Raw genomic sequence first — 72089 nt, 5'->3', positions numbered from 1 at the left:
AGTAGTGGGTGAAAAGATGATGAGAAACAGGATATTTACGTAGCCTCCAAGTATCTCCCCAGAAGATATGTATTAATTAAGTAGGGGGAGTTAATATCTCGGCAATGGAGAAACCGAAAGATGCCACCTGACCTGGCGATTCTAGTTTACATCATCAGTAATTAGACAAATGACACCATGTGCCTCCTTTCGGGAGGTACTGAGAACACTTGAGTTCTGTGGGATCCTTGCCAAAAATGCATAACTGACGTTAATCACGAGGATGCATCAGACAAACCCAAATAGAGGAATGGTCTATGAACAAACTGGCTAGTACTTTTCAAAAGTGTTAAGGTCATGAAAGACAGACTGGGGCATGATTACCTGTTAGAGGAGAGGGAGATGGGACCATCAACGCAACAGGTGGTGGTAGATTTGATCTTGGACCAGAGAAAGGATGTCAATGGGAAAATTGGTGAAATTTATATGAAGTCCAAAGATTAGATAATGGTGTTGTATCAATGTTAATTTTCTGATTCTGATCATTGTAAAGCACGTAAAATATTAGTATTAGGGAAAACTGAGTAAAGAGTATACAGAAATTCTTTGTACTCTTTTTACACCATTTTTGTAAACCTGGGATTATTTTAATATGAAAAGATAAATTTTTTAAAAGGGAAAAAGATAATGTACGAATGGAAAGTTGGGTTAGAAAGAGATAATGAGTTTCAGTAGAAATAACATCAGATTTGTGCCAGGAGACCTATATTCACATCTTTTGGCACTTGAGCCTCCAACAGGTCACTCGGACAGTCAGATTCTGCATTTGTAAAATGAGGACGATAATTGCCTTGATCATTCTGAACACCAAGGGTGGTAAAGTTAACAAAACACCCTATAACCTGTAAAATGCACAAGTTGTTATTTTTAATAACAACGGTGATGTGGCCTTGTTCTGGATAAGATCAGAGTGAGTATTCAGGAATCAGATCCTTTTAGTAATATTTACAGCTGCTCTGGAGAAGAAGTGCAGAGCAAATTTTCAGGTTTTCTAGTGGCAGCCAACTGTGCCGGCTTGTAAATCTACATGGATGCGAAGCAGATGGGAGCCAGGCCTTGTTGGGGGGCTAAAAGCAAGGTGCTGCCCCTGCAGAGAAACCAAAGTGCTGCCACGTGCAGAAGGGAAAGTCTTCGTGTGCCCTGAAAACAATACAGGAAAAGGGCCTGCGTCTCTTCTTAGAAGGACCCCAAGAATGCCTGCATAAAGCCTGGGTCACACAGATCAATATGTTTGTCCTAACGCTGGGGTCTTAATGTGGGAAAAGATGGCAGATTACCACCTAGAAAAGCATGTACACGTGATCCACATTGGAACAGAGGGGGCCCGAGTGGTGGTAGGTATGCTACGGGCAGGTGGCCCCAGGAGTTCCCATCAGCAGTATAATGAAGAGAGCTTCTGCTCGAGAGAGCCTGAGTCTGAGATAGGACAAGACAGCCATGAAAGCCACAGAAGAAATGGCAGAAGAAAAGATTCATTGGTTTAACAGAATTACCAATAAGACTAAATACGGTCAGAAAAAATCCACACGTACATGATGAAGGAATTAAAAAACAAATGACCAAATGGGAGAAGATATTTGTAAGAAATATGACAAATGGTTAATATGTGTAAAATATATAAAAATACTTAAAATCAATAAGAAAACTTCAAAAGAACCACCAAATAGAAAAAGAGGCCAATGACATAATCAATTACACACACACACACACACACACGCACTATAAATGGGCAATAAACATGTGCAAAAGAACCCATTTAACCTATCTGGACATTCAATAAATCCAGATTACAGTGATACTGAAACACCATTCTCAGCCTGTCAGCTTGGCACGGATTTGTTAAATATTCGGCCTCAGGTGGTTCAAGACCGGCATTAACATATACTGCCCATGGCAAGCAGTAGAAACTGGTACAACCAAATTTGTTGTACCAATTTCAGAAAGCATTTTGACAAGCTGTTCCATGAGATGAAAGAAGTTTGTAACCTTCAACCAATAATTCCCCTCCTAGGAATCTATCCTGAAGAGAATGAGAGGTGTGTTGGTTGTATCTAGGTACAAGACAGGTAAACAGCATAATTTACGCTGCTTCCCTGCGCTGAAGGTTACCTAGCAAAGAACTTGGCTCTCACTGGGGTGGGGGTGGGGTGGAGACATGGGCAGGGCCTTTCCAGCTCTCTTGGCAAAGAGCACATCCTTAGGGGCGCCTGGGTGGCTCAGTCGTTAAGCGTCTGCCTTCGGCTCAGGGTGTGATCCCGGCGTTCTGGGATCGAGCCCCACATCAGGCTCCTCCGCTGGGAGCCTGCTTCTCCCTCTCCCACTCCCCCTGCTTGTGTTCCCTCTCTCGCTGTGTCTCTCTCTCTGTCAAATAAATAAATAAAACCTTTAAAAAAAAAAAAGCACATCCTTGCTTCAGTATCACCCAGCATCCTCCTGGGCCTTCACTGAGGTCCTGGGTTATGCTCTAAAACCTTGTTTGGTATTGGCCCCGTAGCCCAGTGGAAAACATTTGAACTGCTAAGGCTATGTATTATGTATTAGCTGAGAAGCTTTGCCTTTCTGTGCCTCTGGTCTTGGGAAACGTTGATAATAACGGTAACTACAATATCAGTAATATTTAGTGAGCATTTACTCTATACCAGGTAGAGTTCTAAGCATTTTGCAAATATGAATTTGGTTAATCTTCAAGCCACCCCAGTGAGTAGTAGTCATTTTAGAAATGAGAAAACGTAGGTGGAGAGAGAGTGACATGCCCAGGGCCACATAGCTCGGAAGATGGGGTCAGGGTTTCAACCCATTCAGCCTGTTCCCTGACCGTGCTCTTTCTATACACATTGCTGTGAGGGTCAGGACAGAAAAAAATAGGTAAAAGCAATTGTTTAAAATCATAAAGCAGGACTTACATGTAAGGCCTGTTTATTGCTTGAAAGGGAATAATAAAGGACGTAATTTGGAGCACCTTCCCTGGCAGCATGTGCCGATAATTCCACACTGAAAATTCAAATAAAGAAATCCTGACTAGATCTAAAAATGAGTATTGAAAATCTTCTTATTTTTTTTAAACCATAAGCCAGTGAAGAAGGGATACCTTGCTAACTGAGGAAAATGGGGGAAGGTATGGTTTGGAGGAGCTTATTTTTCCAATTTTCTGAATGCACAATTTAATGTAGCCTGGAGAGTCTGTTTTGCAGCAAAGGCCAGTTTTCTGTGGCCTAGTTTGCCTGGCTCTATTTCCACCCTGCTTTTAGGTTGAAGAAGCTTAATTCAATTTGCTAGTAAGAAAAATGTTTTGCTTTCCCATGTTTTGTGATATATTAATGTATAAAAAGATTAATTAGCATGAAAGATTAATTACAAAGCACTTGAATGAAATGAACACTAATTATGATGAAAGCTGAACATAACCCCTTCATTAGCAGAACAGGGAAAATGCAGATGACAAGATGAAGAGATCACGAAGTTCCCAACCACGTGACAGGGGAGCCACACACAGAAGCCTGGGGGGCATGTCCAGCTCGTAGACTGAGCCACGGGGCCACGGTGGTGTTCCCGAGTCCAGGTTGGGTGCACTTGACCACCGAGTTCCCTGATTTAGCAAAGTCGTGTTTAGAGATGCTCCCAGGTATTTTGAAACACTGAGTTAGGGCCGCTGCTGGACTTGGTAGCTGTTAGGGTGTGGGTTTACCTCTTCCTTTCTGACAATTTCTTATCCCCCTCCTTGGAGGGCACCTCTTCTGTCCATTTCTGCAACACGACTTTCCTTCAGAGGTCTGGCCCCAGCCTTCTCTCTCTTGGCCCATGTTGTATCCATTTCTATAGATTTAAGTATAAAATACACACTGAATTCTTTCAAATCCTTATCTCTGGACTCTCTCTCAGGGGTTCCCCTAGCTATGGTTCATCACGTTCTTGATACTTCACAGACACCTCAAACCAAAATGTCCAGAAAGGAGCTTGTCATCCTCCTGAATTCCCTGCCCCGATTTGCGGTGGCCCTATCAACCCGGCTCCACAAGACAGAATCAGAGAATTTTTACCACTTGCTCTCGTTCCAGCCTCATTGTTTTTCTTAAAAATATGTATTTTTAAATTTTTTATTGAGGTGTAATTCACATATCATAAATTCTTCCTTTTAAAGTGTAGAATCCAATGGCTTTTTGTATATTCCCAGAGTTGTGTATTGATTACTACAATCAATTCTAGAACAGTTTCATCATCCCACTTCCCAAACAGCACCCCCTTGCCATCCTCCCAGTCGCTCCTCCTCCCATCCCCGGGCAACAAATAATCTACTTTCAACCTCTATATATTTGCCAATTCTGGACATTGCATCTGAATGGAGTTATAGAGCATGTGGCCTGTTGTGTTTGGCTCCTGTCATTTAGCATAATGTTTTTGATGTTCATCCGTGTCATAGCATATGCCAGTATTTTGTTTCTTTTTATGACTAAATAATACTACATTGTGCTCATTATTTCTTATCTGGACAATTTTATAAATCCCTAACTTGTTCCTTTGCTTCCAGTCTTATTCATCCCCCCATTCTCTGTATTGTTGCCGGAGGAATCTGTAAGCATAAATCTGATTACATCCTGCTTACGATCTTTTGGTGGCTCCCCACTCCTTGAGGAGGTCCAGACTCCTGGGTATGGCACGTGAGTTCTAGGATGCTTCCACTGACCCACCCAGCTCCTTTCCCACCCCTCTCCTCCTGCACCCTGGGCGCAGCCAGACGGGACCACCCGCCCCGTGTGTTCTGTCTGGGATGACCCCTTCCTATGTTTGTAGGTGCAGCTCTTCTGCTAGGGACGTCTTTCCTCCAGACTCTGCCTACCACAGTCCTGCTCATCCTACTCTATTTCCTTTTTAAGAATTTTTTATTATATAAATAGAGCGAGCGTGTGTGTACAAGCAGTAAGGGAAGGGCAGGAGGAGAGGGAGAGAGAGAATCTGAAGCAGGCTCCATGACCAGCATGGAGCCTGATGTGGGGCTCGGTTCTCATGACCCCCAGATCATGACCTGAGCTGAAATCAAGAGTCCAACGCTTAACCGACTCCTCCACCCAGGTGCCCCTACTACTCTATTTCTATATCATCCCCCCTTCGAGTTTCCATAGGACCTTGAAGGCATTTCTATTAGGGTATGCGTTGCTTGCTTTAAGTATTTGTGAATATCATGAACTTGAATCCAGAAGCTAATTTTTGCTCCTCTCTCTCTTCTCTAGGCCTGGTACAGAGCCTGGAATATAAGCAGATATTGATAAATGTTTGTCAAATAAATGAATGCTTGGAGATAGAAATACAATATTTTTAATGTTCCTGTTCATAGCTTACAAAACAATGAACAATGTGAATGTTTCTGTCTGGGCACATGTGTAATAACTGGAGTTACTAAATAGCAGACTGTTCTGTGAAAAAAGAAGCAAAGCTACCATTAAGAAGAGTAGAAATTTTATTGCCTGGGAATGGCTTAACTTATTTATCAAAGATTCTCCAGACACTTGCTGACCACTCTATTTTACTCTGACACTAATAGCACAAGGATCTCCATAAATAGCTAGTTTGTACAAAGAGTCTGTTTTTGAATTTGAATGTGCAAAGGGCCTTTCACCCATACGGCATGAATTTTGATCGTGAAATTCTTGTAGTAACTACAGGTATGAACATGGTGGCACCTGGGTGGCTCAGTTGTTAAAGCGTCTGCTTTTGGCTCAGGTCATGATCCCAGGGTCCCGGGATCAAGCCCCGAGTCGGGCTCCCTCCTCAGTGGGGAGCCCGTTTCTCCCTCTTCCTCTGTTGCTCCCCCTTCTTGTGCTCTCTCTCTCTCAAATAAAGGATAGCTTGTGCTCTTGCGAGCTCTCTGTCTAATAAATAAATAAAATATTTTTTAAAAAAACAAATATAGGTGGGGCGCCTGGGTGGCACAGCGGTTAAGCGTCTGCCTTCGGCTCAGGGCGTGATCCCGGCGTTATGGGATTGAGCCCCACATCAGGCTCCTCTGCTATGAGCCTGCTTCTTCCTCTCCCACTCCCCCTGCTTGTGTTCCCTCTCTCGCTGGCTGTCTCTATCTCTGTCGAATAAATAAATAAAATCTTAAAAAATATATATATATTAGGCATGATCACCATATGTAGGTATTTGTTTCTACACATTAAGTCTAAGAAGCCAAAATAGAATTTCTTCTTTTTAGGAAGTGAGTGACCGACTCGTTGAACTGATCAGCATTCTATGTGGTGTTCTGCTACTGAAGCTAATTCCATGGTTTTTGTTGGATATTCTTGAGGATTTCAAAAAGATTTCAGTTTTGTAGAGTTCTTGCTCTCTAATTCATAGCCACAATATGAGAATGTATTTTTGGAATTCTCAGTTGATGATGGAATTATAACAAGTTAATCGAGTTGGCAAACAGATTCATAGGAAAGTAACATTCAAAGGCAGATTACAGCCTTTGTGTGCCAGGGCGTATGACGTTTAAGTGAAGCAGTGTTCTCAGACATCGAATACGTGAAAATTAAGATAGGTAAACTACCCAAATATTTTTTCTTCTTTCCCTGTGCCTTTCTCCTTCTCTTGGTAGAAAATTACTTGAATTAGCTAGTTGTACTCTTAGAATTCAAATTCTGATTAGTAAAACACTACAGACTCCCCTCAACCCCTTTCCCCAGGGTAATTCTCAATTCTCCTAAATGCTTTTCTGGGTGAATCTACGGAATTTGAAGGCTCAGAGGCATCAAGAAGGATAATGAATTTCTATGAAGGACTTTGTTTTCGGTCGTAGCCAGGGCAAACTTTCCTGTGCATTATCGAGATGGCCATTGCCTGACAATGGCCATCTCACAATCCTAGTCCTCTGGCGCCTGAGTAATAGCAGTGACACTCAGCTTCTGAAAAACCTGACCTTGCGCACACTCGAGGCTAAACAGAATTTTCAAGGGAAGGGTTTGGAGATGGCACACAACCTTAATGTTCATATATAAAAATGTATTTGATTAAATTCTTTTCTTCTCTGAACTGTTAAAGCATTAGTTGGTTTTATTACCCAAGTATAACTAGGCCATATGTTGCCCTTTTTGTTTTCTAGTTGTCTCACGAGTGAATCTTTTCTTTCCAGCTGTATTTTAAGAATACTGAGAGCAGAGTCTGGGATCTGGCAGCCTGGCAGATACAGGCAGTACTGGGCAAGGCTGGCACCTGTTTTGAACTAATGTTCGTACTGATCAAAATTACAAACTCGAAAAAGGTCAAAAACGACTCTTGGTCTCAACCCAGATCCCAGCAAGTTATTTTGTGGGTATTGATACAGTGATTCAAAGCTTATACGGAGAAGGAAAAGACCCAGAATAGCCAATACAATATTGGAGGAGAAAATAAAGTTGGAGGACCAACTACCCAACTTCAAGACTTAGTATAAAGTGGGGCGCCTGGGTGGCTTAGTCAGTTAAGCATCCAACTCTTGATTGTGGTTCAGGTCATGATCTCAGGGTTGGGCTCCACGCTGGGTGTGGAGCCTGCTTATGATTCTCTCTCTCTCTCTCCCCCTCGCTGCCCCTCCCCCCTTAAAAAAAAAGAAGACTTAGTGTAAAGCTCTGGTATTTGAAACAGTGTGGTACTGGTAAAGAATAGACAAATAAATCAAAGGAACAGAATAGAGAGCCCTTAAATAGACCCACATAAAGATAGCCAATTTGATCTTTGAGAAAGGAGCAAGGGCAATACCATGGAGAAAAGTCTTTTCAACAAACGGTGCTACAACTGGACATCCACATGCAAAAAAAAAAAAAAAATCTTAACACAGACTTTACACTTTTCACAAAAATTAACTCAAAAGGAATCATAGATCTAATTGTAAAATGCAAAAGTGTAAAACTCCTAAGATATAACATGGGAGAAAATCCGGATGACCTTGGGTATGGCAGCGACTTTGAAATACAACCCAAGACACGACTCATGGGAGAAAGGCTTGACAGGCTGGTCTTCATTAAAGTTGGTAACTCCTACTCTCAGAAGACACTGTTGAAAAATGATATTAGCTACAGACTGGGAGGATATGTTTGCAGAAGACATACCTGATAAAGGACTATTATATTAAATTATACAAAGATTACTTAAAACTTAGCAACAAGAAAATGAACAACCTGATTTAAAAATGGGCAGACATTTCACCAAATAAGATATATGGATGTCATATAAGCATATGAAAAGATGTTCCACATCATGTGTCATAAGGGCACCGTACATTAAATCAATGATTAGATACTGCTGCACACCTGTTAGAATGGCTAACATCCAAAACACTGACGACAACAAATGCTGGTGAGGATGTGAAGCAACAGGAACTCTCGTACACTGCTGGTGGGAATGAAAAATGGTACAGTCACTTTAGCAGATAATTTGATAGTTTCTTACAAAATCAAACACACTCTTACCATACAATTCGGCAGTTGCATTCTTTGGTATTTACCCAGTTGAGTTGAAAAGTTATCTCCACACAAAAATCTACACATAGAAACTTATGGAAGATTTATTTACAAATGCCAAAACTTGAAAGCAACCAAGATGTCCTATAGTAGGTAAACGGATAAATAAACTGTGGTACCGACAGACAATGGAATATTATTCCGTGCTAAAAGGAAAAGAGAAAGTCTACATACTGTATAATTCCAACAATATGACTTTCTGGAGGAGGCAAATGTCTGGAGACAATGAAAAGTCAGGAGTCAGGGGAGAAGGAGGATGAATAGGCGGAACACAGGAGAATTTTAGGGCAGTGAAACTATTCCGTTGATACTCTTTGTCTTACAGTACCAATTACTCCTTTTCTGGAGCATTCTCATCAGCATACTAACATGCTCTAAAATCTTCCATCTTGAAAAACCAAAAACATCCCTCTCCCAGGGCCCAGCATTCCCATCTGGCTATGCCTCAAAGTCTTGCTCCACTTCACGTGCAGACTTCTTGAAAGCTGTCCATATTTACCGTGCCTACTTTCTTCTTCTCTCCCCCACCTTTTCTAAGGGGATTTTGGTCCTCACTACTCTTCTGAAACTGCTCCTGCCAAGGTCACCTGTTAACCCCACAAGGTCAAATGCAATGACCACTTTCTTGTTCACTCTTACGTGACCTTTCAGTGCATTTGACATGTCCTCTTTCTTGAAATACTCCTCTTCTTGCAGCTACCCTGAGAGCATGAGGACACCCTTTCTGGTTTTGTCACACCTCATTAGTACACCTCACTACAGTCCCACCCGACTGCTTCTTCGCCATCTCCTTTGCTGGCATTTCCTTATTTGCTTTCCCTCAACTTGCTGGTGTCCCCAGGGCTCAGTCCTAGGCCCTTTCCTCTATTTTACTCTCCTCCTAGATGAACCATTGATTCCCATGTTTTCTCTTCTCCCATATGCCAATAACCTCTTTTCTGCGTGTGAGGGTCTCTGACTCCAAGCTTTAGGCTTCTGATATCAGCCTGAGGGCAGGTGGTAGACGTGGAGTGTGTCTCTTCTCCTGTACCACAACAATGGCTCTCCTGCCTGGTCAGAAAACTAAGATCTGTCTTGAGACAAAATAAATTAAATAAAGTAAAATTTATGATTTGGAAAGACTATTACTTATTAAATAAGATTTCTTACGATAAATTATTTTATAATTTCGGCAAAAAAAGCTCATTTCTTACCACAATAGTCAAATGCATTGCAGTTTGTTTTAGTTTCAAATTTCCTGGCTCTAAATACAAAAGTGAACTCGAGTCACCCAGAGCACACATTTTCCGTGTGTGGCCCGCCTTCCCTTTTCCCCCAATTTTGGAGTTGGAAACACCTTAAAAGGAAAAAAATAAACTCCACTTTGGGCAAAGTGAAGCAAAAATGTAAACCGCATCTTATGCGATCTTGAACAAATGTATGTTTCCCATCATCACGTTTCGTGGTTGGGAGAAGGCTCTTGAGAGAAAATGGGGAAAAGAAATAGAAAAATATCAAAGCACATGCATAAAATCATAAAAATAGAAGAGACGGCTGTGTGAGACCTTAAAAAAAAATAGACTGATCTATTTCTCATGCCAGCTGAATTTTTAGCATCTCTAAGAATATGTTGGTAAGAATAAAAGATGGGCTTTCTCCATCAAGCTTCCCAGTCTCTGCTGAGTTCAGGTTGCTATTTACTCTCCATCTTTTCAGACAATTGGTTCAAACCCTAATTCAGTCCTCCTGCCCAGAGGACTTAGCCCTTCAGCAAAATTTCACAATCGCCACTCTGCCTTCCCAAGCAAAGGAGATATTCTCTCCCCCATCCCCCCATCCCCCACCTCCAGATCTGCCCAAATGGCTAGTTAATACCCAGAAATTCCTTCAGAAGTGCCCAAACATAGAAATGACAAACTTTAGAAGAGCTGTAATTATGAATCAATGTGGGTTGCTAGTAGGTTTAAGAAGGAGAAAAAAGGATATTGTTGTGGAAGTTAATACTGGGGGCAAGTTGCTGTTTTCATGCTATCTTCTGGAAAATGTCTCTATTATGCCTTGCTCTCAATTGCAGAGGTGGGCTTGGGGTGAAGAAGTGAAAGAGAGGGTGTTTCTTAAGTAAGATCATACAACATGCATTTCATTGTCTCTGAAACAACTGGTCCTATCAGTTTATTATTTAAATTTTGTGTTTTACAGCCATAATCTGTGAGGTTATAACCTTTAGGCTATATGCAAAGGCATAAGAACACATCAAGGAAAGATACAAACCTCCCTATCCCTGCTCTCAAAGACTTTTGCAGAGAGGCAGGTAGCATAAAGAAAAAGGTTGTTAAGCAATGCAAGTCTAAGGAGCATGTAGTAAATTCTTCCACAGAGCAAACAGTGCGTGATCAGAAAATAGGGTAATGAATAAGATTGAAGCTGGGCAAATCAATGCTGAAGTCAACAGCAGGAAGAACAAAAAGAAGTTGGGGAACAGTTAGTGGGCACTGCAGTCTTAATGAGCTCTGGGAATTTGGGGGAAAGTGTCAAACTATTATTGAGCCAGAGAGAAATTTGGCTATGCCTAAGAATGGTAATTACTGGAAGGTGGAGTCTGACAAGAAGAATGAGGCAAGTAAGTTGGAGTTCAGATCTCTTTTCCTTTCTCCGTTATTTTGAACAGCTTTATTGAGATATAATTTACATACCATAAAGTTCACTTGTTTAACATTTATAGTGGTTTTTACAGAGTTGTACAATCACTGAAATCTATTTTAGGACATTTTTAACATCCCCCAAAGAAACCCCAGTACCATTAGCAGTCATTCCTGTTCTCTCCTCCCCCCAGCACCTGTGTCCATGAATCTTCTATTCTGGCCCATTTCATATAAATGGAATCATGCAATATATGGTCTTTTGTGACTGGCTTCTTTCACTAGGAATCAATCACATTTACAAGGTTCATTCATATAGTAACATATATAAATTCTTCATTTCTTTTGTGGACAAATAATAATCCATCGTATGTATGGGTATGCCACATCTAACTTATGATGGCATCAGTTGATAGGCATTTGGGCTGTTTCAACTTTGGGGCTATTATGAATAATGCTACTATGAACATTCATGTACAAGTTTTTATGTGGACATATTTTTTTTTTCATTTCTCTTGGGTAGATAACCAAAAATGAAATTTCTAGGTCATTGGTGACTCTATGTTTAACATTTTGGGGAACTGCCAAACTATTTTCCCAAGTGAGTGCACTATTTTACATTTCCACCAGCAATGCATGAGAGTTTCAATTTCTCCACATCCTTGTCAACACTCGTTATTGTCTGTCTTTTGATGTTAGCTATCTGAGTGGGTGTGAAGTGGTATCTTATTGTGGTTTTGATTGGCATTTTTATAATGACTAATGAAATTGAGCGTTTTCTAGTGTACTCGTTGGCCATTTTTCCTCTTTTGTCACTACACATACATTCATTCTTCCTCAATCCTCCATCCTCTCTTTTCTCTGGAAATCTGGCACAAAACATGGATACACAGGACCTATATGTTCTTTGATGAAGCTATCTTCCAAGGAAACTCAAGGACAAGTTCATTACTATTGATTCTGGACAACTGAAATTACTAAATTTGGTTTAATTCAAGCCAAGAGACTTTTATTAAGTGCTTTGGTGGCATTTGTGTTCAAACTACTGGAATATTATACACTTACTGACTGTAAGGCTTGAAATTTACTAGAAACTGTAAGTTAAATCCATCAGTAAGCATAAAATAAGGAAGAATGAAGTAAATGTCATAAGAAAAGGACAAAAGTATGCTATCTATGAGTGAAGTGAAAACCTTCAAAATACACTTACCTTTGGTTGAACAATCCATTACTAGAAATTACCCTAGAGAAATGATTGCCTATTTCCATAAATGCTTAGGTGTGGTGGTCTTTGTGCGAGTGTTATTTCTAATTGTACAAAATCAAGCAGTTTGATAGGTAAGTAAATAAATTATGATGTATCCACAGAGTAATTAAGCATTTATTTAAAATAATTTACAAATATGTTTATTCTATAACATGCAGAAATTATGGGTAATCTCCAGTGGCCAGAAAAAAAGAAATGAAATCCAGAGCAGTAAACAGGAAAGCTGGTGCTGCAGTTGGCCTGAGGAGAAGGGGTTGGGGAGGGGCTGTTAGTTTGTTTTGTAGGGATTTGGGTTTTGACACTCACGTGGCGACAGGCGACGAGAGCTAGAGTACCTGACCACGGAGCGTCCGGCCAACTCCTTGAAGGACTACAAACCCAGGATGGGGGGAGAATAGGGAAAACTCTGCCCAGCAGCAGAAGTGACATGGAACCATGTGGCTTGGTTAGTCTCTGGGTAGAAACAATAAATATATTTTGAAAATTTGTAATCATGGACCTATAACTCCTGTAGGATTAGGGCCCAAATTATACTGCTTAAGTTCAAGACCCCAAGGAAGGACATTAAAAAATATATATATATCTCCTTCGCAGAGGCCCCAGGGCACCTGTCAGAAGACAAGAGAAGTGTGCTCTGAGGACACATGTCTGCAATGCAGAATGCACCTGGTCACCAGCAGGTCAAGTTCAAGGAGGAAAAGCACATGATCCACAATTCCAGGTCAGTTTCTTCTACTTCATAGATTTTTTTTTTTCTTACAAGATTCTTCACTTTCCAGAAGTCTGAAAAGAAGAATCAAACTCATTCTTATCACTTTCATCTTTAAATGTTCCTTCTTGTTTCTTTCTGGCAGGCTTGGGAATCCTGCCGCCGTTAAACGGTAAAATCATGACAAGTCTGTGTCAGTGAGGATGATTTCTGAGTGGAACTGCATGTGCTCTTTTAATTGGCTACAAAATAGCCTGCCAGAATTATCCATCAGCTCGGGAACCAGTTTTCTGTTTTGTTTTTTAAATGTCCTTGCTTATGCTTTCTTGGTCGCTGGCGTTGTGAGATTACCCATTTGTTTGTGGTTGTAGATGCTTCTATTTTATACCCACTTCTTTGAACCTTTGTCGTCTGTTTGATTCATTGCAGGGCAGTTTGGTTTTGCAGATCCCCACCACTGTACCTGCAATGCTTTGCTTTGCAACATTGACTTCTCAGGTTCTCCTTGGTGTTTACAACAGGGACACATTCTTCAGCTATCGTTACACATCCTGCTTCAGCCATCGGTATTTTTTCAGAGGAGTTAGTGCGATTTAATTCATGACCTGTAAAAAGTATTAGTATTCTTGTTGTGATGACACCACCACTACTCTGGAACATTCTGCTCTAGGTTTCTGCTGACTTGGACTTCTTCGGTGGTGGTGTAACATATTTGAACAGAAACTCCAGTTTTTTGAAGGTTTGTTTGTTGCTTGAGAAACGCACCTGGCGTTTTAAGTCCTGTTTAATACTCTTGCAGATGATTTTACTTTTAAGTCTTGGTTTAAGCTTGGAGGTGGTGTCCTCGACAACAGGGGGCCCCTTAGATTGCAATGTGGACAGGAAGAAGCAGGGAAATGATGTCTTGCAAGGGACTCCTTAGGGTCACGGAGACGATTCACCTGAAGAACAGAACACCCAGGAAAGTCGTAAGGACTGTCCCCAAATACTGGGATCACAGGGGAGGGGAGGGATAATTAAGGCAGAAGTTGTAGCTTTAATATGTGGAGGAAAACGGGAACCAGGACTGCACAGCAGCCACAGAGACGACTTTGCAGGAGAGCGCTTTCCAACTAACAGCGGGGTTTGAAGGATCAGGCACAAGCTTCGAGCCCAGATGCGGGGCTTCGCTCCCTTTTCCACCTGCACAACACACATTCCATGGAAGGAAGAAAAAAATAAGTGTGTGAATTATATACGCGGTTCTCTTAAAATTTAATTGATTTAATTATGAGAGGAAGCTTGGAAATTGGGTGCCATTATATTTTACGCTCTCTTTTTTTGTCCCTTACTTTAGGGGAGGAGAATTTTGTGATGTCTCCAATATTCTTTTTATGATTTAAATGTCCTTACCCTGGGGGGATCGTGTGGAAAAAGAAGACAGCACTTTGGACAAGCAGCTTTTATTTTCTCTTTACTCTTTGGACTAATCATTAAAGTATGCAAATTAAGAAATATGAAGGGTATTTTGTTTCTAAGAAACATAAAGTCACCTAAACAACATATATTAATGCACCCATGGATATGATCGGCTCTTTGTTTTTTCAACTCTTAAAGAAATTTAGTTACGGTTTCTTTTCTTTTTCTTTTTTTTTTTTAAGATTTTATTTATTTATGTGACAGAGAGACAGCCAGCGAGAGAGGGAACACAGGCAGGGGGAGTGGGAGAGGGAGAAGCACGCTCCCAGCAGAGGAGCCTGATGTGGGGCTCGATCCCAGGACCCTGGGATCAGGCCCTGAGCTGAAGGCAGACGCTTAATGACTGAGCCACCCAGGCGCCCCTAGTTATGGTTTCTAAACCAGAGTTTAGAAAGTTTAGAAAGTTTCTCATATAAAGAGAAGTCCTTGTAGGAAAGCAAAACCAAACAAAGCAGAAAGAAGAACAGCAAAACCCTGAGTAGAAGTCCATTGTGCCATTCTTCCACAATGGGGCACTCTTGAGTTTTGCAAGTTGCCCTTTTAACGGGCAGAAAGGGAACCTTGATACAAATGATCACTTAAAAGGTAATGCTTTGGTTTCCTACAATGAGTTATGTAATATGTATTTTTCTTAAGTGAGGATGACAAGTCCTAACCAAAGAACTGAGTACATATTTGTATAAATTCCCTGCAAAAGTGCTACAATGTCCTGTTGAATGGTACCAGTTGGGCCTGAATTCTTTGGAGATGTGAACAGCATATAGAAATATTTAAATTTGCAAGTGATGTGCTAGGTTAAAATTTTTCCTCTAGGCTTTGCATTTGTGAATACAGGAAGAGTTATTTCAGTCATTAAGCTATTTTTAAGTATCCCAAAGGCCCCAAAGGCCCATTGACTTTAGGTCTTTTCAAAAATAATGCTGTGTACCAATATTAGGTTGGGAGAAATAACCTGTGAATCCAAGTAATTCGGTGAAGTAGCAAACAGTCTGTCTGGCGTTGTAGATGTAGACCGAATGATTCACTTATTGGTTCTATTTTCCTTAAAACTTTTTCTTTTGTCATCATTAATGAATATATGTAGGTATATATTATTCTTACTAATGTTTTTGTTTCCTTTTGGATAAAATAGCTCTTGCGTGAAAGAGCAATTTTGAAAAGAAAGGAGAAAAATGAATGTGTTATGGAAAACAAGTTTTTGTACCTACGTATTACTTCAGAGAGGGGAAAAATGTACTCTGGGGGCATCTTGCCCTATCCGTCTTAGCCTGTTGTCAAATCACTGACTCAGGGGTGAACTCATTGGAGAAACACGTGGTGCATTGAGGTAGCAGGAGAGAACGAATGGAAATCTATACTAGAGACGGTGTAATCATTTCGTAAGTGTTTCACTTACTCTTAGCTGCCTCTTGTGACTCTCCCAGTCCTTGCTGATCTTATAGAAGGATGGTATTTAGAGACAGGAGAAATTTCAGAGGACACTCAATCCACACATTGCATCCAATAGGATCTTAAGTATCCCAGAAAGAAAGACATTTGGCTTTGGCTTGCCTACAACGCTGGGAAAGAACATTTTGCCTGCCAGGGCAATCTCTTCCAATGGTGAATTTGTAAAGGTCTTGTTCCTGTGGCCTTGGAAGTATATGTCATTGTTATGTTATTTCAGATTTGCTGGCCTCTGAGTGACCTCATAGTTGCAATAGCTCTTACCATCTATCTCCCTTCTGTTATGTGAGCTCCTGTAAGAGAGGACAGCTCCTTGTCATTGTCATGTCCCTATCACAATGCCTGCAAAATTGTAACCATCGAAGAAATGTTGGTTGCTGTATTAATATTTCTGGGGACTGGAATGGTTTATGACTCCAGACTCTCCACCACTGTTCTGTTACTATTCTCACCTGAGCATAATGGAACTGGTCCTTAAAGAGTATCATATGCATATAGGGGCGCCTGGGTGGCTCAGTTGGTTAAGTATCTGCCTTTGGTTTGGGTCATGATTCCGTAGTCCTGGAATCAAGTCCCACATCAGGCTCCCTGCTCAGTGGGGAGTCGGCTTCTGCCTCTCCCTCTGCCCCTCCCCCACTAGTGCACGCGCTCTCTCTCTCTCTCAAATAAATAAATAAATAAATAAAATCTTTAAAAAAAGAATATCACATGCATGTACCAACTAGAGCTAATTTAATGGGTAGAAGGAGAGCCAGAAATCTTCTTACATTTGCTACTTAATTTTTTTAAGATTTTATTTATTTCTATTTTTTTGCTACTTAATTTTTTTCTTATCCTAAAAGTAAAATTGGTTCATTGGCAAATATTTGTAAAATACAGAGGAGTATTAAGAATAAAATGAAACAAAAGAAACCGAGGGCCTCAGAGGGGAGGGGGGTGGGGGAATGGGATAGACCGGTGATGGGTAGTAAGGAGGGCACGTATTGCATGGTGCACTGGGTGTTATAGCAACTAATGAATCATTGAACTTTACATCGGAAACCGGGGATGTACTGTATGGTGACTAACATAATATAATAAAAAAACATTAAAAAAATAAATAAATATAAAGAATTTCATACTCCAAAAAAAAAAAAAGAATAAAACGAAACAACTTGTATTTGTATCCCTCAGAGGATTCCATTTTGCATGCATATATATGTATGTGCCTCTGTGTGTGTGTGTGTGAGTTTGTGTGTGCGTGTGTGTGAGTGTGTGTGTGAGCGTGTGTGTACATCCTGAGAATGTGCCTTGCATCTCTTCTTGAATGTGTGAACCTTTGTCTTTGGGAGTTACAGAATGTGAAGCAACATAAAAAGTGCCACTTAATATTTTATTTTCATAAAAATATTGTTATAATCTATATTTAATATAATGGAATGATAATTTGAATAATAATTGATTTATTTTTTTCTCCCCATACTTCCTGCTACCCTGTAATCTTTCCTTGGATGGGTCAAGAGACAGGAAGCCTCCTTTCAAGGGAAGCTTTTTAATTTCAAAAGCTATAATCCAGGTGTGACACCAAGGGATCAGGGAAAAAATATGTGGTCAACTCTACTCTCCCCAATACTTTTTCCCCTTTCCACTACAAATGTGAGGAAATATGACAAAAGTTATATTAGGAAGTATAACAAAAGAAAGATCTCAATCCAGCTGTAAAAATAACAGAAATTATAAAAATTAGCTTCAAAAGAAATGTGTAGGACTAACATACAGAAAATTGTTATAAAAATTACTCTACTGAGGCTCTGGAAAGAAGACAGGAGTAAATGTAGGGACCTGTCTCATTCTTGATAGGAAGACTTAATATTACAAAAATGTTAATTCCCCCATAAATTGATTTATAAAGTTCATGCAATCCCAAAGATCAAATGGAAGAACAAACATGCAGGAATATTTGGGAAATTCTGAGTTGGGAGGGGTGGGAAAATGTACTCCACCGCAAACTAAAATGTAGTATGGAACTGTAGAAATGTGTTCCTGGTGCTCCTGGTGTGAGAATAAGAAGTCAGATCAGTGGAGCAGAAAGGAGATCTGAAATAGAGTCCAGGGTATGTGGGAGTTTCGCTTCCCCAAATGGACAGCGGTAATTTCCCAATTTTTAGAAAAGATTTTATTTATTTATTTGAGAGAGGGAGAGCGCACAGAGGGAGAGGGAGAAGCAGACCCCCCTGATGAGTGGAGAGCCCCATGTGGGACTCGATCTTAGCACCCTGAGATCATGACCTGAGCCAAAGACAGGCGCTCAGCCAACTGAGCCACCCAGGGGCCCCTCCTCCCAGTTTCCTTTATTGTGGTCCTCCTACTTCTTCTATCCTTTCTCCTCCAAACATCTGGAGTCATTGCCTAGAAACATAACTGAGTTTATGTTTTTAGGGTCGTTCCGTGTGGGGTGCTTGTCCCCTGGCTCTTTGCGAGGGGGACTCGATCTCATTCTTGGAGCTCTGGCTTAAATTCAAAGAACTTCCCTCAAGCAGTTTGCAGGAGGAAGCTACCTTGCATCTCCACCCCATCGTCCTCTCTTTGTGCTGTATTTGTTTCCTTCTCGGCACTTTGCAAGTCCTACTTGCTTGTCTGACTGCTGCTTTCTGTCTCCTCCCCACACTGTATGCTGCCCAGTACGGCGCTGCGTGGCAGGGACCGTGCTTTGCTTCTCACTGGGCTTCCCCCTGGGCGCGGTAGGCTTGCAATTGATATTTGTTGAGCGACAAAAGGAGTGCGTGCATAAAGGAATAATAAAAGTAGATCTTCAAATCAAGGGGTTATTGAAGAAATGAAGCTTGGGCCACAGGATAGCTCTTTGGAACCAAAAAATTGCGTGAACTCTTTATTTTCTTATAAAGAATTTCTTAAAAATAAATTTAAGATTGACCGAACTTCTAAATTTAAACTGTAAAAGCATAACATCTTATAAAGAAAACATAATTGAATGTTTTTATGTATTTTGTGAGCTCATACATGAGTATGATGATTCTTGGTGAATACATGAACGTGAGACATCCCAGGGGTATCTAAGAATTTGCTTTTTTCTCACATTAAAAGTTAAACATTATTTTCTCTTATGTTTAAATATATGTTTTGCATTTACATATATAAACCTATCAGCAACATCACTGTGTTGTAAGTTGTTGTGTAAGTTGTTGTAATAGAGATGACCCCAAAGGCGGTGGCTTAAGCAAGATAGGAGCTTCTTTTGCTCTTAAAGAAGTTTCCGCGTAGGCAGCTCAAGTTTGGGGGGGTGACCCTGCAGTCTCAACCTGCACCTCCAGCTCCCGGCGGAAGAATGAAGGGTAAAGGGAAATACAGGTCATTTTATTCTATGGTCAACCTGGAAGTTAGTCACATGGACACGATCTGCATCTTTTGGGTTCATATCCCACTTACAGGAACCTGGCCGTGCCGAGCTGCAGCGGAGACTGGGAATGTAGCTTGTAGTTGGGCAGCCTTTTTCCAAGCTCAAATTCAGAAGTTTCATTACCAAAAGACAGGGAGAATGACCACTGATGGATATCTTGGTGTTCGTGCCACAAGAAGGCACTCGACCACAGTACCACCAAGCTTATTTTTTCCTTCTCGTGTTTTGCCTTATATTAGTTTTTTGAATTAGTTTTATCTGGATTTTCCCCTTTCTGAAACTCAAAATTTAAAGTTTACGGCGAGGGTGATGCTCTTCTTGCCAGTTTCATTTCCCCTGGACTTTGCAAAAGTTTTTCACTCCATCCTCTATGAAGAAACCCATTGCCCTTGTACTATGGACAGAACCAGCAAGCCAAACCAGGTGTTTCAGCACATCTACGCTCAATTCTCTGTTTTCAGGATCCTTTTCCTTCTCTCAGAATCATGTCCGTTAACCTGATTTTGTAGAGCAGGGGTCAGCAAACGTTTCCTGTAAAGGATCAGATAACAAATGTTTTAGGCTTTGTGGGTAACATATGGTCTCCAGGGCATAATTTTTTGTTTTGTAACTGTTTAAAATGTACAATTATTGTTAGCTTTCAGACTATACGAAAACAGACTGCTGAACTGCTTTTGGTGCATACTGTAGTTTGCTGACCCCTCTTGTAGAGCAACGAATGGCAATGTGTGTCTGTATATATCTCCTGACCAGTGAGGGAGTGGCAGTTACAGCGTTCCTGCACCAGGTGATGTATACCCAAGAACTACAGGGACATCTTGCTACATCTGAGCAAAGACTGTAACTTGATATATGTACGCTTGCTGCTAAACACTGAGTCTGATGGCCAAAAATTATGATATAGTCAGTATCATAAAGCTTTATGTTTTTTAAAATATTTTTGTTTATTTATTTTAGAGAAATAGAGAGAGAACATGAGCAGGGAGGGGGGGGAGAGAGAAGGAGAGAGAAAATCCGAAGCAGACTGCAGACACTGCATGGAACCTGGCCTTGGCGCTGGATCCCAGGACCCTGAGATCATGACCTGGGCCAAAATCGAGAGTCGGACACTTAATTGACTGAGCCACCCAGGCACCCCATAAACCTTTGTGTTCTATTTATCATATATCACCAGATGAAAGTCAGTTTGTCACATATATCTCAGTGCCTTTTTAAATGTTATAAACATCAAGCTATCTATACATATCTTCGTTAGAAATCTGCTGATGATACCCTAGGAGCCGACAATACATAGCTTAGAAATGATTCTCTAATTCCTAATTTAAAATAACTACAGATTGCATTCTCTCTGAATACACATTAAGCCATTCATTATATGATTAAGCCACAAGTGTTTACTGAACAGCTACAATATAGCAGGCACTGTACTAGACCGTGGGACTGCAACAGTGAACAAATAAAGTCCTTATTATCCAGTAGGGGGAGCTCACATTCTAGAGAAAAGACAGACAGTAACCATAAGCACATTCATTAAACACGTAGGATGCTGCCAAGTGCTATGGAGAAAAATAAAACATGGAGGTAAGGATATGGATACTATTTGAAGGAGCTATCTTAGAGTGGTCAGGAATCTCTAAAATGAGGCGAGAGTTGAACTAATTCCAGAATGCAATCAGGGAGCAAGCTATCCAGGCTCCGAGGGACCAAGTGCAAAGGCACTCAGGCGTGCTCAGGACCAGGAATGGGCCAGCTGTCTAGAGGGGCCAGAGTGAAAGGGAGGGTTTCATAAAGAAGGTCAGAGGGCTAATGAAGCCAGATAGCACAGGGCCTTGTAATATGGGTTGTATTTTGAGTGAGATGCGAAGCCTTTGGAGTGTTTGGAGCAAAGAAGGGTTTCGATCAGACTTAGGTTTTAAAAGGACCACTCCAGTTACTGTGTAGAGAACAGATAAAGGGCAAGAGGAGAAGCAGGGACACTGGGTGGGAGGTTATTGTAACTGTGCAGGTGAGAGATGACAGGGCTTGGACTGGCTGGTGGGAGGCAATGTAACTGTTTTCAAGAGGCTCAGCACGCATGAAGTAAGTTTATCTTTAATTGTGTATATTTCTCATCCTGGAGGAATCCAGTACCGCCTAATTGTCTATCCCAGAATAGGCGTTGGTAACCAAGGTCTCTTTCAATGGAAAACAGGCTAATTAAACTAGGATTTATTATGGTTTACTTATATCTCAAAATCTAGACAGTGCCATATTATTATTACTAATAAAGAATCCTGGCTATAAATTAGGATGACTTCATGAGGCAGTGTTTCCTTTAATATTGAAAGAGTTGATGGAATGCTCTTTGGAGCTGAGTTATGTAGAACACTAATCTTTCAGCAATGGCTTGATTTTCAATCCCCTATTTACATCACTGCGTTGCTTTGCAGCAATAAGGAATGAACACAAACAAATGTAACTCTATGCTTAACAATGCAAGGCAACAACTGCATATAAACAAAGCTAAGCTCACCGTGGATCTTCAATTAATTGTTATGAATGACAACTGAGTGATGAATTTTAGCATTTAAAAATTAACACATTCAAGGGCTGAGGACATCATAGTAAATTAGAGGACTCTGAATACCCTCCAAGTTAGCGTATTTTTCTTATTTACTGCCAGGAAGTAGTAGGTGCAGAGTAAATGGAAACTTCCATTCTCTGCCATTTTTTGAAGTTCACTTCAGTGACGAGTTTGGAATTTATTTTTTTTCCCCTGTCCAGTGTTCCCCAAACTCACTTACTAGTTGATTTTTGGGTAGTAGCCTCTCTTAAAAAACAAAAAGAGAGTGTCTTGTCAATGCAGATGGGTCCTTTTGTTAAGACTGACTTCTTATTTTTTAGACAGTTGCAGCTTCCTATAAAGGCAAGTGTACAGACTTAAATATACTATACAGCTTAATTAATTTTTATATATGTATGCACTCATGTAACTACTACCTGGATCTAGATATAACGTATTTATAGCATCCCCAATAACCTTGCATTTCCTAACAGTCAGTACTCCACCGATGGAAACCATATTCTGACCTCTGGCTCCGTAGTTTTGCCTTTTTTTGAACTTCGTACAAATAAAATTATATAGTACGTATTCTTTTGTATCTGGTTTCCTTGACTCAATGCTATGTAAAATTTGTCCAAGCTGTCACATGTAGCAGAAGTTCCTTTTTTTTTAACCGCTGTTTTGTATTCCATCATGTAAATACACCACAATTTACTTATTATCCATTGCAGTGTTGATGGACTTTGCTAGTCTCCAGATTGGGGCTAATAGGAATAAAGCTGCTATGAATACTCTCGTACATGTCTGATAAGGAATATGCTTACTGATGTATGTTGACTCTATACCTGGGGTAGAATGCTATGTCAGAGGGTCTCTGCATTGCTGACAAAGGACAAATTATTGCCAGAGAGACAATACTGTTCGATTGTATGAAAAGAATTTGATAGAATGTTTAATTGGATTATTTGGAATTATTTCCTTGGTTATTATTTTTCTTTTTACAAAAATAAAAAGTGAGGAACCACACTGAGATATGACCCTACAACCATTAGGATGGTCACTATCAAAAAAACAGTAAATACTGCCGCAAGCAAATTTTCACTCAGTGTTGTCTACACAGAGGACAGAAATTGGGATGTCTGATTAAAATCATAATAAGGGGCGCCTGAGTGGTTTAGTCGGTTAAGTGTCGGACTCTTGACTTCGGCTCAGGTGATGATCTCAGGGTTGGGAGATTGAACCCCACATTGGGCTCTGTGCTGTGGGTTCTCTTTCTCCCTCTGCCTCTCCCTTCCCCCTCAAATAATCATAATAAAGTTTATTTCTAATTATTTTTTTAAAAAAGCAGTAAATAACAAGTGTTGGCAAGGATATGGAGAAATTGGAACCCTTGCACCCTGTTGGTGGGAATAGAAAATGGTGCAGCTGCTATGGAAAATGATATGGAGGTTCATCAAAAAATTAAAAATAGAATTACCATGTGATCTAGCAATTCCACTTCTGGTTCTATTCCCCAAAGAATTGAAAACAGGATTTCAAAGAGATATTTACACACCATGTTCATTGCGGCATCATTCACGATAGCCAAGAGGTGGAAGCAACTAAAATGTCCATTGAAGATGCATGGATAAAGAAAATATGGTCTATATATATATCTGTACAATGGAATATTATTCAGCCTTTAAAAAGAAAGAAATCCTACAACATGGATAAACCTTGAGGATGTTATGCTAAGTGAAACAAGCCAGTTACAGAAACACAGATAAAGTATGTTTGCACTGATGTGAGGTCGTTGCGAATAGTCAAAATCACAGACAATAGAGAGCAGAACAGTAGTTGCCAGAACTGGGGAGAGGGGGGAAAAGGAGCTATTATTCGGTGGATGTAGAGTTTCAGTTTTGCGAGGTGAAAAAGTTCTAGAGACTTGTCGAACGATGTGCATATAGTTCACATGACTGCACTGGACGCTTAAAAACGGTTCAGAGGGTGAACAAAAAAGTTAGATGTTACAGTAACCTTATAGCTTGGACTGAAAAATATTCCTCTCTGCTTTCAGGCAGACATGTCTTCAAGAAATGAGATGCAGACTGGTGTCTAGCAGATTCCCATGGTTCATAAGCTGCTGTAGAACACAAAGGTATTTGCTCACATAGGCTTCTCTGCTTCCTTGTTACCACCACATGGATCGTTTGGGTGGGGGGAAATAAGGCTCTTGCTACTGAACAAAATTTGAAAAGTAATTTATTTTTAAAGATTTAATTTATTTATTTGACAGAGAGACAGCCAATGAGAGAGGGAACACAAGTAGGGGGAATGGAAGAGGAAGAAGCAGGCTCCCAGCGGAGGAGCCTGATGTGGGGCTCGATCCCAGAACGGCGGGATCATGCCCTGGGCCGAAGGCAGACGCTTAACGACTGAGCCACCCAGGCGCCCCTGAAAAGTAATTTTTTAGAAGATAGTAGGGAGTTACGGCTGATTTACAGAGATTAATAATTTACACGTACAGGATAATTATTTTTGAGTTCCCTCTGATTAAAGGAATCTATTTTTGCATTTCTGATCTTTGCACAAAACAAAAAACTCTGAAGTTACAGTGACTCATAGATAACCTTAGTGAAGCATTCAGCCCATGACCTAGCAGGTCGCAGGGTGTCGGTAGATGTGATGGGGTGTGACGGCCTCTTGACAACAGCTGTGCTGGCGCTAAGGCCCGCCGCTGAGAAGAGACCCACGTCACAGGGGAGCTTCTGCCTGCAGCTCCGGGGGGGCACGAGAGCTGCAGAGCAAAGTGAGGCTTTAGCAAGCCATCGGAGCTTTCCCCAAAAGGTCATGAATTTAGGGAAGGCAGAGAGCATCGTAGGCACGCAGTTGCTGATGAGGGCTGGCTTTCCAGTCAAGGATTATTATTGGCCCTTAATTGTCCTAGACTCTGTTTTCTGAGTTGATCTTACTTGAAAGCAGAATGGGCTATTCCGATGCTCAGAAAGAGTTGCCATTTAGTATTAGGGAATTTGTGAATCTGCTTTTGTCTCTCTTGGGGCATGAGCCTTTGGGTTCATCCTGGTGTACTCCTTGACCTTGGGCCACATGCTGCCTGCCTGACCCTTGCCGTAGGGCCCAGGATCTAATTTCAGAGTTAAAGATTAGAATGTTGCCTCCATTTTACTACTTCTTAAATAGACCCAGATAATAACATCATAATGGCTAAAATAAGCAGCATTATTTTTCTCATTGGTACTGTAATTTTCCATAAAGCAGATAATCTACATTGTAAAATTGTAATATTGTACATTTTTGGTGGGACTAAATAAAGTTATTTTCATTTAGAATTTTAAAAATATCATAAGCATTTTGTATTTTTTCCCTGAATTTATTTTTTTCTCTCCTTTTTTTTCTTTCCTTCCTCTCTGTCTCTCTCTCTCTGTCTTTCTGTCTTCCCCCAACCACCCCCCCGACTTAGATACCAATTGAGTCAGTTTGGAATACAATTTGAGCCCCAGAATCAGACAATCCCAATGGGGCTCTCCCTAGTTGTATAAATCTTCCCTCTTAAGCCATCTGTTTCTCCTCTTATAAGATAAAGATGGGAACAGTGTGTTTTTTAGAGTCTTCTGAGGATTATGATGATCACATAGACATTTTGTGCCTGGCTTATAGTAAGCACTTGATACATGGTGGCTCCTGTATATTATTAACATGCTGGGACCACATAGTTTATACAACATCAGGAACACTGATCTGCAGTAAGAAAACAAAAAGGGAAAGCTCATAAGCTAAAAATCAAAGCTAAATGAAAAAGCTTAAATGATGGCAAAACTGTTGCGAGAGATCTTGAAACTGCAAATTAGATACACAGGAAACAAGTGAGAAGTAGGAAAAATACATACTTTTAGTCAATGAAATAACAAGAAGATTGTTGCATTAAATGCATAAAAATTAGGCCATAAGCTAAGCAAGAGAATTTTCCTAACCATGATCCCCATTTACATACGTAAGACTGGTTTAGGGGACGATATTTCTTTGAATTGTATGGGAGATAGAAAAAACTGTGAGCTTACGAATCTCCTGGTCCAACTCAATCTTTTCACGGGTCAAGAGACTAGGGTTCTAAGAGGTTGAACACCTTGCCTAAGGTTACACATCTCCCGATGGCAGAGCTAGACCAGAACATGGGTCCTCTGATTGGAGCCCAGGGGGATATCCTACTGGGGCACACAGATTTCAAATTGTGACAAGATCAAAAAACCCAAAGAACTTTCATGCTGGAATGAGAACAACTTTGCCTTCACATCAGGGATCATTTTTTCACCCATGGAATTCAAAGCATTCTAAAGAGATATCATTATACCCATTTTCCAAATGGAAAATAGAAACAGAGATAGGCTCTTGGTTGACTAGCTTTGCAGCCTAGCCTCAGGCACCATAAATAGACCCATCATGCCCATGCCAGCTGCTACGTCAACCTGTGGGACATTCCTGCCCTGACTCTGGGACATCTTACAGCTTGCTTTCTATTGTTTATAGTCCTTCGCCATTGTCTCCTTTCTACCAAATATAAGACTTCCAGAGGAGTATTTTCTGTTGTTCATAGATAGATCTCTAACTTCTTGAACAGTGCCCAGCATGGATTTGACTATCAATGAGAGTCATGCCATTTCTCGAATGAACAAAAAAATTGATAGTCTGGGTTTCTCTGTCTAGCCACTTGAATTGGCAGGTGAATTTTGGGCCATATGTGTAGACTCTGATTTGGAGACCTCTACTATGTATTGTCCAACTCCACGTTCTGCAACCTTGGGTCAAAGGTACCTGCCCTTGGGTCATACCCTGGATTCCAGGATACAACATACTGAGCAACTGAGCACATTCCATGCTCCACTCAAGACTGACGGGAAAGAAGATAAGAGGTATGCTCTAGAAGACTGGACTTCTGTATTTCAGAGCTATAAAAAGGACTCCTCCTATCCTTGTGCATGGTGAGAACTTTGTTGATGCTTCCTTAGTGAGGTCAGTTAAGTCGCCCCTCTGGGAGAAGGAATAAAACCCAACGCTCATGGACACAAACCCCAGGAATCCAAACAGGGCTTCCCTCCAGTGGAATCAGCCAACCACCATTATCAAGATTAACTCTGCCTTCAGACGGGGTGTGCAAGTTTTCCTTTAGCCTAAAGTTGTACTTGATTTTCATCTGAAGCATACCTCACCAGCATAAGCAGTCTGTTTAACCCCTGATGTCAGAGTTGAACAGCAAAACAGCTTTAGGCTTTTGCTTTGTTTCTTTAAGCAAAACAGCTTCAGTCTCCCTGGTGAAACAGTCCTCCATCAACAACCTCCAGTGTAAACAAAACCGTCCACACTTGCTGCCTTATTGCAGACCTGCTCTAACTCCTGACCGCCAGGTGTTGTCTATAGGCTTCCCCAACAGGGCCTGAGGGTTCACACTAACTTAACTGATGTGGTCACCTTACTAGACGGCATATTTGCCCTCCAAGGCCCCTGAGACTGACCGCTTTGGGGACTTCATGTCATGTCAAAGGTAGGCAGAGTATGACCTTCTTGCAACATACACAAGAAGATCAAATTATATGGGGCCTTGGCATCAACTACAGCTGAAATGGGCCAATCAGGATCTAAGAATTGACCATCCGCAGGCCGAGACAAACCACGCCGGTCACATGCAGATATAGTGGGCGACACGCTGCTTCTGGAGAAAAGGATAGACAAGCCATCCAATGGATCTTCAAGACTGGCAACACTTCTAGGCCTTGGGGACGTTTTCAATGCCCTCTGCTTCAGCCTTGGTTGCTTCTGTTTGTATACTGTCCTGTGATCAACAATAAGATACGAGGTTTAGAAGGGAAGATGCTGATAAGTAAGTTGAAATGAAAACCAGCATCTGCAACATAATGCACATACCTGACCAGGTCTTCTGATGGTCAGATTCCTGCTACATGGCCGCTGGCCACCCCTAGTTGGCAGACCCATCGAAATACCTTGTCAAATCCCCCCAAAATTGGCCTTAATCTCTGACCCCAAGACAAGATAATTATAAGGTTGGGAGGAGTCTTCTCCTAAAGCAATCCTGACCCCTACACAGCTCTAAAGACAGATGGAATAAGTGTGAGGAGCACTGAGTTACTATAATACCTATTGTTGAAGAAAACCATTTCATGGACTTAGAGCATTGGGACAATATTTGTCCCTCACAAATATGTCCTTCCAAAAAAGGAAGTCCTTCCAAAAAAGGAAGTTAAAAAAAAAAAAAAGGAAGTAGAGGTGGCTTTTGTGGCTTTGGTGAGGTTTCATCTCATTCTATACCTGTTTCTCTGGTGAACCATTCTGCCATATACTTGTTCCTACACTTGTTGGGAAGCTGAAGTGAGTGGGTCATTGATGAGTCTTTAAAGAGAAGACCAACATGACTCTCCCTTCTTCTGCCTGGCCCCCTAGACTAACATGGCAAAAATTCAGATTTTTTCTACAGGTCATCAGGCTTAGACTTAAGACAGGAAGTCTCAAGAATTGTTTTCGCAAATAGCTTATCATCAGAGGAAATGTCAGCTGAGTCAGGAGCATTATTCTTCAAATGGACGTGGGTGTTGAGGGATTTAATTGGGGTGAATAGTTAAGCAAGACAAAGATGGTTTTTCCTTGGGGACCCATGTACTCTATAAAAGGGCCAAAATAGAAATGCTTATACAATGACTTTCTTCCTAAAAATTCAGAGCACTTCAGAAATGCCCATTAATTGTATTTTCAGCTCAACTCTGAAGGTTAGTAAACTTATGATGCAAATAGGTTTTCTGGGAAGTTACATATATACCCATAACCCGTTGGATGGCGATGTATAGTCGTTAGAAAAAGTGACCATTTATTGAGTACCATCACCAAATATCACCAAGGGCTGCAAATATGAACCTTGTAGAGGAGAGTTGTGAGATATTTGGAGGGCTTCAAGAATGATCAGCCCACCAAGTCTTCCTGCAAGTTCTATTTTTCAATTTCAATGTTTAAGCACTGGGTATTTTCACTTGTTTGGTCTTGTGTGGAGAGATTTGATGTTAAAGTCTGTTATTATAGTGGGTTTGTATCTTTCCATCTTTTCTGCTTTAGGAAGGTAGATGCTGTATTATCTGGTGTATAGATGTTTATGATGGTCGCGTCTCGGAGTCTTTAACATTATAAAGCAGCCATATCCAAAGCACATTCTATGACATCCAACCACTTTCTGTGGTATCTAATAGAACTTTTGTGATGATGGACATGGTTTTTGCACTGTTTAAATTAATTAATTAAATAAAATTAAAAATTCAGGTCTTCAGTCGCATTACCCACCCTTCAAACGCTCAGTAACTGTAGTCGCTAGCTGCTACGGAATTGGAGAGCGTGGTTATCTAGTATCTTCTTTGTCTTGCTTGATACTTTTTTCTTGAATTCTATCTTGTCTGTTATCAAAGACTCGACCCTTGCTTTCTTTTTGTTTGCTTTTGACTGGCACAATTTGGCTAACATTTTATTTTTAACCTTTCCGGATCACTTTGTCTTAGGCAAGTCTCTTGTACAGAGAACAGAGTTGAATTCTGTTTTTTTTTCTTTAGGTTGAGCCCATTTGCATTTATTGATATAACCTCTATGCTTGATCTTTTTTTCTTTCATTTTTGTACATAGTATAAATACTAATAATGCCATCACTTTTTAGTTCATGTGTACTGGCTTCATGCTCTGAGCTAACTAAAATTAGCTTGCATCCTCTTTCTTCTCTCATCTCTCATCCGCTTTCCAATTTGAGTCAATAATATTATCTTTCTTAGTGTTTGCCTTCATAGTCTTAGGCTTCTACAATTCAGTTTGTCAGCATTAAGTGATATCCTATGACTTCCTCCAACTGCTCATGATGCAATGAACCTTTTACTTACCACATTCTCTGTCCTCTTTTCTCCTCCAGCATTTTATTATGAAAATTTCCAAATTGGCAGTGAAGTTGAAAGAATTTTTACAGTGAACACTGATATACCCACTGGCCAGACGCTATCATTAACATTTTACTATATTTGGTTTATCAGTATGTGTCCACCCATCCATCCTTCTGTCCGTCTGTCAATCCATCTCATTCTTTTATGTACTTCAAAGTAGATTAGTACATTGACCCTTAAATACCTCAGCCTATGTATCACTAACTAGAGTTTAAATATTTATTTAAGGTATTTTCCTTTTGGTGTAAAATGTACATGTTGAAAAGCACCTAAGTCTTCTGTATATCTTTGCTAGTTTTGAAGATTGCATACGTTTGTGTAACCTGATCCCCTAACAAGATATAGAACATTGCCATTGCCCCCAGGACATTCCTTAGTGCTCCTTTCAAGTTAATCCCCACTCATCAATCAGAGGCAAACTTCTGATTTTTTTTCCTATCATAAATTAGTTGTACCTGTTTTAGAACTTCACAGAAATAGAATCAGACAATATGTACAATTTTGGGTAAGGCTTCTTTTGCTCAGCATAATGCCTTTGAGATTCGCTCAGGTGATCGAGTCCTATTTGTTACCCTGTAATATTTTCTTGTAAGAACATATGGCATTTTGTATATTCTCTTATTAATGCATACTTGGTTTCCATTTTGGAGCTATTATGAGGAAAGCTTCTATGAACATTTTTTAAATGATTTTATTTATTTATTTGAGGGAGAGAGCACAAGAAGGGGGGGCAGAGAGAGAGTGAGGAGAGGGAGAAGCAGACTCCCCACTGAGCAGGGAGCCCAATGTAGGGCTCCATTCCAGGAACTTGGGATCATTACCTGAGCCAAAGACAGCTGCTTGACTGACGGAGCCACCCAGGTGCCCCAAGCTTCTATGAACATTTTTGTACAAGCGTTTTTGTTAGCTTTTTAAATTTCTCTTTGGTTGATAACTACAAGTAGAATTACTCGGTCATATGGTATGACATAGGGGTATGTTACTTTGTGAGAAACCTGGGACTATTTCCCGACCAGTTTATATCCACACCAAGAATGCTGTTTTCCTCACATCTTCACCAGTATTTGCTGTTGTTAATCTTTTTAAATTTTAGCCATTCTGGTGAATATATACTGGTATCATATCGCGGTTTTAATTTTAATTTCATTTCATTTCCCTGATGACTAATAACATCGAGCACTTCATTTGCTTACAGGCCATTTGTATATTTTGTTCTATGAGCATGTATTAAAATATTTTGTCCATCTTACAATTGGGTTGTTTGCCTTTTTGTTATTGAATTGTAGGTTTATTTGTTCTAACACACTGGATACCAGTTATTTGTCAGATATATATTTTGTGAATATATTCTTTGTGAATATATTTTGTGAATATTTTCTTCTGTCTGTGGCTTGCTTATTCATTTTCATAACAGTATCTTTTGATAAGGACATGTTTTTTAGTTTGATGACACTTAATTTTTTATTTAAAAAATTGTAGAGTTACTACCTCCAGCAACCTGTCTAGGAAACTTTTGTCTACTCCAAGTTTGAGTATGAAATGAGACATTTTCTTATGCTGTCTTCTAAATGCTCTATTGTTTTACCTTTTACACCTTAGTCTCTGATCCATTTTCTCTCCCCTTTCCTCTATATTTTGTTAAAAAAGCTAATGCTATAATGTAAGAATGTATAACATTTGCATATTATTTTTCTAGCCTTATTTTCAAATTTATTTTAGCCCTATTTCTAAGAATTTTTATGCCCCCCCCCCCACCCCGTTCCTTTGCCAGTATTTCTCCAGTCATCCTGTGGTTGGGTGAAGCTTGTCCTCTAGTAAATTTCTAAGGAAGGGTGCATGGGTACAATATTCTCTGATTCTTAGCCGCCATACTCAAGGGAGAGTTGGGATTGATAAAACATCTTTGGTTCATACTTTCTTGCTTTGATTCATATTTTAAATATGAGTTATTTTCCATTGTTTATTGTTTCTCTGAATCGATTTCAAGTATATAGACACTGGATGAGAAATCCATTTATTTTAGACTATTTTCTGAAGATCTACATATAGCCATTTCACCTCACCCTTGTCTTCAGGGTCATGTAGAGGGCTGCCTTGTGAATTTCTTTGGTACTGATGGTCAGTATGGATTTCTCCTTTGTAACATTGTGTTTCTGTACGTTTTGAATTTGGGGTACCTGTGAAAGCATATAGCAAATGTAAGGTGTTAAGCAAATATATGCAATAATAATAATATCACTCTGTACTGTTTTTATAGTGAGAGGTTTATATCTAAGAAAGTAGAAGTTTCCCTTAAACAAGACTAGAATTTTAAGGATAGAAATACTAAAAATAATTTATGAGGTTGATAACCCAAAGTCTAGATAATTTAGTTTCTTGTATAAACTTGGGACTCAGGTGTCAATTAAATCCCAATTACTGACTCTTAGGAAAACTCTGGGTCATTACAAGTTGGGTAACAAAGCTGAATTCATGAGGTATGCATTTTTCCCTCCCAATTAAATCTTTCTATATTTGATCCTTCCTTAGCAAGTCCATATAGGAGTATATGAGGAATGAGGAATCCATTATCTCAAAATACAAGAAAGATTTTTAAAAAATCTCTCAGGAATAGGCAAGCCTCAGACACTAGCTTCTGATCTAAATGCGTCAATATGAGATAATCCATGGAATTCAATGTCCTTCTCTATTTATGTAATATGAATATCACAGTATGGTTTCAAACACACATCATTCTGTTTTTATAAAAACAAAATTATGTAATAAGACAGAAGAAAGTAAAAAAAGAATAGGTACTTTATAATATGCTGGAATTATTATTTACTTGTGTAAAGAAGATTAAATTCATATAGCACCATGCTGGCAATGGACGAGCAAAGACTACTAATAAGGGATTTTTGCACATTTCACACAAGTACAAGGCTTTCCATGAAGACAGTAAATCTCTGTTCACTAGGGTAAAAAATAATTAAATCAAATCTTTGCCTTCCATGGAAATTTTAATTTCAAAATGTAAGTGTTTTTTCTTATAAAAGTTATACATGCTTCTAAAATGCAAAAATACAGTTGCATATAAAATAGAAAGTGAAAGCATTCTATTACTTCCATGGCTGCCGCCATTACTGATCTCATGCCACAGAAAAATCACTAATATTGGTAACTTAGTATTTCAGACATTATATAAATATATGTTATATATTATAAACTTATAAATTGTGTAATTTATAAATATACGTTTTTGCCTGAGTGGAATCTGTAGTCTTATCTTTTCTCATTCAGCACTATATCTTGGACATGTTTCATTTTAGTTCATATAGTTCATTTTAGTTCAATCTACCTTCTCCTTTCAAATAGATTTATCATACGTATGTATATTATATGAAAGTGCCTTAATTGAGTTAATGAATCTTCTGCTGATGGATGAATAGTCAAGCTGTCCCCAGCTTTTCAGTACTTTAAACTGCATTGTGGTGAACATTCTTATACATACATTTATCTACTAGGAGGATTTATTATATTTTTTAGAGTTGAAATTTTGAGATGAAAAGGAATGGCCATTTTCAATATTCATACATAATGCTAGATTATACTTTTGGGTTATTATAGACCTCAGGACTTTGCTTGGCTTGGAAGATGGCCAATAATAGAATAATAGAAATTTAAGATATTGAAGCCACATTAAAATTAGTGTCTATTATATTTTTATGAAAAAGATAAGAGGACTGATGAGAGAATTCCAGGTATTGGTCAATGATTGTATTACATGCAGGGGTAATGCAATGGAAGGGATATTTTTTTTATAAAATGGCAATAAGGGTATGTAGCTTATAGGGCTATTGTGATGATTTAAGGAGCTAATGGCTGTAAAACTCCTACACTAGTACTGGCACAAAGTAGGTGTTCAGTAAAAGAGTATTGATATTTCTATAAAGAGAATTTATTCTCATGACAGAGCCCTCTTTTAGCTTTCATGATCACATTTTATTTTTATTTTTTTAATACTTTTTTTTTTTTAAAGATTTTATTTATTTATTCGACAGAGATAGAGACAGCCAGCGAGAGAGGGAACACAAGCAGGGGGAGTGGGAGAGGAAGAAGCAGGCTCATAGCGGAGGAGCCTGATGTGGGGCTCGATCCCATTACACCGGGATCACGCCCTGAGCTGAAGGCAGAAGCTTAACCACTGTGCCACCCAGGCGCCCCTATGATCACATTTTAAATAACTCCCGTAGTCTTCTGCTTTCATCAAGTATGAGGCATTGGTAAATACTTAGTACAATTCAGTGTTTACAGGAAAAAGTTGTGGCATCTTTAAAAACTCAGTGATCAAGTTTTTTGCTACAAGATATAGGATGTTAGGGGTTACTAGTCAAGGCCAAAACTTAGGGCCAGGGATAGCTGCCATATGCCAAGGGTCAGTGCCTGCAGGGTGAGAGGTACCAACAAAAGCTCAGATGTCAGGAAGTGAAAGCAGGCCAAGAGTCAACAAGCAAGATGATTCACAGGTAATAAGACACCCAAATGTCGGGAGTCGTAAGCAGCCAGGAGCCTGGCTCTGCAACCACAGAAAGGCTCAAGCTCATAGCAGACTCAGGCCAATGCAAAATCTGAAGTTTTAAAGTTCAAGGTAGGCATCCAGGGGCCCAAGGGGACCAAAGCATACCTCTGTGCCAAGGAGACTTGGCTGATAGCTGTTTCTGGGTTCTTCCAGACTTGTGTGGGTCAGAAGTCAACCACAGAAGACCCTGTCTAGGTCCTCCAGGGCAAGGAGGTGAATCGGGCAGCAGGAAGTTAGATCAAATATAGGAAGAAAGAAGAAATACACTTTCTGTGATAGTTGTAACACACTGTGGTGGAACCCTGTCATAGCAAAGCATTAGAAAAGCTATACATGCTTGCATTAGCAAGCCACGCATCTGCTATCCTTTCTTGGGAAATGGAATGTGGCTGTGTTCCTTCCTTTGTGTTTCTCAAATGATTGAATATCTAAAATTCTTATAGCTCCACTAAGATTGAAGCAACTATGGCATTAAACCCTCCACTGCAGGTTCTGTGTGTTACACTCACCTGTTTCTTCCTGGAAGAGGTCGAGGGTGATGTTGGAGGGCGACGTTGCTGTGGGGTGCTAAGAGGTAGATGGAGACAGGCACAAGTCAACTGTTTTAGAAGCCTCACTCTTAGACTGCAACCACAAGATGTCTAGGGATGTGTAAATAACTGCCTTAGGCCAATTTTCTAAAAAATGGTACCTGAAGCTAAACCTTAAAACGCTTTATTGGGAAGTGCAATCCCATGAAGGATGGAGCAGAGTAAATAGGAACGAGCCCGCTATGAAGCTGGCCATGGCTTGATTGTAAGTGCCATCGATTTCTTGTTCTTGCAGGACGTCTGCAGAGAGATGGTATGAAACTATTACATCTCGGGTCTGGGGGTGGCGGGGGGAAGAATTATCCTCTGGCTTCCATTTCCGATGGATCAAAGTTTGCTCCGCAGGGTGTTACCCCCACGCTTCCAGGTTGTACCTCCTGGTCCCTCCCTCAGCTGCTGGGGAGGGTAGATCCAAGAGAGAAACCGCGGCTTCTGCAGCATAAGCCACTTTCCTCAGGGCAAGCCACAGTATGGGTGCGAGTCACTGGCACTTCCCACCCCGCTGCCCGGAGCACGCAGCCTCACAGGCTCCATGGGGTGGGCGCTTAATGGGTTCTGAAGCATCAATTAACTCAAAGCCCAAGAGTAAGAGGGAAGTCCAGGGGAGGTCCTGGCTGGTCGTGCCCCCAAGTGATGCCCCGGCCACAGGTACAATACAAGCCACTGCTTCAGACCACCTTGATCAGATTGTAAAACATGTGTCCAGATCTGGGGTGATTCATCAATTGAGCCCAGTACTATGACGTTTACATGTTTCTTATCACACAGTAACTAACATCTTGGAGCACATACTGCCCAGAGCACTTAATATATAATCAAATGTATGAATCTCATGTAATAGATATTGTTTTATGTCCTATTTTTTCCATTTAATTTTCTATGGTGAAGAATTCCTCATCTCATTCGATATTCTTCAAAAGCATTTTTCACTGGCAACAGCATATTTCATAATATGGATATATAGCAATTTATTTCACTTTCCCATATCATTGAACACATTGGTTGTTTGTAATTCTCTGCTTTCATAAGTCATTCAATGTGTGCAAGCCAGAGTTGTCTAGCCTATGTTGTTAAAACAAACAACTCTTAAATCTCGGTGGCTTAAAATAACAGAGATTTATTTTTCACTCATGTATGGGGTTAGCAAAGGATCTCTGCACATCATAGTCACGTAGACACCAAGTCTAACAGAGAGGCATCATCTCGAATGTCATTGGTCACTGTGCCAGAAGGAAAAGAGAACTCTGGAGAGATTCATGTTGGCAATTAAATGCATCCTGAAATGGGCACATGCCACTTCTGAACTCATAGGTCAAATCTATTTGCAAGGCCCCACCCAATCACAAAGGAGCCAGAGGGGAAAAAGAACAAGACATGGCAAATATTACTCAGTGTGACATCATTACAAATGTCCTTGCACCTAAATCTTTTTGTGTTTTGCTACTTATTGTTGCTACTTATTATGTTTTGCTACAAATTGTTGTAAGAGACAGTGTAAACATTTTTATTGATGCATGCCCTGGAGTTTTATATTTTATACTCTCCTCTGTAGAGGGGTGTAGGGGCCTGCAAACTACATTTCCCAGATTCCTTTGCCTGCTGGGTAGAAGCCATTTTTTTTGTTGTTGTTTCATCTGGCTCCATCAGCAGTCATGAGAGCCAACTGCAAGTGATTACAGTCTCCAGCAGCAAGTCCAGAAACACCAACAGAATGTCAGCTCTCTGCGCAGGGTTGGTAGTGGTGCTTGTGGTCTCTGGGAAATACCCATCTTCCCCTTTCATTCTTCCAGCTCTGCTAACAATTTTCTAACCAACTCCTGTGTTAGATTTCCTCCGCCTAAGATGCGTGATTGAACACTCACTGATATACCATATGTGCCAAATTGCCCCCAGAGAGTTTGTGCCAATTTATACCCAGTCCCTAAGCATCTGAAAATACCTATTCCCTTTAACCTTCACCACAAAAAATGTTTTATATTTTCATTTAAAAATTACCTTCTGATTTATAGGCCCTGAATATTTTGTTGTTTTAATTTGTATTTCCTCGTTAGCTATTGAGACTGAATTTTTAATTCGTTTGTTAGCCATTTGTCCTTTCACAAATTGATCACTCATCATCTTTACCTCTTTTAGGGCTATCTCTACTTTCCATTGCTTTGCAAAAGACCTTCATATATTAAGGACTTTCATCTTTTCTCTCTTATTTATGTTTCAAATATAATCCCAGTATCATTTGCCTTTTAATTCTGTTTATGGTGTTTTATAACATGAAGAAATTAATTTAAAAAATTAAATCAGTTCTACTAATTTTGCTATATGATTGCTGCCTCAGGATTGGATTTTGAAGATCTAATTAAGGTTTTAAAATTTCCTTCATAAAATATAGTTTTAACCTATTATCTGTTACAGTTTAACAGATAATGAAATTAGAGATGTGTGGCTTCTTAAAATGTTTTTTATTATTTCTCCTTCCTACCTCTTCTTATCCAGATCACAAAGGGCTACATAAAAGGGCAGAGAGGATGGTTCAAAGCCAGTGCAGTGAAGTGAGATTCCCTCTATGGAATCATGGCAGCTCTGCTCTCACTGGCCAATGAGCCCTACCCACAATGCCAATGGAAAGTGGTCCATGAAATGGCTCTCCTGTGGGTATTGCTGTGATGTGAGAAGTAATGGTCAGAAGCCCAGACCTCCAGTCCCAGCTGTCTGATCCTCTTCCTTTACTAGGGCAGCCACTTCCCTCATTTCGATATTCTGTCTTGAAAAGTGGTTTTGATTAGTATACAGAGACTTCTCTGGGCACTAACTCACACCCACATCATACTCAACATTTTTATCTCATACCCTCTCTGTTGTCCTTGCAGGTGGTTTAAGGAGATGAAATTATGTGTTGGATGGATATATATCAATAACTTATAAAAATTTCTACTCAGTATTTCACTGAAGGTTGTCGTTTTTTTTTTCTCCCTTGGTTTCTGTCTTTGCTTTTATGCTCAGAAAACATTTTTTCCATCTCAAGATCAGAAAACCATTGATCTTTCTTTTCTGTTTGTTTGGAAATAGTAGTTTACCCTGAACAGTGAACAGTGGTTGGGCCCTAGAAAAATCTTCGAGCAAAAAGCCATAGCTGGTATGCAAAAAAATAAGGTATCTGCCTTTTCTTTCTTTCCTAACGATTTTTTTTTCATTATGCAAAGCCTAATTTTCCAGTAGTCTGTTTCTCTTCATTTCTTTCCTACAGACTGTTCTATGGGCTCAGGAAGAAAAGGGAGTGCTGGACAGGATGCCCATGACTTCACACTTCTCAGAAGCAAATTCTGCCCCTTCCTCATTATGGTAGTAGCCTCATAGCCCGATCCCTCTAGTCCAGAGGTTGGCATACTTTACCTGTGAAAGCAAATAGTAAATCTTTTAGGCTTTGCCGGCCTGGGGAAACGACTCCATTCTGCTGTTGTAGTGTGAAGCAATCTTAGGCAGTGTGTAAACTAATGAGCATGTTTCAGTAAAACCTCACAGGAACTAAAAGCTGTCGACTCCTAGCCTCTGCGCTGTGGAAGAGGGTAACCTGGTGGGTGTGATTAATGGACTCTTCAACTTTTGTTACTTTTGTGTAAGTCAGGAATGCCAACCGATTTGAATCTCACAAGTTTGTTTAGTTTGGATGTTAGTTAATGCCATTAAGTGAGACCGTTGTGACTGGTGTGATTTCTATGGCTGTGAATTAACTGCACTACCAGTTTGTCTTGGAGGTGAAGTGGGGAGCAATCATGAGGTAGGTCAAAGGCCTTGCCTGAGAAGTGGCTGATGGCCTCAGCCCCCAAAAGTCTGTTCATTATCACGGGTTGAAGCTGTTAGGCTTCTGTGACTCGTCAACGTCTGTTCCCCTGATGTCCCTGTAGTTTGGGAAAGCACTGGCGAAATCCTGACAGGCTGCCGCAGCCAGCTCCCTACCCCTCTTCAAAATACTGTCCCTCAGTACTGTTCACTCACCATCTCAGTTTTCACGAAAGAAAGAAACTGCTTAATTTTGCCTTTTTATCCATTGTTCAGAGCAAATTCTAGGAGTCTCTATTCTTCTATACTTTTTTTTTTAAAGATTTTATTTATTAATTTGACATAGAGAGACAGCCAGCGAGAGAGGGAACACAAGCAGGGGGAGTGGGAGAGGAAGAAGCAGGCTCCTAGCGGAGGAGCCTGATGTGGGGCTCGATCCCAGAATGCTGGGATCACGCCCTGAGCCGAAGGCAGACGCTTAATGACTGCGCCACCCAGGCACCCCATATTCTTCTATACTTTTGATCAGCTTCACTCTTCACATTTTTTAAAAAAGATTTTATATATTTATTTGACACAGAGAGTGAGAGAGCACAAGCAGGGGGAACAGCAGGCTCCCCGTTGAGCAGGGAGCCCGATATGGGTCTCGATCCCAGGACCCTGGGATCATGACCTGAGCTCAAGGCAGACACTTAACTGACTGAGTCACCCAGGCACCCTTGACTCTTCACATTTTTAATACACATGTACTTCAGAGGAAGAATACATAGGATATAAGAATGCAAAATTTTTAAAAAATCATTTTAAAGCATCCGAATTGGACTCAGATCTATGTCAAATAAATTAAGCTTACATCTTAGCTCATATTTACGGGTTTGGATATAGACTAGCAGCACCTGCTACAGATACCTTCTTATGTGGCTTTAATGAAATCTCCCCCCAAGACACATGTATACTGAAGGACAGCCCAGCCACTTGCAGTTTTTACTAAAGCTTTAAACATTATGTATCCATGCATATTTAGCTACTTGCAAACAATGGTCGGCAGCAGGCCATCCCTGTCTCGTTGAACCCACCTCATCAGCAGAGGACACTCGATTAAGGGCTGATCCAGATTTTGTGCACTCTGAAGCTTATAAAACTATATATTTTAAAAAAAGACAAAATTAGTCATCAAAGTCAATATTTAGAATGAAGAAAATTTATGACAATTTATTTTCTAAAAAGATGACAAATAGCACAAACATTATAAAATCCAGAAAAATAACATTACACTTTAATATAATTGACTTTCTAACAGGTCTCTCTAATACCTGTCCCTGACGTTGTGGCTGCTACCCTTGAATTGCCTCCACGAGACTGCAATTTTGTAACATCATTTTTCATAAACAGTAGAAATAAAAGTTAGTCTTTCCTCTACCGTAGTTCATCAAAATATTCTTTTTTTTATTATTGATAGTTTAGAGAAGTTTCAGGTTCACGACTTGTAAGTAATACTGTCAGGGAAACATGTCAGATTTATAGTCAAATTTAGAAAAATGTCTCTCAAGTTTCTTACATGAGTTCTAGGATTTCAGGGCAATGCAAATTTTGGGGGCAGTGAGTCATCTTTAATACTGTGTGAACTGACTGCATTCTTTGCTTTGTTAAGGCCTCTCCCAGGGTCTTGGAAGGGTTTTGTGCAGGTTGAGGGAGGGTCCTTGAAGCTTAAGTTTCCTTAGCCTCATGGTAAATTCATTCCTGCACCACATCCTACAGGAAGGTTCAATATTTCTTCATTTTTTTGGATCAGTCATGACCTGGAGAGGCTGGCTGGTTGCCAGAAGACTACCCCAAACCTAACCTTTTTTCTGCCTGCCTGAGTCTCTAGATATTGCCTGTTCCTGGATCCCTCATAGTGATGAGTGTGCTTTGCTCAGTTGGGAGGACAGAGAGCCCAGTGAACCTGATCTAGGTTCTTACAGAATCCATCCCTGTTTTCTGAACACGTTGCCCTGCTAATAACTTGGATGCAGCCCCTGCCCAGGCTAATCCAATTCCAGTGGCCAGCCTAGCTGCAGCTTGGCCACCCTCCCAGTTTGCCCTTCCTGTTAGTGTCCAGCCTGATCACTGGATATGACCATGAGACAACAGTAAGGGGGGTAACAGGTGGTTTACTCATCTGGTAGGAGTAGGCTTGGGTTAGCCAGTAAAGATGACATGGATAGGATTACAGATGTCTTTCTGAATGACAAGGAAAATACTGCAGTAGCTGGAGAATATATTCACATGTTCTTAATATATAAATGGCTTGAGTCCAAGTCTCATGAAAAAGATTTGCAGGAGGGAGAAAGTCGGTGGGGACAAATGAAGAGAATGAAAGAATGGAGGAATAAATGGGAAATGAGAAAGTGATTAAACTAATTGGAGATAAGGAAGGAGACAAATGGAATAGAAAAATGTGAAGGAATGGGGATAAAATAAGTTATGTATGTAGGGGGTTTGGGTAAAGAATGATATCTGAAGGCAGTAGTTGAGCTGAGTGAATGAATACATGGATTTAAAAATCATATAACAGCATCTGGTGCATGTCTTACCCACCTTTTATTTTATTTTATTTTATTTTATTTATAAAAGATTATTTATTTGAGAGAGAGACAGAGTGTGTGAGTGTCGGGGTGGGGGGTAGAGGGAGAGGGAGAAACAGACTCCCTGCTCAGCAGAGCTCAATCCCAGGACCCTGATATCATGACCTGAGCTGAAGGAAGACATTTAACTGACTGAGCCACCCAGGCGCCCCTATTTATTTATTTTTTTTTAGAGAGAGAGAGAGAGTGAGAAAGAGAGAGAATGAGAGCCAGGGGATCGGGGACAGAGGGAGGAGGGAGAGAGAGAATCTTAAGCAGGCTCTGTGCCCAAGGCAGAGCCTGACGCGGGGCTCTGTGTCACAACCCTGCGATTATGACCTGAGCCAAAATCAGGAGTCGGACACTTAACCGGCTGAGCCACCCAGGCACCCCATATTTTAAAACCAGGTATTTTCAAATTATTAAAATGAGCAATATGATAACACAATTATTAAGCATGAGAAAGAACTTTCTGGATTCAAAGAACTTCGCAGCCTAATTAAAAGTTCCAAGGATATAAATGAAAATACTATAATTCTATGAAACCATTTACAAGTGTTTTATTTTTCAAAAACAGTTTGATGCATGTATAACCATCATTATTTGCAAATAAAATATGTAGAGGAAGCTAGTAATTTGGTGATCCTTCTTTACTGTTCTGACATTTTTGGGAGATGTAAGTGCCACATGTCCTTATAAGAGATCTTCAATTAAAGAATTTAATTTCAAAGAACTAAATATTGTTTATTTTATTAGACACTGGAAATGAATCCCTGCTCCAGGGTCATTTAACATTTATTATTAAACACAGATCAAATCAATGCCTGCTTCAGGGAGTATTAAAAGCAACGTCTTTAGCTTGTGTCACCCTTTGCCTATGGGAAACTTTAATTTTAATATCACTTTGAGATATAGAACAAACTTAGAAACAAATCAATCTTCAAAGCAATTCATAGAACTTCCACTTTATAAATTATTCATAGGTAGGACACTGCCCATAATAATAGAGGCTTATCAGTCTCTCCTTTGTTCTCTTAATCTATGCTATTGTTTTTCTATGCATTTTACTAGGAGCGTGGGGAGAGATTTTCAGGTCTCTGTAACCTCAAGTATTTCTTGGGTGCTAATGACAGAGGAGATGGTGTCCGCTGCCTCTTAAATTTTGGATGTTTTTATTCCATTAGTGCAAGTGTATTGAACAAAGTAATGAGATCCTATCAAGAGTGAGAGGCCTTAGAATCTTCTGACCTACTGTTTTTTTCTCCTTTCCATCAGTATGTTCCACGAATATGCACAGAGACGTCCCTGTCTGGGGGACTGGGAGGTTGAGGCTTGTGACAAAGTGAACTTGAATAACAAAGGAGAAAAAAATGAATAACGCGGAAAAATTTGAGAAATAAAAATGAGGGTGTATTCGCATCAAACCGGCTATTCAGCAAAGGAGAGAGGGCCCTTAGGGGTCAAATACCAAAGCCCTAAGTTTTAAGGTAGGGCTGTCTGCCTTCTGTGCTGACCCATTATCAAAGCATCTCACAGCAAAAGGTTACATTGTCACTTTCACCCAAACTGTACTTTCTCTCAAATTTCCTTTATTCCATACAGCTGGCATCTTTGGTCCCCTGTGATTTCTAGTAGTTAATACCCTCCATCTATCCCTCTTTCATGATCTTCTATAGACCAGAGGCTTGGTGGGTTTTCCCCTTGATCTGTGACCTATCGAGGCCGCTGCACTGCACCCTTCTTGCAGCCTGGACGTTTGGAGAACTATTCATTAGAGGGCCTTCAGCTGTGCTTTCATCTTCTAGTACCTATTTCTCCTTGGTATTGTCTTTATTTGGTGGTTTAAATATAGATTAATTACTGCTATAGGGGTGACAGGTGATCTCAGTCAAGGTCAAGTCTGATTGCGTTGGGGTGGCAAAGCCCTTAAGCATTTATATTTGCATGAGTTGATATCTATTGGGACATTGTTGTTAAAAGAAAATGAGAGGGCTTTGTGCAATGGGAAAGGCAGGGAGTGGGAACCAGCCAGGAGAGAGGAGAATGGAGGACTGGCATGGTGTCTGTTAAGGCGGTTGGAGCTAAAGCTGGTGAGCCGACTGTATTGAATCGGTTGAACTTGGGTAAGTATGACATGGAAAAGATCTCCTCCCCGTCCCTCACCCCCTGCCCCTGGCCCCGGCCCCATCTCAGCCTGCAAACATACTCTGTCTGGTTTCCCATCACCACTTCTGACTGGCATGTTGGCCAGATTCCTTAGCTTTTCAGTCATGTTCACAAATCAGCACAGTCTGATTTTCACGTACAGAGAAGTCTGACTCCATGTCAATAACAACTTCCATGTCAGACTCACGTCAAAACTCCTCCCCTCCCCTGCACAGGCCGGCCTGGGAGGCAGCAGAGAAGGGGCTTTCGCTTGCCCTTTCACACCTTCATCAAAATCCCTGTTGCTCTATGTCCCCTCCTCCTCCTAGACTGAGGTGGTCTCCTGCTAGGGCTCCTCAACCCTGCTCAGATTTTTTGGTGGGACCCTTTCAAGATGACTTGAGTCTAGCTTCCTTCTAGCATGCCCCTTGGTTCCCAGGGTAAAATCATAACCCTTGCCCAACAAACCATGGGCTGTCCCCTCTGTTGCCTTCTCTCTTGGCCCCGACATCACAGGCAGCTCCTCCATCCTCCTCCCTTCAGAATTCTCTAGGTAAGAGGAAGCCCTAGTTCTTAGATTCACATATACCCCAGAGCTCCAGGGGACATACATCAGGTTCTCCTAAGAACTTGCTCATGGTGCCCCACCCTGGGCCCATAGGGTTCTGAAGTCTAAGTCCTGCATCTCAGTAACCATCTTGCTGGAGGGAAAGACACTGGTCCCCCTTCGTGCAAGCTCTGGCCACTCTCTGGTTCTTGAGAAGCCCTCTGTCTGGCTTGAGTCTGGGGACCCCAGTCCCCATCAATCTGGCTGGCAGCTCTGTGTCTCCATGACGCTAAGCCGTCTTTATAATTCTAGTCTCGTCTCCTGTAGATGGTTGATAGGGTACAGGGAAAGTTCTGGTTTGGTTCTTAATTAGTGAGTCACCCATTTAACATCTTGTTACTGTTCTAGGAAAGACCAATACTCAAGGTTGACAAGGAAGCCAGAAAAAAGAATGGGATCATGTCAGTCCTGAGCTCAAGTGAGGTGCCCTGTGGGGACTCCCAGAAACCACTGAGGTGACTTTGGGAGACATGTTAGTTTGTGAGGACTGCCATAACAAAATACCATAGACCAGGTGACTTCAAATAACAGAACTTTATTTCCTCACAGTTCTGAAGGCTGGAAGTCAAAGGTCAAAGGGTCAGCAGGGTTGGTGTCTTTTGAGGCCTCTCTCCTTGGCTTGCAGATGGCTGCCCTCTTGCTCTGTCCTCACGTGGTCTTTTTGATGTGTGGACATGCCCCAGGGATCTCCTTCTCTTCTTACAAGGATACCATCAGATTGGATTAGGGCTGTACCCTAATGGCCTCATTTTAACTTAATCACCTCTTTAAACACTTTATATATAGTCAGATTCTGAGGTACTGGGGGTTAGGATGTCAACAATAGGAATGTTGAGGGAACCCTATTCAGTCCATAACAGGAGAAGAAGGTTGAGGCTGAGGTTTTCTGGCCCCTAGATGCAACCCCGAGGGTCCTGGCTCCCTCAGCACACCCTCACCCAGTGACCTTTGGTGTGGCGGAGCCTGGAGTCCTGCCGGCAGACCGGAGGGGATGACCAAGCTCCTGACATTTAGGCACTGATGCTAATTCAGTCCGTTGGAGCTCTCAGTCTTCCAAAGGGCAAATCAGTCCTTCAGAGTTAACGATTACTTTCTACAACATTTAATTAAAGTAACATTTCTTTCTTTAAAAAATAACAAGGAATTCCCAAGACAACTAGTCTTAACCATCTAATATCAGATTAGAAACAATTCACTTACTTCTGTGTCTACCCTAGTCAAGTAGAAAATTGAGCAATTATGTGTGTGTTTGCTTAAGTTATGCAAACAATGATCTTTAATAGGCCACATTGTTTTGTTTTTGTAGATCCAAACTTTATCTGACTTAAGTGGTGTATTTAGATCCGTAGCATTAAAAATTTTTTTGTTTTTAATTTTAATTCCAGTGTAGTTAACATACAGTGTTACATTAGTTTCAGGTGTACAATGTAGTGATTCAACAATTCTGTGCATTACTCAGTGCTCATCATGATAAGTGCACTCTTTGACCCCCTTCACCTATTTCACCCGCCCCCCAACACCCCTCCCCTCTGATAACCATCAGTTTGTTCTCTGTAATTAAGAGTCTGCTTCTTGTTTTGTCTCTTTTTCCTTTGTTCATTTGTTTTTTAAATTGCACATGTGAGTGAAATCATGGTATTTGTCTTTCTCTGACGGATCTATTTCACTTAGCATTATAGTCTCTAGTTCCATCCATGTCGTTGCAAATGGTGAGATTTCATTCTTTTTTATCACGGGGTAATATTCCATTGTATATATACCACGTCTTCTTTATCCATTCATCTATCAACGGACGCTTGGGCTGCTTCCATAATTTGCTTATTGTAAATAATACTGCAATACACATAGGGGTGCATACATCCTTTTGAATTAGTGTTTTTGTATATCGGGGGTTAATACCCAGTAGTGTGATGACTGGATCATAGGGTAATTCTATTTTTAATCTTTTGAGGAACCTCCGCACTACTTTCCACAGTGGCTGTACCCAGTTGCGTTCCCACCAACAGTGCAAGAGGGCTCCTTTTTCTTCACAACTTTGCCAACACTCGTTGTTTCTTGTTTTTGATTTTAGCCATTCTGACAGTTGTGAGGTGATATTAGATCCATAACATTTTGATGAGGCTATTTTGATGCAGCAATATTGGTGCAGCTCTTTTGATGACAAGATATTTTGACCACTCTAAAAAAACAAAGAAAAAAAATCCTGTTTACTTACAGCTTCCAAAATTATAATACTACGTGTAGAACAGGCATCCCCACTCTTAGTCTCACCCATCACAACCCCACTCACAACAAAATTTTTCTTCTCCAAAGATAGCAAAAAAAAATTTAAAGATTTTATTTGTTTGGGGAGGGGGCGCGGGAGTACACAAGCAGGGAGAGGGGCTTTTTTTTTTTTTAAGATTTTATTTATATATGACAAAAGAAATTTTAACATCTCTGGAAACAAAACCTTGGAGGGAGAAGAATAAGAAAGAAGGACCTAAGAAAACACAACTCCAAAGAAGTAGGGCACTTTAATTTTAATGCTCATTCTTGTGACACCCTCATCTTTGCAAATTTTGGGGGACTCTGGTTGATTTTGTGGAATATTTCTGGATCCTTTGTTTCCCTTGTCCTAACACTCTTAAGAGTATGGAAAATTTGGGACCAATACCCTTATAAGAAATTTATACTAATAAGTATACTGGAAAATAGAATGCAATGCATACGAGCAACATTAAATGTGTAACAGGTGATCCAGGGATCAGACAAAAAGTTAAGTCGTTTACAGACCAGTTTATCTCATCCAAATGTGACCCAAGCCACCTGGTTTCTCTTTGCAAACTCCTCTGAATCGTCTGCGTCTCTCCATTTCTATAGACTGGTGGAGCCTCTAGATGCCACCTGGTCTCCTGAAACACCCTGTCGGACTTCCCTGGTGTCACCTTCTGACAGTGAGTCATTGTGCTCAATAGAGCTTTCTTACTTTTGGTTTTTCATTCATTTTCCTCCCAATTCAATAGGAAGTGGACTTTGTGTTCTTGAAGGTTGGCACCTTTTTCTCTTTTCTTCACATTTTTTCCTGTGTGGGCCAGAGAGATTTCCCATCTCCACTGAATTTCTCCTCCTCAGAATGAGTCCCTCTGACTTAAGTCTTCCAATTAACCGTCTATTTTATTAATCTTGGATTACTTTGAAGTTAATTGACATTATTGTATAAAATCCAGTTTCAATCAAACGGTAAGTTGGAAGAGATGATCAACAATTTCGCAATTACTAAATAATTACCATGGACAATGCATAAACTAATTTTAAATGTCTGATTTGGATCCACCTTTAAGGAGATCAGACGTTAAATAAACAAGGCACATCTGTACAGGGCAGTTCTAACAAGTGATTTAATAAAGCCATGCCTTTTTAGAAAAAAATTGTGATTAAGTATAGATAGCATAAAAATGAGCATTTTAACAAATTTTAAGTATACTGCGGCATTAAGTACATTCATGTGCAACTATCACCACCATCCAAGTCCAGAATTTTTTACCATCCCAAAAGGAAACGCTGTACGCATGAAACAGTAACGCCTCATTTTCCCCTCCCCCAGCCCCTAGCAACTCCATTCTACTTTCTGTCTCTATGATTTTGACTTTGTCATTCAAGTGGAATTATACCGCATCTGTCCTTTTGTCTCTGGCTTCGCTTAGCATAATGTCTTCAAGGTTCATCACGTTTGTTGGTTTGCAACCCTCTTGGGAGCTTCCCAGATGTAATCTGAAATGAGCCTCCTTAGGGGAAGGGCAGGGAAAGACCTAGGACAGAGGGGGCCACTCCAAGTTGGTAGATGGCAGTTTTAATAAGCAAAGGGAACTTACATAGACTGGAGGCTTGCCTTTGGTGACGGCAAAACAAATGGATCCCCACACCCACCTGCCAAATCTTAAATGTTTATTAAGAGGCCTTAACAGGGTTCATTCATGGGTATACCATGAATGTTCTCAACATATCATCTGAAGGCTATGTCCTTGAAGCAGCCTCTGGGAGCAGGAAAGGCAAGTAGAACGCCCATTTCAAGGACAGGGGAGGGGGTGAGAAGACTTCTAGTGCCTGGGTCAAGCTCAGGGATCCACTGGCAGTTACATATTTTCAGTTACTCTCCCCAACACTGTTCCAAGTGCTTTGCAAATATTAATTCACATAATTATTCATCTTTGTATGTTCCCCAAGGTCTAGAAAGTGCTTTGCATGTGTCAGATAGAAAATATTTGTGGAATGAATTTTGGTAGGACTTAAGCATTTCCAAGTGACTCTGCTTGCTTTTCGGGTTTGTAAATTACAAAAGGAGCCGGTTTCTCCCGCGGGCATAATCTGACACTAGGTTGCAAGTTTAAAGAAGCCCTTTATTTTAGTCACATTTAGGCCAGTTTCCCACTAAGGGAAGCCATTCCTGAGTGACAGAGACTATAGAAAGCGACTCAACGTAATTAAAGTTTTTCATTCTACGGAGACCGCAATCACCTGGGAGAAGACTCAGGAAAAGGGAAGACCCCAAGGCTGGGCAGCCCCTGCAGATCCACGTGGTAGCTGGACGGAGGAGGTGGGGCCCGAGGCGAGGCGGGGCCTGCGGCGGGGCGGAGCCGGAGGCAGGGCGGGGCCTCTGGCGGGGCGGGGCGCGCCACTGCGCCGGGCGGCGATGGCGGCGGACGGGGACTGGCAGGATTTCTATGAGTTCCAGGAACCGGCCCGGAGCCTCCAGGACCAGGAAAACTGTAACGCGAGCCCCGAGGCCGGCGCAGGGCCGGGCGGGGGAGGCGACGGCTTCCCGGCGCTGGCCTGCAGCTTGGAGGAGAAGCTGAGCCTGTGTTTCCGCCCCTCGGGTCCGGGCGCCGAGCCCCCGAGGGCGGCCGTGCGGCCCATCACCGAGTGCAGCCTCCTGCAGGGGGACGAGTGAGTGCGGGCCCGGCCGGGAGCGGGCGGGAGCCTCCCCTGCCCCTCGCGCTGCCCTCGTCCTGCCCTCTGGCCCTCGGTCTGCAGCCTCGGCGAGACTCCGGCCACAGGCTCCTCCCCCCGCCCTCCTTCCGCCTCCTCCGACTCGCGAGTCCCCGCCCTCTCTGCTCCCCCACAGCGCTCCCTGGGGCTTTCTTCCTCCGGGCGCTCAGAGATTTAAATCCCCCGCTCCCCTGCGCTCCACGCTCCCTCACCCTCGGCCACTGCCTTCCTCCTGCTCTCTAGAAACCGACCTAGGTTGAGTTCAGAGTGGAACGTCCTTCCATAGCGCAGGTAGTTAGAAATTGCATCTCCTCGGGCACAAGTGTAGCCACTCATTCATTCAACTAGCATTTATTTAAGCGCTAAGTGCTTCGCGCTGGGAATACCAAGGTGACTGAACGTACCCCTCTCACGTAGGGCACAACTTAGGATGGGGGCTGGATTTGTAAACAAATAATTTGTATGGGTGTGACAAATGCTCTCCTGGACATACGTGCGAAATATTGAAGATTTAAAAGGGGGTGTGTGGGAGAGCCAGGAAAGGCTTCACAGGGAAAGAAATGTGCAAACTGGATCCTGATGGATGAGTGGGAGTTTGCCTGGCAGATGAAGAATGGTCTAGCATTGCATTTCGCCGATATTGCACGTGCAAAGTACCAACGCTGAAGCAGCATTTATGCCACAGGAATTTATTGGTTCCATCTGAGAGCCCAAGTGGTGTGCAAATCCCCACAGAGGGGAAAAAAACGAAAGAAAGTCTGCGGTTATTAATAGCAAGGATCTCCTAGTGTGGTGGGACAACGCAGGTATGAACAGGTAGTTATTACAGAATCATCTAAGCGCAATGATAGGAATTTCATGCATAATTGTGTGAGCTGGGTAAGGGAGAGGCAGAGTTCCTGGGGGGGGCACTTTATTTGACTATCCCCAGTTATAATTTGGCTAAATAAGGGTTGTAATTAGATACCAGGGTGTCACCCCCAAAAGATAGTAAAAGGAGTGGTGAAAGTGAGGGAACTGAGAATACTGGGGAAAGGAGTTGCAGAGAAGCTGAGAGTGCAAGGAGTGGCATAAAAACTGTGAACATGGATCCACAGGCATAGAAAGGGCCTTCCAGCCTTATGGTCTCCTTTCCTCTGTGAATAAGGTAGGAAGCTTGAGAAGAGGGATTTGGGAATGAGGGCCTGTAAACATGGCTTAGCAGTGGTTGGGGCCTAGCTATGTTGGGGACCATATTGTCTCATTGGCACCCGTCTACAGTGTTCTGCCTAGTGTGGAGGGAAGAATTTATGACTGGATTTTGTATACACATGTATGCAGCCAGTAGCCAAAGATGACATTTTTGAAAGTCTATTCCTAGAGAAGATAGTTTTATATATATGTAGATTTATATACTCTGAATCATTGAGACTCAGGACATTTCTGGATTAAAAAATGATAGTTGTGATGCATTTGGGTTTGGCAAGAGTAACTTCTCAGAACAGGTTGGTGGTTTGTACACAAATGTTAAGGTTCCCTGTTTTTGCTTCGCCTGTACTGTCTAGAAAGTAGTTTTAGTCTTTACTTAAATCCTAGGTTGGTGGAAAACTTAAAAAAATATTTTGTTACTCTTGATAATGTTATTTATTTATTTATTTATTAATTAAAAGATTTTATTTATTTATTTGACAGAGACAGCCAGTGAGAGAGGGAACACAAGCAGGGGGAGTGGGAGAGGAAGCAGGCTCCTGGTGGAGAAGCCCGATATGGGGCCCGATCCCAGAACTCCGGGATCACTCCCTAAGCCGAAGGCAGATGCTTAACGACTACGCCACCCAGGCGCCCCCTGATAATGGTTTTTAGTAGATGATACATTGGTAGTAATGCATGATTCTTGATTTGGGAATGCATAACAAATCTCTTTCTCTGGTTTCAGGGGCCGGGGCTGGTCACCGCTCCCTGTTCCTTCTCTGTTGTATACATCTCTCCATTGCTTATAGAGTCCATCCCTGCTCCTCTCAGTAGAGAGCTGAGAATTCTTTCACTCAGTGCGTTGGCTTAGGGCATTTTATTTAACTTCTAACTTCTCTGAGCCCCACTTTTAGTTTTGGTTAAATATGGATTGCCCTTATCTGCTATGGTTTTACTTCTGAAGTATAGCATGTAGGATTCAATATCACAGGACTTTGACCTCCTTGGAAAAAAGCTTTCCTGCTGGTTGTTTATGATTGCTTGTAATACTTTATGATAAAGATAAAAGCAATTCATGTCTTGACTGGAGAATTCTAGAAATCTTTCACTTAAGTCAGCCCTGTGTCCTTCAAACTATAATTGTTCTGACCTTGGTGGAGATAGAGGACTGTCCTTCACTTTCTTGGAAGATCAAATTCACCCACAGTCTGTCCTGGGTGACGTATTCCACTCCACTTGTCTTCTTCGTCCGTCCTCGTTTAAGAAGAAGCAAGTAAGCAGTCCCTAAAACCCTGGACTGTCTTCACCTACTAGGATATCCTACTTGAGTTCCTAACCAGGGTTAGGTATATAGTCAGTTATTCAGTATCTGAAAGCCTTTTACCCAGGAAGGTTTGGATCAGAAACTCCGCAAGTTTAGCAATCCAGAGTTGTTGCCTCCAATTGGAGTATTTGGCATTGAAGAAGGTTGTGTGATTCTAACAGAGAGGAGAATAGGAGTGAACTATGCATATGGGACATGTGCTGGGTAAACGAGCCAGTTTCCTAGAGCTTTTTGGGTTCACATTTTCATTGAGGCTAATGTGCATTCCAAAGCCAAACATCATTTTGGGATTTTATGTTTTTGGCAGTTATGGTCCCATTGCTTCTTCTCTTTAGCACTAAATCCCAAATTCATTAAATCAAGTATATTGCTTCTTTATTTTTAAGCTTGCATTCTTATTTTTATGCCTCCAGTGGTCTTGTTTTTGTCTCTTAGTGGCTTACACATTTGGAAAAAAAACAAACCCACTCAGTTATTTAAGGGCTTATGCATGGTTAGATATCTGCCATATATTTTAGGTTTTTTTCCTTATGATGTCTGTGTATCTCTGCCCATTAAGTAGCTTATATATGTAGTGTTTAACTCACCCCAATTAAATTTCATCTCATTTATATCTCTGAAGTCATTTTTAATATAATGTCATGTTTTATTATGCTGTTATTACTTTGGTACTAAATCTGAATTTTGGTCATGAAGTTGGAGTTTGCTGTCCTTATCCAGTGTGGCTTGGGACTTTCCTAAAACAGCTCATTTGAAATGCTTGAGTAATAGAGCTGGAAGTAACAGAGCTGTTACTCAAGCCTCTCATATTATAGAAGGGCGGCTCTTACCTAGAGAGGTTAAGGAACATGGCCAAAGACTCATTGTTTGAAGAAGAAAGGCAACGAGAGTCTGTGTTTCCTGAATTTTAGTCAAGCACCCTTTCATTTTACTCTGTTGCTTCCCCGAAATTCTGTTTGACAATAAGGAAGGGTGATTGCATTGGCTATAACCTTGTGCGTTTTACTGTGAACTCCCCTTTCTTTCCTCCTTCATTTTATCTCAGTCCTTAGCATATTATATTACAAAATAGATATTAAACCCCAGTCTTACATCGAGACTGAATCCTTTCTTCAGGAAGGATAACACATTTTGGGTTGGAGAAAAGATTATTCACCCAATGAAATGATCAATAAAGAAGTGCAAACCCAGCATGCGTACCACCCGTGTGGCTCTGGAAATACTACAGAAGCTCCTCGTATTTGAGTTTCCCCCTCTGTGAAATGGGGATAATGATGGCTCTTCATAATGTTGTTGTTGAGGATTAAATGAGTTAATCTATGTAAATTGCTTAGGTCAGTGCCTGGCACCTAGTATTCTGGAAATGCGAGCTGTTGACTTTGAGAGAGTTTTCTACCACTGCCTATCTTCCTCAGAACTTCTTGTCAGCTCAATGATCTGACTGTCATTTAGTCGTCTTTAGGGGGCTCTTCTTTGTTGGTGTTTTTCTGGAAAACAGGAGGCCTTCCATGGTTTTGCTTTGACATTTTTTGTTCTTTCTTTCACTATAGTTTTGGTATTTGTTTTACAAAAGACGTGTGGGATGTTAACTTTCATTGATTGTAGTTTTCTTCTTTTTAAGGATTTGGAATGCCCTAACAGACAATTATGGAAACGTGATGCCTGTAGACTGGAAGTCATCCCATACCAGGACTTTGCATTTGCTTACACTGAACCTCTCAGAAAAAGGGGTAAGTTAGGAATTGAGCGAGTAGTTTCTGAATAACTGATTCTGATAATAGACCTCAAAAATAGTCTTTCTAGTTAACACAAATTCATTGGATTGCCTTTTATTTCCAAGTTTATAGCCATTGATGTGGCCCTCTGTTGCTATCTTGGCTCCACTACTGCCAGCTTGGCTCGCACTTTCCTCCAGTTCTTCCCAAGCACACACTCACTTTTGTATGTTTAGCCAAATCTTCACCTGGATACAAACACCAGTGATCAGCCTTTTATCTGAGCTTAACTAGCACCATTTCAGTGTGCTGAGAAAACTGGGTAATATATTGAGGGTACTGGAAACGCAACATCGAGTTAACTTTCTGATGAATTTAAGGACTTGTGGGACATGACATGTTTTCTGATGCCTGTGTGTTCCTGTGAGTATTGGAGAACCCTTAAAAGACTTTAGAGTTCTTGGCTACCTGTTTGAGGCTGCTGGGGATTTCTTGGGATTGTAAAGTGAAGGTGTCTTGAGTAAGAAATGTGAACACAGGTGGTGGGACACAGGTGGTGGGACAGCTGGGGGGGAGTAGGTGAGGGAGGGTCATTGTTTTAAGTGGAAAAGCACAGTGTTACGTTTATCTAAAGGTGAGGAGAAACAGCCAAGTTATGTAAGTTTCAGGGGCTGTTTAAGTTTTTTACCATGTAACAGTGTAAACCCGTGCCAGACCTTTTGGCATGCTCTGTGTTTCATTAAGTCTATTTGTGTAATTGAGAGTATAATGCAGTGGGGCTGTCAGTATCTTAAATAGTACTATTAATGTTTTATGAAAACGATTTTCTCAAATATATGACTCAGGACAGCCTGCTGCCTATTATTTTCTAGTAAAATATAGAGTTCTGCCTGCATTACCCAGTACTCCAGTAGATAGAGAAATCTTACTGTATGTTCCAGGTATCAACCCCACTAAGCTATTCTGCTGACTGACCTGGCATACATTTCGGGAAAAGGAATAAAACGACATACCTTATGATCTGTCTTCTGTTTATTTAGACCCTGACTATCATTTTGGGCTTGGTTCAAGTTTCCCTTCCTCTCTGAAGCTTTCTATTACTGTTTTAGCCTTTGCTGATCACATGGAATTATACAATTTTAGAGTTGGAAGCGACTTTAAAGGACACTTAATCCAACCTCTCACTTGGGGGGATTCCTCATCTACAGCCTCTCTGACAGATGGCCATTTAGCCATGGCCTCAATCCCTGTGTGGAAGGAAAATGCAGCTCTCTCTGTGGGAATCGGTTACACTGGTGGGGGTGTGAAAATCTTCAAGGACTTATCTGTCCCACAGAATTTAGCCCCGTTGTCTCCTGGGTACTGGTCCCCACAGCACTTTTTCCATGTCTCAAACCATTACTTTGTTCTCTTATTGATCATATGTGTCAGGGTCTGTCATTAGATTTTGATTTGCTGGTAGCAAATCTATTTAGTCTTTTCAGTAACTACCACTGTGCACGGCACCTAGTGAGTACTAGGACAAGTGTCTGTTGAGTGAATGAATGAATAATCTCATCAATGAGACCATAAGGTTCAAGAACATGACGGAAAGTTCTTTGTTAAAAAAAATAGGTATTTTCTATATTATTTAACATAGTGCTAAATCCGTGATAGCCCATCAGTGAGTATTTTGTTTGTTTGACGTTTTAAAAAATAGCTTAGAAGAGGTCCTTTCATGGTTTCAGATTGAAGTGCATTAGCAGCATGAATGGGACACTGTAATTTAGTTTCATTGACTAAAATGTACATCTTGTATTGTTTTTAGATTGCATCTTGGGAAGTCACTCCCTTTTTCCGCCTTCTGATTGTTGTTTTCAATGCCAGAGTAATGGTATAGCCAAGGGTAGTGATTAGTAGTGACTTAGAGTTTAATACTAGTAACTGATCTTAATTATAAAAGCCTTATCTGGAAAACTCAGCAGATTAAAGTGGACAAGTGACCATCCATCTGTCATCTACCTTTCGTGACACAACTATCCAGGTGATGAATAAGAACTGAAATTAGAACTCTATTCCTCAGGAAGGAGTAACGCACATTAAGTTCCTGAAGAACAAGGAATTATGTAAGAAGTGACCTTTTCATTCTATTAAATAGCATATTATTACATCTTTTTAAACCTGAGTTCCTTTATTTAGTATTGCCTACTGTGTGCTCTATTCTTTCCGTAACTGAATTACGTTGAATTTGCCTTTGGAAGCATCCTTTAGGTTATTCCCTTTGTGAAATAGGATCTATAGGAAATTTTTTTCTTGACGGAGGGAGAAGACATTTCTTTTGCATTAGGATGAGAAAAACATTCAGGAAAACCACCATTTGCCACATTTCAGCTTTTAATTTTTCTTTCATTGAAGTTCAAGATAGCACACTTCTAAATTTGATGAGTCTTTCTACAGTAAGGCAACTGGTACGTTCCAGATTCTTACATGGGCACATTTTTTCCATTTCAAGCAGCTTCAGTTTCATACAGGGCAGTAGAACCACCAGCTCTGTATCTAAACTGGCACAGGAAGGAGTGATGGGAATGCTTGGCAAAGAGAAGACATACTGATGCTGAAATGAGAGAGTGAATAATGATACCCATGACAGCCAAAGTTAGTTTTCAAAGCCGAAAGGGATTCCAGCCCTTAACATACGCCATCTCTGTGGGGAATGGACTTGGCTCAGTCCCTGGAAAGATGATCTGGGGTCATTATTTCTGTTGTTATGGAAATTTATTCTAATGGTTTTCTGGTATCACTCATGTGTTTTGGCAATAGCTATAAAAACTATTCTAAATCCAGTGCCATTTTTGAATATGCTTATATGTAGAAGGCTTCTAAATCATACTGTCTTAGAACATCTCTTGTGCCGACTCCTTCCTCCTCCCATGACCGTTTTTTCAAGGACAGGGACTTTGTTTTATGCACCTTTTTATCTTCATGAGCAGAGGCAGGAAAAAGATAATATCTTCCTTAGGAGTCATTTTTAAATGAAAACTTTGATTTGTCTGTAAGGAGAAAAATAAATCTATGGTCCTCCAATTATAATGAAGATTGATTTTGGAAAGTGTTGAAATTTAAGGATCTGCGAAGATAATTGCTGGGTCTGCTCTGCATCAGCCATACACCCTTATAACTAGACTTTGGCACTTTTCATCTCCACTTCTATAGCCTTGAAGTCAAACATTCTCTCTCACCGAGAGCCTAAGCTCTTGATCTTTCACAGTCCTTATTAAGAGGGTAACTGCATTGGTTTAAAAAGTACTAGAACTAGTATAGGACTTAACATGAAAAAGCAGCCTCTGCCTTCCCTACCCCATCCTTGCTTTCCACTTACCAGACACAGCCACTTTCAGCTACTTGAACTGTTTCTTCTGACAGGTAACATGCTCTCATCATTTCACTTAATTTTTTTTTTTTCAACTTTAGACTTTATCCATTTACTTTCTACCCAGAGGATGAAGGGTTAGGTCTCTGTCAGTCCTCCCTCCAACCCCCAACACCATAACCCTCATGAAAACTTTCCCTTCCCTTGTCTTCCCAATATCATTATATAAAAATACTTAATTAAATTAATCTTCATCATTTATATTGACTGTTTAAATGTTCACAGTTTGCCCATTTTGGTACATTGTGAGTACATTTCCTCTAGTAATTTTTTTGTTTTTTTTCTTAGGATAATTATCATTGCCTTTTTGTGGTTCATTTAAGCTATCATTAGCTCATAAATTCAGCCTTAACTGAGCCGTAAAACTCATTTTAGTAGGTGACATACACCAGAGAATCTGTCAGTGTCTCTGCCTCTGTTTCTCTCATGCTTTTCTCGATGCCTCGTGCAGTGACAGTTGTCATCTGAGCTGTTTACTCTCCAGGTGATCATTCTGGGAATCTGTACTTCACCATCATTACAAGAATTCCCCCACTTCTTTCTTGTATTAGATCCCAGGTCTGCTTCCTTTCTGGTTTTCCTCCTGGTTTTAATGGAGTGTATTCTGCAGTAACTTTCTGAGAAAAGGACGTGTGAGGTGAAATACTTCGAGAACTTGAATGCCTGTAAATGTGTTTATTCTAAGCTCCCAACTAATTGTTAGTTTAGTTGGAGATAGGATTCTAGGCTGAAATTTATTTCTTTTCTTTTTTTTTTTAATTTTAATTTTTTATTATGTTATGTTAGTCACCGTGGAAATAACATTGACTTTTTTTTCCCCCCTCACTTCTTTTGTTGCTGTTGAGAGTTCAAAAGACATTTTGATTCTTGATCCTTTTAATGTGATGGTTTTTTCTCTCTGGAAGCTTTTAGATTCTTTTTTTTCACACAGTGTTCTGAAAGTTCACAACGATATGCTGAAGGCCATGTGCAGGCCTTTGCTAGGCTGATGGCACAGTGAAGACTAGACTGAGGACGTGTGTCATCACTGAGTTACAACTTGGACTTGCAGTATGTGGTAGGACAGGTCTCAGAGTCCTGATGTGGCTCCTCTCCCAGCCTGACGTTCTGAAAGCAGCACGCCAGCGGTTCCTTGCCCTTCTTCACGGCAGGTTTCTTTTTTTTTTTTTAAAGATTTTATTTATTTATGTGAAAGAGAGACAGCCAGCGAGAGAGGGAACAGAGCAGGCGAGTGAGAGAGGAAGAAGCAGGCTCCCAGCAGAGGAGCCCGATGTGGGACTCGATCCCGGAACGCCGGGATCACGCCCTGAGCCGAAGGCAGACGCTTTAACGACTGCGCTACCCAGGCGCCCCTCACGGCAGGTTTCTGACTCGGTGGGTTGTATTTGCCATTACACTTTGGATGCTCCTGTGTGAGAAACTAGGGAGGCAGTAGGGATCTACATCCCCTCAATTCTGTCTTCCAATTTCATGTATATCCTCTGTACTGGCAAATAAAATAATTTTTTCAGGTAAAATCTTATTCTTTAGATTATGTACTGTCTCAGAGAAATGCACGGTTGCTTCTTACCTAGCTCCTTGCTGCCATTTATTCTTCAGGAACTCTGTGAGCGGTGCTCCTTTCTGATGACGGGGCTCTAATTTTAGTTCTGTGCATCCTCTGAATCGTCCTGTCATGGTAGATAGATGATAGGTAGATGGTCACTTGTCCATTTTCATCTGCTGCATTTTCCAAATAAGGCTTTACAATTAGGACTAGTACTAAATTCTTGGTCATGATGATCGGTGTGGGCAGATTAAGGTAAACCAGCTAGGTAGGCATGGTGTGATAACCCAGGGCTGGCAGCAGCAAGCAGTACTAGCACCCCCTGGCATGAAGGGTAAGGAGAGGAAGAAGTTATCAGAAACTAGAGAGAGTAGCTGTGGGGGAAGAGGGCTGCTTGACAGGATCTGCGGCTTTTTGGTAGTCTGGCAGGGAAGGAGACAGCAGAATGAATGTCCCTCTCTCACCCTCCCACCTTCCAGTCTCCTGCTAATGTCTGCTGGTGGTTTTTAACCCAACTGGAAGCCAGAAGTCAAGGGCATCCTTTGACTTAGTCCATAAAGTTAAGCCTCCTGAGGCCCAGAGCAGGGTGGAAAATGGCAGTGAGGCAAATGGAAACCTCTAGCACAGTTAGGTTGAAAGATGTTCTTGGAACCTACAGAGATTTTATTTTTGGAAGAAGAGCTGTTCATCTGTAAGGCAAAGTATGACTCTTGTGGACGGTGCCAGGGAGTAGATTCCAAATCTTTTACCCTGAATATTAGAAGTTAGTTTGGAAGTAATCAACTTTATGTTATCTGTGGAATTTTAACATATACCAATCTTAGATGTTAACTAAACAACATTTGCTGCTAACCCACCCATTACCTCCCTCCCCTGTCTCCTATAATTCCCTGTGACTTCCTAACAAATACTATACGTAACACTCTGTGTGTGTCGGTATTGGGCATTAGGGGATGCATGCAGCAGCTCAGCCATTTCATACTTATTTTCCATTCCCGCCGTTTGTGTTTGAGGTGAGTGTGTAAAGCACTTCACACACTGCCTGGCACGGAGTGATCGTGATCATGTCTCCCATTCCAGGGAAGGCCCTTCTTTACCCAGACACTGTGACTTTGTTGTGATCAGAATGTCCTGCTTTTAACAGTGGGTTATTTTGCTTTTAGGTAAGTGACAGTTTGCTCTTTGATACATCAGACGATGAGGAGCTGAGAGAACAGCTGGATATGCATTCAATCATCGTCTCCTGCGTTAACGAAGAGCCCCTCTTCACTGCGGATCAGGTACAGAGGAGACATTCGTCCCGGAAAGGAAAAGGGACCCTCGAGCTGAAAAACGGTTTCTTACTGTGGCAATAGGGGATGGGTTGTTGGCATTTACTTATTTTTCCTGCATTTTCTGTTTATGTAGGCTTATCAGTTAACTCCTCCACTGAGAAAAGAAGGTGTATGTAATCTGAAGCAGACAGGATTATGTTAGTTGGGCAGATTTTTCAATACAGGCACTTTCCCAATATAGGCCTTGTTAAAACAGCACAGCAAGTTACTAAGGGAGGGTTATTGCTTCAACTGAACTCCTAAAAAATACTGTGAATTTTGTATGTTTTTTAGAGTTAGCAAGACATGCCAAACTATGCTATATCTGTGCGGAAAATACCTACTTTCTCTAAAAGCCTGTGTAAAAATCATTAGCACTTATTGGAAGTACATATTGTGCACCCAGAAAGAAGTGAGCATTATTCCTGTGGAATGCTCTAATAATGTCAACCCTGTATTCATTTAAACCACTTGAATCAGCTTTCTCATTGTCTGAATACTCTTCCCACTTGCGTCGTGTTGTCAAACTGCGGTGCAAGAACTTCCTCCTGCAATAACGTGCTCTGTGGCTTCTCTGACTGTGGACGCTACCACATTAAATGTTTAGGCTGGAAAGATGAGGTCAGTAAAGAGATATGTTATGGCAAGTTTGGGAGGAGTCCATTAAAAATGTGCCATTTTGATGCTCCTTAGTCACATTTGTGGCTGGATTTTTCTAGGCCTCTCGGAGAGTACGGTGCTTAAAATGCCAGATAATGGGGTACAGGGCTGTGGGAGATGGAGCATGATATCCCAGGGAAATACATGACCCTGAGAGTTCATTGCCTCCTCAGTGATCTGTCTGCCTGAATGCGTAAGCTGTTCCTGCTCCTAAGACTTAGAGAAGTAAATTCTGCTGTCTTCTCCAGTGTTTCATTGTGCTCTTTCACAATGCCCATTTGAGAAAATCTTCTTACTAGTTAACATAATCCTCACCTCCTTCAGATTTACTCTTCTTTTTCCTCAGTACAAGTATTACATCTTAAGCTTGCTGATTCCTCCTGTATTTTTTCTAATAGGTTGTGTTTTTTTTTTTTTAACTCTTACATCTATTTTTTCTAACTGTTGAGTAATTTTTCTGGTTTTAAGTTCTCTGTGACTTTTATATCCTTCTCAACTTTTAAATGTGGAGCAGGACAAGATACTATTATAAGAGCAGTGTTGACACGACAGTAGATCATTGTTTGAAAGACAGATACTTCTGAAATTTTCCTGCTTTTGTGCAGTTTTGTTTTTTTCTCTTTTAAGTTTCTACATTTCAAGTAATTTTTGAGTATCTCTTAATCTTCCATTGAGTTAATACATGAAATTCTTTTTCTGCTGTTAAAGGAAAATTTTGTTGCTGTAGAGGTAATTTTTTGCTTTACGTATCAATTTTTTATACTGTTCCTTTTTTTAAATTTTATGTCAGTTTGATGAAATGCTTTAGATTGAGCACTGGCATGTGGCATATGGTGTATTATCCATCATTTGCTTTCTTTTGACTATCACTATAAACTGGTTCTAGCACATCTGAAGTAAATTATACATGTGTTTCTGCACCGTTTCTCAGATGTTGCAAGATCTGATAGGGCTTCCTGAATCATGATGAACATTAAATCATACTCCGTTTAATTTTGTGCTTAGCATATTGTAAATTTTTTTTTTTTTTTTGATAAACCATGTTCACTCTTACAGTCAAAATTTTGATTATTCAGAACACCAGCTCCTCCTACACACTGTTGGCTAGTGAAGAATTTGGTGCATTTCTACTTTGGTGGCCTCACGTGAGCACCGTGTGCAGATAGATTATTTTCCCAAGTGTCTCCGAGTAACAGGGGTATGTGTATCTTGGAAGGTTATTGAAGAAATTGAAGAAATGATGCAGGAATCTCCAGACCCAGAAGACGATGAAACGCCCACCCAGTCAGATCGGCTGTCGATGCTGTCCCAGGAAATCCAGACTCTTCAGAGGTCCAGCACAAGCAGTTATGAAGAGAGTAAGGCACCCTCCTTAAATCCGTGCACCTCGTACTCGCTGTGTATCTCAGACCATCTCCAGAAAGCCCCGACTCCCACAGGCTGTGACATGCACACTTCTTCAGTCCTCCAGTGATGCTCGAGCGTGTTTTTATCATTGCTCGGGGACTTTGGCTTCTTCACCTTCCAATCCCGTATTAGTCGGCTTGGGCTGTGGTAACAAAGTCCCACATGCCCGGGGCTTAACAACAGGAGTTTATTGTCCCTGAGGCTGGAGGCTAGAAGTTTAAGATCACGGTGTCTGTCAGGTTTGGTTTCTTCTGGGGCCTCTCTCCTTGGCTTGTAGATGGTGGTCTTCTCTCTGTCCCCACGTGGCCTTCCCTGTGTGTGTGTGTCTGTCCTAATCTTGTCATTTTATAAGGACACCACTTGTACTGGATTAGGGCCACCCTCACAACCTCATTTTAACGTAATTATCTTTTTAAAGACCCCCATCTCCAAATACAGCCACATTCCGAGGTACTGGGGGTGAGGGCTTCAGTGATGTCCTAGCCCCACTCATGTGAGAAGTGCTGAGAAAAAAACTGAAAGTGGGCTTTAGGGACTAGTCTTTCCTTTCATCTTCCCAATCTTCAAAAAAATTCACACATCGGGGCACATGTGATCAAGGGAGTATTTAATTTTTTCAAATCGACTTCTGTCTTCTGAAGTGTGCTAGAACCCTGCCAAAGTGCGTGCAGTTTCTTGTCAGCAGGTCGTTTCTGTCCTCTCCCTCGGCTTTTGTGTTTGTTCTTTTCCTTGTACTAGCTTTTTTCCATCTTGACTGGAGTGCTGTTCGTGGGATGATTGAGTTAGACAAGTAAAGAATGTTGTTACACTTAGCCTTTTGAGAAGTAAGTTTGCCCACCTACCTCTGCTCAGACCTGTCCAGCAGAAGTTTTAGGATTACAAGAAGATCTCCAACAGTTTAATTGTTTAGAATATGATCTTCGCTCTTTTGGCATAAAACACCCCGTTGTGCCACTCTCTTGAAACATTTTTTGTCTTAGTGTCTGCTGTGCTTTGGTTTTGGTCACAGGAGTAAAAAGGCTCTCAGTATCTGAATTAAACGAACTACTGGAAGAAATCGAGACCGCCATCAAGGAATTCTCTGAAGAGCTCGTGCAGCAGTTGGCCCTGCGAGACGAACTGGAGTTTGAAAAGGAAGTGAAGAACAGCTTTATTTCTGTTCTCATTGAAGTGCAAAACAAACAGAAAGAGCACAAAGAAACAGCCAAGAAGAAAAAGAAACTCAAGAATGGCAGCTCTCAGAATGGGAAGAATGAGAGAAGTCATATGCCCGGCACAGTAAGTGGTGTTTTGCTGGGAGCCGCTCCCCTGGTCGTCCCAGGGCTCCGGGCCGGTGGCGGGCAGGCAGGGCCTGTGTGTGTGTGAGTGCGCAGGCCTCTCCTGGGAGCACAGATGGGCCTCTGGTCAAGGAGAACACTGTGCTCAGCTCTTGCAGAAAGGTGTTTTCTTGGTGAGCCTATAATGGTTATCCGGGTAATTCAGTACTGAGATGTTTAGGAGGGAAGTCAGTGGAAGGAAGAGGGGGAGGGAATAAAGAAAGAGGGTATCTCAAAGGTGACCATTTTAATACAGCAAAGTGTTAATAGTGGTTATTTATGTTTGGCTGGTGGGCTTACAAATGGTATTACGATTTTCTTGTTTTTGCTTCTCTTGTATGAGTTGTATAACACACAATTAAAAGCGGGTGCATTTAAAGGTAGCTGAACTGTGCTGAGCCTAAATCACAGACTGATTTGTAATCAGCTTCCTCCTGACTTATCAATGAAGTTGGAATATGAAGGCGTTAGAGGCGGTCATGTGACATCAGCCATTTGCCCTAGTATTTGGCAGGTTAGAATATTTCTGACTGCTGGAAAAAAAAGTTTAGAATATGAGAATCATTGACTCTTCATATGGAATTTCTAGTTTTCTTTTCTTTTTTTCTTTTCTTAAGTGGTCCTATTTTATATGATTAAACTCCATCATAAACATTAATTATACAAGATGTATTTCTTTATTGATTTTAGAGCCATTTCATTTTTCTGTGATCAGTTGAGACCTTAATTATTACCACCTTCATTTTATTTGTATGTGAAGAAATGTCGATTTTATTTTTTTGGAGTATAATTGGGCAAAGGGATCCATTTTTCTAAAAGGAATGTCCCTTTTTCATGCATGATTTTGATAACATGGTAATACAAATTACCACAAACTAGCTATTCTGGTTTGTAATAATACAAGTTCTGTCTTTGATTAAGTCTCGATTTATTTTTTCTAAAGAATACTTACCAAAGAAGTGGTTCTCATTAACCAGACTTCGATGGAATCAGGGAAGAGAATGCAGTTCTAGGTTGCTGGGTCACCAATGAGCAGTTGATACATACAAAAAAGAATCTCCCCATTTAGCCTATTCATTGTCTGCTTTTGGCCTGTGAGTAAATGGACACTTTCTTAGTGTAATGTCTGTCTGTTTGTTGAAAGGACATAGCTCATAAGCTGACTTTGAAAAAGCTCTCAGATATGTGGTATAAAATATTTTTGAGAAATGGCAGTAATGATTGAAGAAGTGTTAGTCGCTTCTCGTGCCTACTCTGGAAAGCAAAAAAACCCCAAACCCAGAACATTTGTGTGACTATAAAATTCTGGAAAGTTTGCTTTAAATTTCTGGAGCAAAATTTGTATGTCATATTTTTTTAAAAAATTGCACCTTTTAAATTGCCCCGTTATTCAGGTGTGATTAAACGAAATGCCTAGTTAAAAAGTCATAGCATGGTTGGTAATTTCTATCTGTCTGCTTTTAAGAATTACATGTAAACCCTCCATTTATTAGTGTTAACACTTGGCTGAGGGAAATAAATTTATCCCGAGAGGGGTTTAAAGGCTTCTTTTTGTAACTCCCATATAAAAAGTGTTATAGTGGATTCATGGTGTAATTGTACATGGCGTTTATATTGAGAAATGGATTTGGCAAGGAGACATTTAGATCTTACTCAAACCTTTATGAGTCTTGGAATAGATTCATCGTAATAGGCAATTTTTTCACATTGTTTGGACCTGTGAAGTTGCTTCTTGAGTCCTGATCTATTAGTAACAAAACCTTTAATCAGGTTACTAATGGCATTGCTCAGCTTGTGGTACTGGTTCCGTCTATAAGCTGGAAAAAGACCATTCTATCTGTGATACAAGGAGCCTGAAATCTGTGATTCTGAAAAGAGTGGTAGGTAGCTCAGAAGAACCCTAAAGTGAAACGGCCAATTGGATAGACAGATTGCAGAAGATATTACCTTGTTAGACATTTTATGTAACATGCAGTTTGGGCAAGGCCTGTCTTTCTGAGTTAGCTCTCATTAGTGATACAAATGTCTAAAAATTGGTGACCTTCTTACATTTATCATGTGTTATATGTTTTCTAATAACACTGGTCGCTTTTTTCTTTTTACTTTGGATATTTTTGTTTTATTAGCAGGACTTGGCTCTCTCTCCTTAAGCATGGAGTAGCTTCCCTCCATTTTTCCTTAAATCTTCCATTGAAACAGAACACCCATTTGTAATTGGTGTAACACTTTATCCACATTTGCTAGCTCTTCTCTTTGGGTGGGAGCAGAGCAGAGTTAAACTCTTTAGGTGTTAATTTTGGAGACATTTTGTTTTGAACATTTTCTGTAGTGAAAAAAGAATTGGGGGCTTAGGGATGCTATTTAGAGCAGTAGACAGTTTTGGGGGGCATGGAAATACTATTAAATATTAAAGTATTGAGTATCTTATACAAGTGAAATGTTATCTTCATTTGTTTTAATTTTTAAAATCTGCTACATGTTGGATAAGGTAATATCCATACATTCATTCAGTAGCAATATGCATTCATTCAGTAGATACTTGCAGAGTGTCTTCCTTGTGCCAGGCACTGTTGAAAATACAGTGGCAAGTAAAGCAGACAAGGCCCATGGCCTCTTGGAGTTTATATTCTAATGAGGGAGACAGGCGATGAACAAAGAAAGAATGACTAGACAATGTAATTGCTGATAGTAATAAATGCCACCAAGACAATAAAAGGCTGAGTAAGGCGGTTGATAGCAATGCTGTTGGGGAGCTGTTTTTGATAGAGTGGGCACTATGTCACTGTTCCTTCTGATGAGCAAGGTAGGCTGTCCTGTCTTTTTCCAGTTCTCTGTTGGGAGGGGAGGTTAGAGGAGTAGATCTTCTGAGACGCGAGAGAGCGGAAAACTTTATATCTTTTCTGTCCTGTTGTTCAGCATCATGAGAAAGAGAGGGGTGGGGGAGGAGTTTGGAATGGTTGATGGGTACTGTCCGTTAATCACTATGGTGACCTGCATGCATCTTTTTGAACTGCCCATGCTGTGTTGGGCCTTGGTGCTTTTCTATATGCCAGTGCCTTTTCTGGAGTGGCCCTCTGTTCCTGTTTTGCCCAGTCCACTTGGGAGATTTTTTTTTTTTTTTTTAATTTGACCTTCAAAATCCTGGACAAGCATTGTCTTCCTTTCTTAGAACCTTCCTCGATGACTTTTCCTCCAATGCAGAATTGACTACTCCTTCTTTTGGGGTTAGTATTATTCCTCTTGACTATTTCTGTTGGCACTGTCACACTATATTATAGTTTTTTGTTTTCATGTCTGTCTGTCATGCTTCTCTAAGGATAGGAAATGTCACTCTATCTTTATATCCTTAAGTATAACATTAGGTACTAACAAATTTCTGCTAATAAACATGTGAAAAAGATAAACTTGCAAATCTGTATTTGTCCCTAGGGTCTTTCTGTCAGGTGCCAAACCCTCAGAGGCCGAGGAGGCTATCGATTAAGAATTTTGGGTTAAGAGCTTTATTTTAGTCCCGCTCCTGCTGCTGGGTACATCTCCCTTTGAGTTTTGGGAGGATTAAATGAAATAATGTATGGAAGTCTGGCATATATCCTGAGTAAATGCTAGTTATTATATATCCAACTGCCTACTAGTTATTTTTGTCTGCAATTTATCAAACTAAAGTTACCATTTTCCTAAAGTGGAATTTATTTATTATATATTTTTCTTTTGGTTAGTGGAACAGTCTATTTACTCACTGAAATCAGTGCAATTTCCAAGTCAAAGGATATGCAGTTTTGGAGGGTTTTAAACAACCATCTTTTGATATAGTTCTACACAAATGAAACCCACTAATAGCATAACTGAGCGGCCATTTCCCCACACCTCCAACCAACAATGGGTGTTGTTAGCCTTTTGATATATACAGATCTGAAAGGTAAACAATGGTTTGATCTGTTGACTTCTTTTGTATTCTTTTGTGAGTTGCCTATTAAGTCACTTTTGAGATGTTTTTTGTATTTATTTATGAGGGTACACATACTTCTGATCTCATAGTATCATACTCTGTTGTCATCATTGGATTAAATCTCACCTGGGAAGGAGTGCAGCCTTCCAAAAGCTCATTCACATTGTTTCATTGTTTAGCATCCTACCTAGTTTTTGGTTCATTGCACATCACTTAATGCCTGTTCGTTGAATTGAGACTTCGTTATAAAGGAGATAGAATCCCACAGGGTTTGGATTTGTCCTATTTGAGTTGTTATTCTATCAGGGATTTTCTTGTTGCCAGTGTTCTGTTTATGTTGTATAGAGTCACAGACTATTGGATTTCAGTGGCAGTTCACATGAGTACAAGAACAAGTCAAAGTATACCAGTTATGTTTTAATTTAGCAGTAGTTGTCACCTAGAATTATCTGTAGTTGTAAAGACATGAGCGTTTACTTGCTTGGCATCATACCTCACTTTCGGGATGCAATGGACATACTTCCTCCTTTAGGATCCAGTAATGTTTTCAAATTAAAAGTCACATGTGTCTTTTCTGTTTGCCGTAATCACTTTGAGCTTTCAAGAGAGAGTAAGTCTCTTGTGTTGGACTTAAGCACCAGCAAAAATAAGTAGTTGCTTCAGTCTAACCAGAAGAAGTTAATTTTGAAAACTTTTGGGGTATTAGGAATCAGTAACTCTGTTGTAAAAAGAATTATATTTCCCTATTGCTTTTGGGGGTTGGGGAGATAACTGCCTAAAGATGGGGAGAGCTAGACTATGGCTGATACTCTTTATTATATATATGTCTGTCTTTCACAGGTGCACTGCTCTGTATTTATGACTCAGCTCATATTATGACGAATAGTCAAATCTATTTTGTCTCTCTTTGACATGCAGAAATACCCCAGTAATAGTTTATCATTTAATCTTCACCAAAGCTGACTTTAAGAGAAATTTATTTTCATTTAGATAGCTCTTATTAGATTGTTCTGAAGTTATTCCAATTTGTGCCAGCTCCTGGCTTAGAAGGATCTGTTTTGACACTACTACTTGAATTTGAGGCTTTTGTTTAAAGTAAGATGGACCTAGTTTTTTTCTTCCCTTCTTTTTAATTTGGAATTTTCAAATTTTACATTTGCTAAGATGATTTAGACTGAGGATTAACAAGGCAAACTACTGCCTGAGGGCCAAATTCGCCCTCTGCCTGTTTTATAAATAAAGTTTTATTGGAACATAGCCATGTCCATTCATTTCCAAATGTTCTATGGCTGCTTTGGTGTTACAAGGACAGAACTGAATGGTTGTGACAGACTATGTGGACTGCAAACTGTTGACTCTCTGGCTTTTTATAGGAAAAGTTTGCTAACTCCTGATTTAGACTAAAATTTAATACAATTAAAAAATTTGAAGAAAAAAATGATACAAACTCCATTTAAAGTGAATTTATATAAAAGATCACTATATTGTGACTAAAATTTATTATAAAATGTAGCCCTGTTTTATCTAAGAATGTGTTGAATTGTTCTTTTCTTCAGGGCCCCATCCAGTAGCCTGAGTTGTGCCTATAGGTGGTGATGCCTTGGCCAGTCCATCTCCAAGCCACTTGCCTAAGGCACTCTGCCTAGCAATAGACCTTTGTGCTCTATGTGTCAGATTCCCAGTAGCTAAGTGAAGACAGCCAGCAGGTAGACCAGTTGTCTCTAGATTTGGGGCCAAATGAAAAACTTAAAAATGCTGGCAGTCTTCTGGGTACACTGTATTTATAGACAGTAATAGAAGTAGTTAAAAGAAGGTAGAGGAGAAGTAGGAAAGGAGCTGATCCCCCTCCATCACTTTTTCTAAGTAATGGTACTCAAGAGGATAAAGTCCGCCCTATATATGGGAATGTAAATATTAACACATTTTCGACAGTAATTTGTTGGTTATATTTGATAGCATTTCTCTGCAGTTTTCTTTTCTCCTTTTTTTCTTGAAGTATAGTTGACACACAATGTTATATTAGTTTCAGGTGTATAGCGTAGTGATTTGGCAACTCTATACATTATGCTGTGCTCATCACAAGTGTAGCTGCCATCTGTCACCATACAACGCTATTACAATAACATTGTCTATATTCCCAATGCTGCACCTTTCATCGTGTGACTTATTCATTCCATAACTGGAAGGCTGTACCTCCCATTCACCTTCACCCATTTGTACCTCCCTCCCCCTGGCAACCACCAGCTTGTTCTCTGTATTTATGGGTCTGTTTCTGGTGTTTATTTTTTCATTTATTTTTTAGATTCCACACATAAGTGAAATCCTGTGGTATTTGTATGACTTATTCACTTAGCATAATACCCTGTAGGTCCATCCATGTTGTTGCAAATGCTAAGAATCCGTTCTTTTTTATGGCTGAATAATATTCTACCACATCTTTATCCCTTTATCTATTGATGGGCATATTTTGACTATTGTAAATAATGCTGCAGTAAATATAGGGGGTGCATATATCTTTTTGAATTGGTGTTTTTGTTTTCCTTGGGTAAATATCCAGTAGTGAATCATATGGTATTTCTATTTTTCATTTTTTTGAGGAGTCTCCATGTTGTTTTCCATAGCGGTTGCATCAATTTACATTCCCACTAACAGTGCATGAGGATTTCCTTTTCTTCACATCCTCACCAACATTTGTTACTTCTTGTTTTTTTGATACTAGCCACTCTGACAAGTATGAGATGATATCTCATTGGGGTTTTGATTTGTTATTTCCCTGACGGTTAGTGATGTTGTACATCTTTTCATATTTCTGTTGGCCTTTTGTTGTCTTTGGAAAAAGGTTTATTCAGGTCCTCTGCCCATTTCTAATTGGATTATTTGTTATTTTGGTGTTGAGTTGTATAAGTTACATATTTTGATATTAACCCCTTATCAGGTATATCATTTGCAAATATCTTCTTACATTCAGTGGGCCGTCTTTTTGTTTTGATGGCTTCTTTTGCTGTGCAGAAGTTTGTGTGTGTGTGTTTGTAGTTCCAGTAGTTTGTTTTTGCTTTTGTTTCCCTTGCTCAAGGCCACATATATGGAAAGGTGGTGCTAAGGCTCATGTCCGAGAAATTACTGCCTTTGTTTTCTTTAAGGAATTTTATGGTTTCAGGTCTCACATTTAGGTCTTTCTTTTTTTTTTTTTTTTTAAGATTTTATTTATTTGAGAGAGAGAGAGAACATGAGCAGGGAGCGGGGAGAGGGAGAAACAGACTCCCCGCTGAGCAGGGAGCCTGATGTGGGGCTTGATCACAGGACCCCGAGATCATGACCTGAGCAGAAGGCAGATGGTTAACCAACTGAGCCACCCAGGCGCCCCTCGCATTTAGGTCTTTAATCCATTTTGAATTTATTTTTATATATGGTATCAGAAAGTGGTCCAGTTTCATCCTTTTGCATGTAGCTGTCCAGTTTTCTCAGCACCATTTATTGAAGAGACTGTCTTTTCCCCATTGTATAATCTTATCTCTTTTGTTGTAGAGTAATTCACCATATAAGCTTAGGTTTTTTTCTGGGCTTTCTATCCTGTTCTGTTGATCTGTATGACCATTTTTATGCCACTACCATATTATTTGATTACTACAGTTTTGTAGTGTATCTTGAAATCTGGGATTGTGATACCTCCAGCTTTGTTCTTCTTTCTCAAGATTGCTTTAACTATTTGGGTTTTTGTGATTCCATACAAATTTTAGGATTACTTGTTCTAGTTCTATGAAAAATACTATTGGTATTTTGATAGGGACTTTGTTGAATCTGTAGATTGCTTTGGGTAGTATGGACATTTTAGCAATATTTGTTCTTCCAGTCCACAAGCAGTGTATATCTTTCCATTTGTGTTGTCTTCAATTTCTTTCATCAGGGTTTTATAAAAGTTCTCAGAGTACAGGTCTTTCACCTCCTTGGTTAAGTTTATTCCTAGGTAATCTGTTCTTTTTGGTGCAACTGTAAATTGGGTTGTGTTCTTAATTTCTCTTTCTGTTACTTTGTTATTAGTGTATAGAAACACAACAGGTTTCTGTATTTTAATTTTGTATCCTGCAGTGTTGTTGCAGTCATTTATTAGTTCTAGTATTCTGTAGAGTCTTTAGAGTTTTCTATTTTTAGTAACATGTCATCTGCAAATAGTGACAGTTTAACTTTTTTCTTATCTGTGTGGACGCCTTTTATTTCTTGTCTGATTGCTGTGGTGAGGATTTCCAGTACTGTGTTGAATAAAAGTGGGGAGAGAGGACCTGTCATGTTCCTAAAAGCTTTTCCTCATTGAGTGTTGTGTTAGCTGTGGGTTTGTCATATATGGCCTTTATTATCTTGATGTACATTCCTTCTAAACCCACTTTATTGAGGGTTTTTATCATGAACAGATGTTGAGTTTTTTCAAATGCTTTTTCTTGCATCTATTGAGATGATCGTATGGTTTTTATCTTTCATTTTGTTAATGTGATTGATCACGTTGATTGATTTGTGGGTATTGAACCATCCTTGCATCCATGGAATAAATCTCACTTAATCGAGGTGAATGATTCTTTTAGTGTATTGTTGAATTTGGTTTGCTAATATTGTGTTGAGGATTTTTGCAAATATGCTCATTAGGGATATTGCCTGTAGTTTTCTTTTTTTGTAAAGTCTTTGTCTGATTTTGGTTTTGGAGTAATAATGCTGGCCTCATAGAATGAATTTGGAAGCTTTCCCTCCTCTTCTAGTTTTTGGAATTGTTTGAAGAGAATGAGTATCAATTTTTAATATTTGGTACAATTCGCCAGTAAATCCATCTGGTCTTGGATTTTTGTTGTTGTTGTTGTTAAAGATTTTATTTATTTATTTGACAGAGATAGAGACAGCCAGCGAGAGAGGGAACACAAGCAGGGGGAGTGGGAGAGGAAGAAGCAGGCTCATAGTGGAGGAGCCTGATGTGGGGCTCGATCCCAGAACACCGGGATCACGCCCTGAGTTGAAGGCAGATGCTTAACGACTGCACCACCCAGGCGCCCGTGGACTTTTGTTTGTTTAGGGTTTTTGATTACCGATTCAGTTTTGTTACTAGTAATCAGTGTGTTCAGATTTTCT

General features: G+C 40.4%; 1 protein-coding gene and 1 long non-coding RNA gene across 9 annotated transcripts in view; both read left to right on the top strand.

Annotated features, from left to right (window-relative positions):
* Window positions 1-13025: 13025 nt before the first annotated feature.
* LOC121100989 lies at window positions 13026-47142 on the top strand. The gene is made up of 3 exons (XR_005832802.1): window positions 13026-13122; window positions 24010-24090; window positions 47069-47142. It is a non-coding gene; the product is annotated as an uncharacterized LOC121100989 (long non-coding RNA).
* A 1688-nt stretch (window positions 47143-48830) lies between these two features.
* The window catches only part of FEZ2 (fasciculation and elongation protein zeta 2), a 50295-nt gene continuing 27036 nt past the window's right edge, over window positions 48831-72089 (top strand). For all 8 annotated transcript variants that reach the window (XR_005832800.1, XR_005832801.1, XR_005832799.1 and 5 more), the window contains exons 1-5: window positions 48831-49132; window positions 53290-53398; window positions 59502-59618; window positions 61528-61669; window positions 62728-62996. Coding sequence is in view for 5 of the 8 variants with exons in the window: in XM_040623095.1 (XP_040479029.1) it covers window positions 48879-49132; window positions 53290-53398; window positions 59502-59618; window positions 61528-61669; window positions 62728-62996 (891 nt within the window). In the remaining 3 variants the exon portion in view is untranslated. The remainder of the gene's footprint in view (window positions 49133-53289; window positions 53399-59501; window positions 59619-61527; window positions 61670-62727; window positions 62997-72089) is intronic.

This window comes from Ursus maritimus, unplaced genomic scaffold, assembly GCF_017311325.1.
Source record: "Ursus maritimus isolate PB19 unplaced genomic scaffold, ASM1731132v1 scaffold_6, whole genome shotgun sequence".
NCBI lineage: Eukaryota > Metazoa > Chordata > Mammalia > Carnivora > Ursidae > Ursus > Ursus maritimus.
The sequence above is the reverse complement of the archived record's forward strand: the minus strand, read 5'-3'. Positions and strand labels throughout refer to the sequence as shown.